This window comes from Lygodium microphyllum, chromosome 9, assembly GCF_053477565.2.
Source record: "Lygodium microphyllum isolate KBCC chromosome 9, Lygodium_microphyllum_v1.1.10, whole genome shotgun sequence".
Taxonomy (NCBI): Eukaryota; Viridiplantae; Streptophyta; class Polypodiopsida; order Schizaeales; family Lygodiaceae; genus Lygodium; species Lygodium microphyllum.
In genome coordinates this window covers 148,214,308-148,286,396 of record NC_141143.1, presented here as the reverse complement: position 1 = coordinate 148,286,396, position 72,089 = coordinate 148,214,308, and the positions used below count along the sequence as shown (strand labels likewise).

At 40.0% G+C, this 72,089-nt stretch overlaps 2 protein-coding genes across 3 annotated transcripts; one reads left to right on the top strand and one right to left on the bottom strand.

The window, feature by feature from the left end:
- Positions 1–37,103: 37,103 nt before the first annotated feature.
- Positions 37,104–49,133, top strand: LOC148031692 (uncharacterized). Of its 2 annotated transcripts, none has more exons than XM_087685791.1 (5): positions 37,104–37,318; positions 46,541–46,616; positions 46,813–46,906; positions 47,214–47,304; positions 48,907–49,133. In XM_087685791.1, the coding sequence occupies exons 3-5, from the start codon at positions 46,836–46,838 to the stop codon at positions 49,096–49,098; spliced, it is 354 nt and encodes a 117-aa protein (XP_087541917.1). In that variant the 5' UTR covers positions 37,104–37,318; positions 46,541–46,616; positions 46,813–46,835; the 3' UTR covers positions 49,099–49,133. The 2 variants fall into 2 exon arrangements, with proteins under 2 accessions (XP_087541917.1, XP_087541916.1); XM_087685790.1 differs by having other exon boundaries at positions 46,541–46,621.
- Positions 49,134–59,261: 10,128 nt separating this feature from the next.
- LOC148031691 (putative aspartic proteinase GIP2) lies at positions 59,262–60,867 on the bottom strand. The gene has a single exon (XM_087685789.1). It carries the CDS (start codon positions 60,750–60,752, stop codon positions 59,592–59,594), a length of 1,161 nt encoding a protein of 386 aa, XP_087541915.1. The 5' UTR covers positions 60,753–60,867; the 3' UTR covers positions 59,262–59,591.
- Positions 60,868–72,089: the final 11,222 nt, after the last annotated feature.

The window sequence follows — 72,089 nt, the reverse complement described above, 5'->3', positions numbered from 1 at the left end:
TTGAGAGAGGGAGTGTGAGAGTGTGAGGGAGTGAGTGTGTGAGGGTGAGGGACCGAGGAGGAGAAGCTCTCCATCTTCTCCTCTCTTCTTCTCTTCTCTTCTCTTCTCTTGTCTTGCTCGCGGACATGGAGCTTGGAGTGTGGAGCTTGAGGATGGAGCTTGCTTGAAGCTTGCACTTGGATCGTGGAGCTACCGAAGTGCACGGGAGAGGAGGTAACTCAAACGGCATCAAGGTAAGCTCACTACACCCGTAAGGTAGGCATTGCGCATAGGCTATGTGAGAGGTAGCCATTAGTGCTCGACTTGGAACGCTTGAAACAATAAGCGGTCCGAGGGTCTCGACGGTTGAGTGAAAGCTCCCACATTTTGGTTTCGTTGCCGGGACCAACGGATTCAAGCCTTGAGTGCTTGCGCGCTTCGAATCGAGCATTGAAGTAGGGTTTTCCCCGAACCGATGCTTGAGATAGGTAGGAAGTGAGGGGGTTGAAGATGGTATTCGATCTCCTTGACAAGTAGGTTTTTTGCTTTCTTGAGATTTATGTTGTGGAATGGAGTAGTGTAGGTATTTACTTTGTGATTTGTATGCATTTAAGGTAGGAAAAGAAAAAAACAAAGAAAAAGAAGCAAACAGTAGGGTTTTCTGTTATTGTATAACAGGCTGAACAGGAAAATAGGGACACAGATCCTTGGAGTGCCGCTCGATTCGAGCACCATAGTGATTCCAAGCATGTCTGGCACTTCCTGGTAGTGTTTTGTACCTATCTGGAAGGCGCTGGCCAATTCAGTGTAGTAAACGTCAGTCTAGAGGCATCGCGTGCAACTCGCAGGTTGTCGGCCGCGTCGTTAGACCAGGCCGTTCGAGTCCCAGAATCGAACCAGGCTGACCGAGCCCTAGAATCGGACCAGTTCAGAATCAGACCAGTCCCAAAATCGAACAATCTGATCGGACGTGCCATGTGGCACTCGGACCAACCAGAATCTGACCACCCTGTCCGATCGGACCACTCGGACCAACCTGTCCGACTCGGACACTCGGACCAGCCCAAAATCGGACCAGTCTAGAATCGGACCACCCTGTCCGATCTGATTCCCAGAATCGGACCACTTTTTTGATCCGACTCCCATAATTGGACGTGACCAAAATTGGACCACTGGGCTGATCGGACCACCCAAAATCGGACATCCAATTCTGATAATCAGACTCCTGAAAATCGGACATCTTAGAATCGGACCAAAAACTATCAAAATCGGACAGGTATCTAGAACACAAATTCTGACGCATTTAAACCCCAAAATTGACCCCAAAGACCACGTAGAGCTAAAGGCACATCACAGATCCATCACTGGGCTGAAACTTAGAGCAAGTAGTTCAAAATTTGGCTATAAACGGTCCTCCAAATTGTGCATGGCTTTTACCGTAACGGCCCTGCGGGCCAGGGGGACTGCCCCCCCCGGACCCCCGCAGAGGGGGGCTCTGCCCCCTCCACACCTCTCCCAAGTAGGTTGGAGGGAAAACGCGCACCGTGACAGGCCCTCCAAATTGGACCCTAGTGAAGTAATGGCTCTACACGAGCATGGATTCTCACTTGCAAAAGAGCAGCCAAAAACCCATACCCAAACAGAGAGAAACAGAGACCCTAGAACATCAATGGGCCAATCTAGCCATCAAGGGCAAAAAGGCCACACCATGAGAACACAAAGACATTGTGTTCATACCATGTCTAGTCAGAGCAAAATGCAACATCAGCAAGCTACAAATGCCAAGATGACTAGACATGACACTCTTGACAAGAGATGTACCCTGAGCAACACTGCAAAGACGATCCAAGGCACCAGTGGAGAATCCACATCTGGTCGTGCAGTTGGAGACTTAAGGGCATTTGTCAAAAGGCTTAAATTTACAAGCCAAGACCCGGAAGATGAAGACATAGTACCACCTGCTTATCTTAGGGTCAAACTCACCACGAAAAGAGAGCATACTATTGATGCTCTGATTGATGAAGGAGCAGATTTTAATATCTTGACCTATGAATCATGGACCCTACTAGGCCAATCAGAGCTCATTGCGACTAGTGCAACTCTTAGCTCTTATGGGGGACACCCACAAGCACTCATAGGGAAGTGCAAAATCCTTGTGACAATTGAAACGGAAAGCTTGCCTATCCTATTTCATGTTCCTCCAAATAGTGCTAGCTGTGGGAAAGAAACCCTCCTAGGTAGACCCTTCAAAAGGGCGACCAAGTGTGAGGCCGACTATGTAGCACAGAGGATACACCTGACACTACCGGGTGTGAGGATAGTCACAACCGTTAGCAAGGGTGACCTCATCAAACCTCAAGGGAAAGGCAAGCAAGGTGCTGACGTAATAGTCAAGCCTACGAACGAGAGCAAGGACTTGTTGGAAAAATTGATACAAGCACAGGTCGAACAACAAGAACCAGTGAGTGAGGCCAGACCTGAAAAGAGGTCAAGAGACAATGCCAAAGACGGGCTCTGGACTTACAAATATCGTAGAAGACCCCAAAAGAAGCCCAAGCCTTATAGACGTAGGCATCGATGGAAGGCCAATACAACACCGCGATGGATATCCAAGGCGTTGCTTCGTGCTCAAGGGTATTATGCAGGCAATCATTGGATTTGGGTACCCAAACTCCTTGCTAAGCCACCTCTATCAGAAGCCCAAATTATGTCCAAAGCAAAGAGGCGTAGGAGGAAAACTAAACGAAAGGTCAAGTTTCGAACCAAAAATATTGGAGTGATCGAGTCCTTCACTACTGAAATCAAGAAACCAAACATGGCCTATCAAAAAGTAGATCCTCAGCCTAGTGTGCTTGATAAGCAGACATCAGATGTAGCCATTGAGCATGCACAAAAATCATTAGTGCCCAAGGAGCCTTTGATTTCCCAAGGGGAGAGCAAGCATCATAGGCACAACATTGCTCAAGGCAAGGCTGATCGCTCAACAAAAAAAATGGCACAATCGTCTAATAGCCTCAAGCAAATCATTCAGCCAATGCCAAGTCCACCTAAGAGTCCTAGATCTCCTACATCCTCTTTTTCCAAAAGGACACAGGAAGCACAACAGTGGTTGTCAAGGGAAACGGCTCAATTCCAATCTCTATCTCCATCTAAGTTTCCAAATGTCCAAGAGGTGGGACATGACGCCATCTGTAGCTCTCGACCCAAGGATATGCCTAAGCCACTTAATGCGACTAGATCAACTGATGTTCGATCTACACAAATGAGTGCTCAAAGGCCAACAAAAGACACAACCAGTTCTGATCGCCCTAGGGACTTGACACCACAATCCACCAAGGGTAGCCAGCCCACTAAACTAGTTGCTACTACTTCCAATCAGGGATCATAGCAGTCACAGCCCTTGGCCGTGACAATGCCCCTTGTGGAACTTGTCCTTAGAAGTTTACCTGTGGAGGAGGTGTCGCAACCAACTTCCTCGACAACTCCAGCACTTTCAAAGTGCCAAAAGCCTAGGCTGGAGGAGTTAAACACAAGGGAGTTGGCTGAAGGGCTAGACTCTCCGAAAAGGGAGATAGTTGTGCTCTCACAACCTAGTGAGGCTATTCAGCAGGCCACGGCCATGTGCCATAAGGACACACTAGAGAAAGAGAATGTTGAGGCCCAACCAACCACATCAGCAGTGGTTGACCTAGCCCAGGGCCCTGAGCCATTAGATGCACCTGCGCTGACCAAGAAAAAGAGAAGAAAACAACGAAAACAACAACTGTTGCAGGTAGTTGCGGACCCCAAGAACATTGAGACGAAGAGCACTGGGAAGCTGATGAATAAAGCATCGAGTCCATCCACCAATGAACCCATTAATGCCTCTCTTAATAGTGGTGAAACCTCAGACACATCCGTATGCTCTAAAGAAGCAAAGTAGTCGCTACCATTAGTGGCTGCTTGCAACACTCTATCCACTGACAATAGAACTCACATTGACCAATCAAGAGTGGATACAACGCTGTCACGATAGGGTGACAAGATCATACCATTCACACCTAAGGAGAACCATGACGCAATAATGAAGCCTCGAGAGAAACAAGGAAACCCCAAGAGCATGAGCAATCCTAGCGTTGACCAATCTTGCTCATACAAGCCTGAGCCCCCAGCTATGCTAAAGCCCAGACAAACTCCTAAAACCTTGCATGAGATGGCAACCGAGCAAGCCCTCGCTGAACATAGAAGTGTCACAGAATGCTTAACTGAGTTGGATGCTAAGCTTAAAGCGTTTGCACGTATCTACATCATTGCGAACATGGGCGCATGCCCTAAGGAGCAGCTTGAAGAATACTTGCCATTCCCCTTATCTTGGGAAGAGCAAGAACATCTTGACGAGCACTATAACAAGCTCTTACATGAACACATGCAACTCATCTCTGACGAGGAGGCTAACAAACTGCGCTTAACTGTCATATTGAATGAAGTGCTCTGCCAATCAAATCTCATAGACATAGAGCAACTAAAGCAACTAATAGAGGGTCGAAGTCGATTTGAACAACGTAGGTGTGAACGCCGTGTTGCAATGGCCGAACTAGGGGCTCAGATCATGATAGTCTCTGAGGAGCGATTGGCCAAATGGCGGTCTCAAAGAGACCCAACCTATGTGGCACCAACTTCCCTACGAGTGCTGACTGCCATTCGGGGTAGGGACTTGGCTTAACCTAGACAAGAAAACTCTCTGTTTGATAAGGTTCTCACTGAGGAGGAGTTATATGTTGCCAGTAGACTTGAACAAGGGTCCATGCTGCTCGATGTGGCAAAATATCTATTGGTACTAAGTAAGCTGCCACGAGTGCTGGATGCATGTGCCACGCTCCAGTACAACCCCGAGTTCTACAATTGGTTTTTATCCTCACGGAGTGACATGGTTTCATGAACATGTACATAAATAAACAACGTGGTTTGTGACTGTGTAAATAATACCAAAAGAAGAAAAGGACAACACACCCCATGAGCAATGATGACCAAGTGCAGGTGATACGCATCAAGTCAAAACTAAGGGATTCAGGTTGGCGATGTCTTGTTTAGCTAGACATTTTCATTATGGTTGAAGCATGTGACTTGCATGTACTCTCACGCCTTTCCAAGTGAATGCAGAATGACACATGTCAAGGGCTAGAAGCATTTAATATCCAAGTCACCACAAGACCACCAACCCCACAAAGAACCATTATGGAGGAAGTGACAGGAATACCAAGAAACAAAAGCCATGACGGAAACGCCACTGGATGAGAACCCAAGTACACCTCTGTAGATAAAGAACATATTGCAACTGAGCATGGCCAAAGCATAATCATCGATTATCCCCTCCTTCTTGGCCAAACTCTATGTTTGGGCAGGAGCCATGCTCTCAACAAGGGCAAACGTCTCTTCATCATCCGTGATTCAATTCGCAAGATGCTCTACCCTTGTCCATGCACAGCTCACTCCAAGTGCTACCTCAATTGTTTGGTGTCTCACATGTTACGAAGAGGTTTGCAAAATCTCAAGTATATCTCTTCATCTCAACAACAGTTCCTCTAGCATCAAGGCTGATGACACAACCATCTTTGTAATATCCATTCTTCATAGCCTTTGGATCCCAACATTTCTCAAATCCAAATGAAAGGCTAACAGCCTCAAAGTATGGCATTGATTGTATTCATTTTTCCACCACCAAAAAAAAGGGAAAAAAAAAAGAAAAAGAAAGAAAGAAAGATGAAAAAAAAGACGAAAAAAGAAAAGAAAAGAAAAGAAAAGAAAAGCAAAGAAAAAGACAAACACACACACAATCACAGCACCGCACCTAGGGGTCCTCAAATTAGGTACGTCCAGTGACCTTGGTCGGCTGGCTCCGTCCCTAATCCCCTAGCCCTTTGTACATCCCCCACAATTGTTTAGGGCACATCAAGGGCAAGACATACCTCGGGAGCTCGCCTCGCCTATGGTTAGACCTATCACCCTGAACCACTTGCACAATTCTTTTGCACTCATCTCAATGCCATTACAATCAACAGTGGTAAGCAAGGCATAAAAGACAATGGAAAAGTACACCATACTTTTCAAGCACTACAAGTAGTTACTAGCTACCAAGAGCTAGACATCAAGGAGCTCAATTATGCTAGGTGGCCTTGACAAGACCATAATGATGTCTTAAGCAATTTTCAAGTGTACTCCCCGTCTTCATCGACAAATTTTTCCATCAACTAAGCCCTTGCTTCACTGACCCATTGCTAGATAAGGAACTAGGCCGATAGTCTTCTAACTAAGTAATATCTAAGTATGCACAAGCACTCACATATTACATGCACCGAAGTATATACACAGTTTGGATCCTCAAGTGTAGGACAATGCTCTGAGCTTGCTTAGAGTTCGACCTGTCTCCCAAACTAATTGCACTATGACTTGTGCACAATAGAGAAGACTAGCACTACCCTTAGGGAGAGACCACATGTAAGGTTTTCAATTGCAGGTGTTGAAGACTCCAACGAAAGTGTCATTCGCTCTTCATCAACACCCAACTCTGAATGCTTATCCCTTAACATCCGACAAGCCCGCAAAGAATTGTCATGAACAGAATCCCCAACAAACCAACACTTGTGGTGGCCATCAATGCAATCCCCAACACAGAATATCCCTAGCACCAACTCCAACAACCTCTCACCAGCCACCTTGGCCACCAACAGGCCCCCAGGACCTTCTTTCACACCACCACCAACACTCCTCCACGGAAACCATGGACGTCCTTGTCACCCACGTCTTCGTTGCATGCTACCGCCTGCTACCTACGACAGTGAGTGCCATGGGACTGGCACTAGACTAGAAGGGGGGTAATGTTAACCCTCAAACGAACAAAGGTGGAAAATCCGAAAAAGTTAAAGCGGAAGACAAAGACAAAGGCCAAGGTAAAGAGAAATGGAAGACAAAGACACGCAAGGAGAAGAGTCCTAAATAAGGGAGAAATGTGCACAAGGAAAAGCGCAAGTCAAAACTTTTATAAAAGAGCGCAAGCGCACCATGGTTTAATTCAAGGAGTGCCGGGCTCTCACCCGTGCAATTTGTAAATATAGATGGGCGGTGGAAAGGAATCTAGGAAGATAGAAGGACAATGGGAAAAAGGGCCTAGGCTACGGCCGGCCATGTAAAAAGGGGAAAAGGGGATGACTGCCCAAAAGGGATTTAGGGTTTTGTATATAAAGTTGAGAAGTGAATGAAAAGCTCATTCTTGTGTGTGGCCAAAAGTAGCTCTCCTCTTCTTCTTCTTCTTCTTCTTCTTCTTCTTGCTTGCTTGAGCTTGTGCTTGAGAGAGGGAGTGTGAGAGTGTGAGGGAGTGAGTGTGTGAGGGTGAGGGAACGAGGAGGAGAAGCTCTCCATCTTCTCCTCTCTTCTTCTCTTCTCTTCTCTTCTCTTCTCTTGCTCGCGGACATGGAGCTTGGAGTGTGGAGCTTGAGGATGGAGCTTGCTTGAAGCTTGCACTTGGATCGTGGAGCTACCGGAGTGCACGGGAGAGGAGGTAACTCAAACGGCATCAAGGTAAGCTCACTACACCCATAAGGTAGGCATTGCATGTAGGCTATGTGAGAGGTAGCCATTAGTGCTCGACTTGGAACGCTTGAAACAATAAGCGGTCCGAGGGTCTCGGCGGTTGAGTGAAAGCTCCCACATACATCACCAATTGTCACTTTTACATTAGGACATGCAGCATAGAGCTCCCCTGAAGAACTATTTGCAGCCCTCATACTCCAACCATGATTAGTGTCCACAAGCCATGCACCATTTTCATACAATCCCACTCAATGACATTTATCTCGGACCCATGGTCAAGCAAAGCAACACAAGGAGTTTCACGCTCCCCTATTTTCACTACCATTTTGGTGGTAGCTCTAGCCCAATGATTTCTTGTGTAGTGACTTCGAGGAATAAATCCTAGAGTCTCTTCTCCATATTGTTGCATTTCCCTTACTCCACCATGCATATTGCTACAAGAAAATGCATTTTCAGCCACTTTCTTCTCTTTTCCACATGCTGTCCACCACTGATTGGTAGCATCCTGCATAGATAATCCAGTACTTACTTCATGCTCATATTCAGCTCAAATACCCAACAAACCAGTTTCCTCTTCAAATTGCAGCAATGCACTAGTGGTATCACCAAGAAACTGACGCTTCCTTTTAATTATGTCAATGATCTCATCATGAAATTCTCACTTGGCAATGCCAAGCACCTCTCCCAAGGTAAATTCCACACGACTGTTTTAGATCCGTTCTTCAAGAACCTTCTTAAGATCTGTGGCTATCTCAATGTTGAAAGGTGAGAAGGATCGAAGCTTACACGCGAGCTATGGCGGGAGAGCAAGAGCAAGAAAGAGAGAGACAAGAAATGGGAACTCCAACAGTCACAATGTGTGACCGGGCCTTCCTTTATTCAAACTGTCACTAAAAGAATAAAGAATAAAGTGACGTGACGGGCGCCCGCCACCTGCAGTGTGCAGTGGCGGGTACTGTCAGTGTAGTAATACACGGGGCGGCACGGCAGAGGCACCTTTACCCCCAACATCTGCCCTAGTGAGAGAGAAAAGAAAAAGAAAAGACAGTACAAATGTACGTAGGTACAAGGGATGAGGAAAGGCGACATCTCATCCAACGCCCATCAACCTCCTGAGGAAGGCAAAGCGCTCAGTAGTGAGGCTCTTCATGAGCAGATCTGCAGGATTCTCATCAGTGGAGATCTTGACAAGGTCAACAGACCTGTCCTCCACGACACCACGTATGAAGTGATACCTCACCTCAATGTGTTTCGTCTTCGCATGGAAGACCGGATTCTTAGCCAACTGAATGGCACTCATAGAATCTGAATGCAATGTAGGTGTAGCATCAATCCCAAGGTCAACAACTAGACGGCCTAACCATATGGCCTCCTTGCAAGCCTCAGTGGCTGCAACATACTCGGCCTCAGTGGTAGACAAAGCCGTACACTTTTGAACCCTGGACATCCAAGAGACAGCCCCTCCAGCATAGGTGAATACATAGCCAGAAGTGGACTTCCTACTATCTGCATGTCCTGCATAATCGGAGTCAGTGTACCCCACGACCCCTGTATCCTGGCTGCCATAGCAAATACACATATCTGCTGTGCCCTTCAGGTACCTCATGATACCCTTCACGGCATCCCAATGTCTGCTGCTAGGTGTAGCCATATAGCGTGCCACAACACCAACTGCATGCGCAATATCTGGACGAGTGGTTATCATGGCATACATCAAACTGCCCATGGCTGAAGCATAAGGGATCTTGGCCATCTCGGCCCTCTGCTCATCTATCTGCGGACAATCGGCCTGTGATACCTTCACATAAGAAGGTAATGGACTGCCAATAGGCTTTACGTCCTACATGCGGAAGCGCTCAAGGACTTTATGAATGTACTCCCACTGTGAGAGATTCAAAAGCCCCTGATGCCTATCGCGCTTAATGCGCATCCCAAGTATATGTAAGGCCTGTCCCAAATCCTTCATCTCAAAGCTCTTCTTCAGCTGAGATTTAAGATCATCTAGCTCATCATGAGCTTTCCCTGCTATCAGCATATCATCAACATAGAGTACCAAGATAAGCAAACTGCCATCACGGCTTTCTTCGTGTAAAGACACGGATCCATAGCACTCCTGCTATAGCCTTGTGACTGCATAAAGGCATCAAACTTATGATACCATTCCCTAGGTGCCTGCTTCAAGCCATACAAGCTCTTCTTCAACTTGCACACTAGGTGCTCCCTGCCAGGTTCTGCAAATCCCTTAGGCTGATCCATATAAATCTCATCATGCAAGTCCCCATGTAGAAAAGCCGTCTTGACATCCATCTGATATAGATCTAAGTCAAGCTGTGCAACCAAAGCCAAGACTAAGCGCAGGGTGGTCATCTTAACCACAGGAGAGAAGACCTCATCAAAGTCCACACCATGTTCCTGCTTAAAACCCTTTGCTACCAATCTAGCCTTGTATGCCGGCTTGGGGTGTCCAGGGGTACTTTTCAGCTTGTACACCCACTTGCATGGCAAAGCCTTCTTGCCCTTAGGCAAGGCAACCAAATCCCAAGTCTCATTCTTATGCAGGGAGTCTATCTCAAACTGCATAGCCCTCTCCCAGGAGTGACTGTCACCCCTGCGCATAGCCTCATCATAAGTGAAAGGCTCTCCTGCATCAGTAACCAAAACATAATGCATATAGGGCTGAAATCTGTCAGGTGGACGTCTGTCTCTAGCAGACCGTCTCACCACAGGCTCTGCTGCCTATCTAAGTGCCTGTCCAACACCCTGGCCCTATGAAGGAACTGCTACAGGCTGTACTACTGGCTGTGCTGGAGCTCTAGGCTCCTCCTGAAAGATCACTCTGCGGATCTCAACCACCTTCTCAGGCTGCCTGTGCATCTTGTCTTCATGGAAGACGACATCATGGCTGCTCACTATTTTCCGTGCCTGCGGATCCCATAGGCGATAGCCCATCTCTCCTGACTCACCATAGCCAAGGAATATGCATTTAATGCTCTTTGGATCCAATTTACTCCTCTTGTCCTTGGGCACATGGCAGAATGCCTCACATCCAAAGACACGGAGATGCGCATAAGAGGGTGGCTTACCAGCCCAAACTTCCTCTGCAACCTGGAAATCCAATCCACTAGAAGGTGATCGGTTTATGACATGCACTGCCGTACTAACTGCCTCAGCCCAAAAACTCTGGGGTAGTGGTGCGCAGATCGGTCGCAGATAGCTCACGTAGTGAATCCCTGAAGGTCCCCAAGAACAATGAACTCTACCTTTTTGCACAAAAAACAATGTAAAAGCATGCACGACAAGAGGCAAGAGACAAATTGGGTTCAATCTCCCCCATGCCTTGTGTGAGCGCTTCACAAAGCATGTATTTTATGTATATTTCCAATCTTCATGCTCAATAATAGCCCAATTACAAAAATATGACAAGCTTTTTAGCTTTTGAGTTTGCTTTCTACAAAAATAGAAAAATAAAGCTAATGGACGGTGCCCATAGAGTCTGGCACGCCCAATCTCAATGTCCAAATAGAAATAACATATCCGGGCGCATAGGCGCATACAAAATAATAATCAATAATCAATGTCTCTATAGACATAACAAAATATAGGCGTGGCGCCTATCAAAATATAGTCCAAATGTCGAATACCCGCTAAACTCCAATGCTTTGCTCCACCACTGCTGCTATCTCTACACATCAACTGAAGCATTCACAATCGTTAGTAAAATAATACAATTAAACCGACAAAAGTGAATACCTAGCAGTCTTCAGCTACATAAATAAATCAACTGGTTAGAAATAAATCCTAACCTTAATTTATTACGAGTGCGCACTCTAAACTCATAAACGTTTATGAATTTAATATGCATTTTGTGGAATCACCCGCTATGGAATCACCCATGTACACACTAAATTAATAAAACGCCCGAAAAGGACAAGCATCCCCATCAACTTCTCGCACAAAGAATCCTCTTTGTGTATGAGCCCCGGTCATCTAAGTTTACAGAATCCACCGTAAAACCTCACGGAATCCATCGTGGCACGGAATCCACCGTGGAATATGCCTCCTGGCATCATACCCTCGGGGTGGGATAGCAATTGACCTCAATTGCTATTAGCTCAATGTGGAGCTAACAGAGTGGGGAAAGCATTTAAGTCTCTAGCGTGCATCCATTGTGCTTCCTCTACAGGATGGTTCTTAAATTTTACTAAATATCTAGAATACCTTCGGCCAATTCTAGTGGTCATGTAGTCAGTGTCTATGATGGCTTCTGGTTCAAGTATTTCAGTCTCTTCTTCTAATAAAGGTGGGTTTTCATAAACAGGGTGGATAGGTAATTGGCCTCTAAATGGTCTCAATAAACTGATATGAAATGTATTATGAATTTTCCAATGAGATGGCAATTCTAACTTGAATGCATTATCATTAATCTTATGAATGATTCTAAATGGTCCATAGAATCTAGGAGCTAATTTGACAACTGGATGTCTATCTACACTTTGCAGTCTACGCTTTTCTATTCTAAGCCAAACATAATCATCAACTTTGAAATTCATGGCTTGTCTTTTCTTGTTGGCTTGTTTGGTATATGATTGTTGGGCTTTAGCAATCATATCCTTAACTTCATCAAAAATACTGTTGTGCATAGTAGCAATATTATCAGCACTCTGAATTCTATTAGATAAAGATGCAACAGGTGTAGATAATCTATATCCATAAATGACTTCAAAAGGTGCTTTCTTTGTAGATGTGTGCGGTGTATTGTTGTATGCAAACTGTAATAAATGCAAATGAGTATCCCATGTCTGAGGTTTAGAGATAGTATATGCACGTAAAAGATCTAGAATGGTACTATTTGTGGCTTCTGTTTGTCCATTTGTTTCTGGATGAAATGCAGATGAGAAATCAATCTTTGTGCCTAGATTTGCAAATAGTGTGATCCAAAAATTATTACAAAATCTAGAATCTCGATCTGAAATAATCACTTTTGGCAATCCATGGTTAGTAAAAACAGTTTTCAAAAATAACTGTGCTGCTTGTGATGCTGTTAAAGTTTTCTTACATGCAATGAAATATGCTTGCTTACTAAATCTATCTACAATTGTCCAAATCATGTCATGGTTAGATTTAGTATTTGGTAAACCAGTAATGAAATCCATAGATATATGTTCCCAAGGTTTAGATGGAATAGATAAAGGCATTAATAATCCATACTGTTTACCATGATGTCTCTTTATTCTTTGACAAATCAAACATTCAGAAACGAAATTAGATACATCTGCATCCATATGTGGCCAATAAAAATCTTCAGTTAACATGCGTAATGTAGATATGATACCTCTATGACCTTGATATGGGGGACAATGAATTTCATTCAAAACAAAAGATCCGGAATGGAATAGTAACACACAGTCTCTTTTCAAAAAACATAAATCCATCATTATATGACAATGAATCAACAGGAATGAAATTATTTTGAACTAATTTTTGCCAATCAGAATGAAAAGTAATATCCTGGTGATATGTGTCTTTCATAGCAATCAAAGAATCAAAAGATATGATAGAAATATTATGAATTGCAGGTCTTCTACTCAATGCATCAGCAACTACATTTTCTTTTCCAGGTTGGTATTGAATGATAGGATGAAAACTTTGAATGAAGGAAGCCCATTTGATATGACGGTCAGAAATTTGGGGTTGGCTAAGTAGATGTCTAATGCTTTGCTGGTCGGTCTTTATCATGAATTCTGAACCCATTAAATAATGCTTCCATTGTTTTAATGCTTGTACAACTGCTAATAGTTCTTTGTCATAAGTGGAATATTTGAGCTCAGAGGGTTTCAACTTAGAACTAGAATATGCTATTGGATGGTTGTCTTGCATTAATACGGCTCCTATTCCTGATCTGCTAGCATCGGTCACAACTAGAAAGAATGGTCTATTAAAGTCAGGCAATTGTAGAACAGGGGCATTAGTTAATGCACGTTTCAATAAATCAAAGGATTTCTGCTGAGTTTCAGTCCATTGATAAACAATTCCTTTCTTAAGAAGTTTTGTTAATGGTAAAGCAAGTAATGAGAAATTACGTACAAACTTCCTATAGAAACTAGCAAGACCAAGGAATGAGCATGATTCATGTACATTTTTAGGAACAGGCCAATGCAATATTGCATCAATTTTCTTAGGATCAACTTTAATTCCTTCTTTTGATACAATATGACCTAAATATTCAATTTCCGTCTTAAAGAATTCACTCTTTTCAGGATTTGCAAACAATTGATTTTCTTTCAGTAATTGAAAAACTAATGATAAATGCTCATAATGCTCTTTTTCACTTTGACTAAACACCAAAATATCATCAAAGAAAACAATCACACAATACTGATATTTCAGAAAGATACGGTTCATCATTCTACTGAAAGTAGCAGGTACATTAGTTAATCCGAATGGCATGACTAAGAGTCCGTAATGGCCAAACTGTGTTCTGAATGCAGTCTTAAATATGTCGGATCTATCTAGCCTCACCTGATGATATCCAGACTTAAGGTCAATTTTACTAAATATAGAAGATCCTTGCAGTTTGTCCATAAGGTCATCAACTCTAGGTATAGGATACCTATTCTTTACAGTGATTTTATTTAATGCTCGGTAGTCAATACACATATGATAAGTATTATTCTTTTTCTTGACTAGGAGTGCAGGTGCACCGAATGGGGAACTGCTAGGTCGAATTAAGCCTCTATTTAGTAATTCTTCAACTTGACTCTGGATTTCTTTTTGCTCTATTTGATTGTGCCTATATGGTGCTTTGCAAGGTGGTTGTGTGCCAGGTATTAAATCAATCTTATGGTCTTCTGGACGTGAAGGTGGTAAACCTGGTGGTAGGTCTTCTGCAAAACAGTCCTTAAAATATGCAAGAAATTCCTTATGCCTAGGGTGCATATGATTTTCCTTTGCGTGCAATTCATTCACCCAAATGAGATATGATTTAGTATTCTTGCGTAGTGCACGTTTTGCTTGAGTATGCGAAAGCAGTGGAAAAATATGAGATGCATGCATACCATATAATGTAATAGATTTTCCTTGAAAATTAATATTCATTGTGTGTGTGGAATAATCTATATTTGGATTATACTGGTGTCTCCATGGCATTCCTAAAATAATGTCGCTTGACTATAATGGGACAACTAAGAAATTTCTTCTTTCAATGTATGGACCAATTTGAATTTCTAAATCTTGTACTTCTTGTGTGCCATTGTACCTAGTGCCTAAAAATGCAGCTTTTATGCGATAATGCGTAGGTACGGTATGCAATTTTAATTCCTTTACCAATTTTGCTGAAATAAAGTCATGGGTACTACCATCATCATGTAAAATAGTTCTTTCTTTTCCATGTACCATACATTTCATAGTCAACAATGAATGTGGAGTAGGCATACCTGGTATAGTGTCGGAAGTAGTAGTAGTATCATCCTCTTCCTCAGTGAAATCCGGCATATCCTCATGCTCGTCTTCGTCCAAAGCTCCAAGGTAGTTGATATGTGCTGGTGGCTTCTTTGAATGACAATTTGCTGCGAGATGCCCTGGCTGGTGACACTTGTAGCATACTATTGGCTTGGCTTTGGTCACATTATTTGCAATGGCTAGGAGTCTGGGTACATTTGGATTTGCTTGTGGAATAGGCTTAGGATTTGGATTGACAGTGGATGGTAATGCAAGTGGTTTAGGCCAATTCTTGCGGAAAGATGGTGATGAGAAACGACCTGGATTAAACCTTCTAAAATTGGAATTGAATTGTTTAGATCCATAATTACCGTTAGCTTGGAATTGCTGTGGTCGTCGATCTCTTCCGCGTAACTTATCTTCAGTGTCGTGAGCTAAGGAGATGGCGTCTTCAAGGGTAGCAGGCTTGAACATGTTCACTTCAGCGTAGTAATGTCCAAGAAGTCCAGACATATACTTCCGCTTATGTGTCGACTCTGGTACGTCTTCAAGCATGCGTAGCTGTAGGAGTGCATTCCAAAAACGCTCTGTATATTGTGGAATATGCTCACGATCTCGCTGTTGAAGTAAATCCCATTGCTTGATAGCCTTCTCATGAAATTGCGGTGGAAGGAAATTTTGCATGAACTTCTTCTTGAAATCTTCCCAAGTAGCAGGACATTCTATGCTCTTGCGGACTACAGTCCACCAAAGTGATGCTCTGTCTATCAGATGATTAGTAACACACTTGATTTTATCTTTTTTGGGATAAGTTTCCTCATGGAAATAGTCATCAAACTGGCTAATGAATGATAAAACAGTCTTTCCTTCTCTTATGCCATTGAAAGTGCAAAACTTGAAACTTCGTTTACTTATCTTGGATTCCTTGCGAATGGTTTGTGCTTCAAGAGTGGCATCGATGGTACGGCGAATCAAATCTTCAGCTTGAGGTTCTTCTTTATCGGTGGATGCTCTTTGAAGTTTTGTCAATTGCGCTTGCAATGCTTGCCTAGCCCTTCGCTCTTCTTCCAATTGTAGCATGATTAGATCCAGCTTTTGTTCCATGGTAGGCTCAGGTAGGTCGTCTTCAGCCATAGGATCATCCATATGTGGGGTAGTCATCCTGTAAAACTCAACAAACCTTTCTCTCTCAAAATCAGGTTAGCGGGATGAGCGTAGCTCAAATTTGGGGTTACAAGGCTATGTATTTTTGGATATTTCTTTCTCAATTTTCAGAAAATCTGCAATATTTCTGTATCCGTTTGCTGAAAGTACTTCAACGAACTTGTAGATAGGTAGAACAGCTTGCTGCGAACAACTTTCCAGTTCAGAGTTTTTGCATACGAACAAGTCTTCTATGAGTTTTAAGCACTAGTCAGTTCTGATTTAGTCTGACTTGCAGAGTTGCAGACTTAGCAGACTTGCAGAGTTGTTGACTTGCTGAACTTAGGCCGACTTGCAGAACTTGCAAAACTTGATTTCAATTGACTTGTAGAACTTGACTTCAGAAGTGCGGGACCTGGAGTATATCAACTTGTGTGTCTTGTGTAACTTGCAGAGAACTTAATGACTTAAGCTTAAAGGATTAAGCTTAAGATTAATAAGCTTAATGGTGGACTAGCAGGCGGCGTAATTTTTTCGTGGGAGGGGGCGTTTTTTGGCCGCGCGGAAATTTTGGGGGGGTCTTCTGATACGTTCGTGGTGAGATTTGATAAGCCTTAAGCTTATAAAGCTTTATAATTAAGCTTTTGATTAAGGAGATTAAGAAGTTTGCTCACTATTTTCAACGACTTGATGAAGGGAATGTATGCGTGGTCCTCCGCCTGCAGAGCCTGGTCCTTCACGATCTGACAGTAGAAACAGGGGTTCTTGATCGCCAGAAGTCTGCCTGTATCGACGGTTCGCGACGAGATTGACTGTAGAGCCCGTTTGTTCCTGGAGCTCCGCCTTCGCCCGAGATTGGTAGCAATTGGAAGCTCTTGATCTCTGCTCCGCTCTGATACCACTGGTGCGCAGATCGGTCGCAGATAGCTCACGTAGTGAATCCCTGAAGGTCCCCAAGAACAATGAACTCTACCTTTTTGCACAAAAAACAATGTAAAAGCATGCACGACAAGAGGCAAGAGACAAATTGGGTTCAATCTCCCCCATGCCTTGTGTGAGCGCTTCACAAAGCATGTATTTTATGTATATTTCCAATCTTCATGCTCAATAATAGCCCAATTACAAAAATATGACAAGCTTTTTAGCTTTTGAGTTTGCTTTCTACAAAAATAGAAAAATAAAGCTAATGGACGGTGCCCATAGAGTCTGGCACGCCCAATCTCAATGTCCAAATAGAAATAACATATCCGGGCGCATAGGTGCATACAAAATAATAATCAATAATCAATGTCTCTATAGACATAACAAAATATAGGCATGGCGCCTATCAAAATATAGTCCAAATGTCGAATACCCGCTAAACTCCAATGCTTTCCTCCGCCACTGCTGCTATCTCTACACATCAACTGAAGCATTCACAATCGTTAGTAAAATAATACAATTAAACCGACAAAAGTGAATATCTAGCAGTCTTCAGCTACATAAATAAATCAACTGGTTAGAAATAAATCCTAACCTTAATTTATTACGAGTGCGCACTCTAAACTCATAAACGTTTATTAATTTAATATGCATTTTGCGGAATCACCCGCTATGGAATCACCCATGTACACACTAAATTAATAAAACGCCCGAAAAGGACAGGCGTCCCCATCAACTTCTCGCACAAAGAATCCTCTTTGTGTATGAGCCCCGGTCATCTAAGTTTATGGAATCCACCGTAAAACCTCACGGAATCCACCGTGGAATATGCCTCCTGGCATCAGGTAGGCCTGCATGGCTAAGCATAGAGTGCACACGCTCCTGAATAGTCATGTTCATGCGCTCAGCCAAACCATTCTGGGGTGGGGTGTAAGGGGCGGTCAACTGACGCTTAATACCCCTGTCATCACAAAACTGCTCAAAAGCATGCGAGACATATTCTCCCCCATTGTCAGTCCTAAGGCATTTCAGCCTATACCCAGTCTGGTTCTCAACAAGAGCAAGCCAACGCTGAAAGACTACCAAGACATCGGACTTTTGCTTTATGGGATAAGCCCACACTTTCCTAGAAAAATCATCAATGAAGGTAACAAAGTACTTCGCGCCACCCATAGACATGCAAGGCATAGGCCCACAAACATCGGAATGCACCAATGCCAAGGGCTCACTCATGCGTGGCCTACCCGATTTCTTATGCGTAGACCTATTCTGCTTACCATAAAGACAATGATCACACGAGTCAAAACATGCATAATCCAAAGGCGGAAGATACTGCAAACCAGATAACATTTTCATTCCCTTCAAAGACATGTGCCCTAAACGAGCATGCCAAAGTGATACATGTGGGATAGAACCCACTGCCAAAACATGGTCAACTGAGGACCCAGATACAACAAGAGGATAGAGGCTGCCAGCCTTGGCGCCTCTAGCAAGCACAAGTCTGCCTTTGGTAATTTTCCAGGCAGAATCCCCAAAACAGACATGAAACCCTGCATCATCCAACTGTCCTGCAGACATAAGACTGCGCGTAAGCACAGGTACATGACGTACATCCCTGAGCAAAAAGGAACTGCCAGTGGAAAACTATAACTGAATATCTCCACAGCCCACAATATCAAGAGACCTGTCATCTCCAAGTCTAACTGATCCAGATACAGTACGGTAAGAGTGAAACCACTCACGATAATGCGTCACATGGAAGGACGCACCTGAATCCAATAACCAGCACTGTGCATACATACTAGATGTCTCAGTCAAGTGTGAAGCATCAGAAGAACTAGCTGCAAGTATAAACTCATCACCACCATCGGACTCCTCAGTCTGCGTGACATTAATTTCCTCAATCTTAATGCTAAACTTCGCAGGTACTATGCTGCGATCAGAGGACTTCTCTTGCACTTTATATTTCCCCTTATCCTTGCGCTTCTCATTGCGCAACTCATGACACTATGGTCTAATATGGCCCTTTTTTCCACAATGATGACAAGTGACATTTGCATTGCGCCCACGCGACTTGCCACGAGATTTAGACCGACCCTTCTGCGAGTCACGACCACGGTTATTACCACGATCATTCCTGTCATTCCTGCCTCTAACTGTCAAAGCATGACTACCACGAGAGGCATCCAAGTTTTTGCGATTCACCTCTTCCTGAAGAAGAGCACTCTCAACATCTGCCAATTTTAGAGTAGCACTAGAGGCACAAAGAGCAGTGTGGAATACATCCCATGACTCATTCAGAGTCCCAAGCAAGAAAAGAGGAGTTACTTCCTCTCCAAAGGTGATATCCTGTGAAGTCAGGTTCTTCAGTATAGCATGGAACTGGCTCAAGTGAGCAGACATAGTCGCATTATCCTTCATGCGCAGATCCATAAGCTGCTTCAACCAGTACATCTAACTTGCCGGACTTTTCTTATCATAAAGATTCTTGATCTTATTCCATAGATCCCATGCACTCTGTGCTTCCTCAAATACATTATAATGTACCTGTTCAGTGAGAGACAATACAATCGTGGACTTGCATAGCTCATCAAGTTCAAGCCAGTCGTCATTGTCCATAGTTTCAAGCTGCTCCCCACTCAAGCGAAGTGGCTTAATCTGAGATTTCTGCACCAAAACCTGCCATATTTGACTCTTCCAGTAAGAGTAGTTGGTACCATCCAACTTTGTAATGTTAAAGATGGCACTATCATGCGAAGATGACGCCATTATGCAGGCTGGAAATGCCCAAACAGTCCAAAACTGCTTGCTGTTTTACTGCAGAAACTGCCCAAAAATGACCAAAACGGGGTCCAAAGGGCGAGCAAAGTGTGCCAAAAGTTGCTGCCCACTTAGTACTAGGTGCGGTACACCAAATCAGGATATTTCAGCATGAAAAGTACACCTCAGTCCACCAATAACTGCTTGTTGTAATAAATTGCAGGTATGCAGTCTAGAGAGCAAACTGTCCCAAAATAGGATCCAATGTCAAGCAAACAATGCTAGGTCCAAAGCCGGCATGAAACAGACATAAGCAAGGCCAATGATAGTGAAAAGAACATGAGCTCAACACCGAAGCATGTCAAAATAACATCTACCAGTGAAAGGCACACCCCCAGACACTCTAGGCAAAGTGTTCCTGTAACTGCCAAAACCTGACACAAATAGGTGTCTGCTCAAAGAGAAAGATCCAAATATGAGACTCAGCTCATAAGCATCCTGTGAACCAAGAGTACATCAATGCATATCCATAAAGATCGGAGTATGATCCCAAAGTCTCAATGCGTATGTAGCTGCTCAAGACATAAACTGCTCCAAATACATGTAAGTGCTCCAATAGCATGCAACTGTCAAAGGTCAAGCAAGCATGTAAAATGCTCGCACTGGCACAAAAGGCTTACAAAGCGAGCTCAGAAGCTCAAACAACCCAAGAGAAAGCACTAGTGATAAGTGACCCTGTCAATGCATCAAGTGCATCCAAGAGAGCATGACATACATGAAGCACCGGTCGTATTAACCATGAAGCAATACATAAGCCCAAATAAGCTCTCGGTCAACTCAATGACATCCAAATAGCAACCAAGATCAGTGATCAAGTAAGCCGGGAATGCTCAAATACATCCAAATCCAAGCTCCAAATGTCGGTATGGCATACACGAACCAAATAGCATATGTCACGAACCAAAGCATGTAATGCAAAAGCCTAACTGTCAAGCAGAGACATGAGGCATAGGCGGTCCACGAGCATGCCAAGTCGGTCCAAATGCCAGTGAAGATGGAGCTAATGCGAAGCTCAAAAGCATCCCATAATCTCATACATATGCTCCAAGTCGTCCCCAAATGTCAGAGACATCATGCCAAAGCTCAAAGCATACATCCGGTATCGGTAGGTAAGTGCCAAAGCATGTAAAGTACCTTCAGCCCACTGTTATTCCAGCATGTATTTACTGTTCTAAACAGTAGATTTCAGCCCCGAATTCAAGCCAAAATCATGGTCAAACCAAATGCATACATCCCCAATACATCCGGGTAGGAAGTAGACCGCATACGAGCATCAAATAGCTCCAATGGAATGAGGCATAAGCAACAAATGTCAGTGTTACGGGTGTTGCCCTGTTTCCAGCACTGTTACGCAGTGAATGACAGTTTCAAAACTGAGAATGATCAGCTCCCAACCTCAATGTCAAGCCAAAGCATCAAAATGACATCCAAAAATGGCTCAAATGCCCTCCAAATAGGCCAATGATGAGTGCTCCATGAGCAACAAAGCATTCAGCTATAAAATGTGGAGGTCAAAGTCTGAAAATGGGTGCCATATTCAGCATGTTGAGACCTGGAGTGCTGCTTTAATCACGTGGCTGAATGTTGAGTGTGGGGGGGCTCAATGATGGCCCAAGGTAGGCACATACCAAGCCATGAAGGCCTAATGCAAAGGGGAGGGAAGATATGAGCTATGGAGCTCAAGAAGAGTGGCTGCCCTTTGTTCCTGCCCTATTTCAAACTGAGAATACACTCAAATGCCTGCAAATGCTGAAGCAATACCTCAAGGGCAAGGCCCTGATGAAGCTCAAGAAGGCCGGGATGGAGCTCGGGAAGCCGGGGAGAGTCGAGAGCTCAAGAGGTCGACTATGGCTGCCGGGATGGAGACCCAATGCGTGAAGCGAGTCGATGCGAAGGTCGGGAAGCACCGAGTCAAGCTCGAGCAAGAGAATGCCAAGCTCTGATACCAGTTGAAAGGTGAGAAGGATCGAAGCTTGCACGCGAGCTATGGCGGGAGAGCAAGAGCAAGAAAGAGAGAGACAAGAAATGGGAACTCCAACAGTCACAATGTGTGACCGGGCCTTCCTTTATTCAAACTGTCACTAAAAGAATAAAGAATAAAGTGACGTGACGGGCGCCCGCCACCTGCAGTGTGCAGTGGCGGGTACTGTCAGTGTAGTAATACACGGGGCGGCACGGCAGAGGCACCTTTACCCCCAACAAATGTCAGATTGCAACTTATATCCTGGCTGCTTGCCCTTCTTTTTGCCTTCTTGTTTGTTATCCTGTTTTTGCTCATGACTAACCTCTTCCATAACATACTTGGGAGGTAGCTGATTTGCAGCTTTAGGCTGATCCACACTTCTTCTTGTCATTCTTTTAGATGTCCCTGCAATATCTTCATCTCTTTTTCATTTTTCTTCCACAAGTACATCCGTGTTTTGTACCTTTGCTAAATATGCATACACTGAATATGCATCTACCGGTGATTCCCAACCAGTTATGCCATGAATGTCTTGCCCTGCATGAGACATTTCACTATCAGTTACCTTTCTCTTTTCAGCTGCATGTAAAGTATGTGTCCATATTTCAGCCTTTGGACCAACCATCACTTGGCCATGCATTCTATCCAACTGTAGACCAAAAGTAGAAGCATGTACTGCCGCATAAGCATTTCGGACAGCCAAGTCTTCCAACAACTTCTGCATACCTCCCTTTCCAAAATTCAAAGCAAGAGGCAATCCGGTTTCTTGTGCTTGGATCTTGCCATCTTTCCAAAAGATAAGTTGTCGTGCCAAGGCCTCCTGATAGGCAGCACAATCCTTTCTCTCGTGCTGCAAACTGTCACACCACATACATCTTTTTCCAGGCTTAGGGGCTGCTGCCCGTCCCCTTTCCTCTTGTCCTTTTTCATCCAATTTTGCAACCTTCAATTGAAGATCCCGCATCCCTTTGACCAATTCATCTAAGACATCTTCCCTAAACAGAGGGAACAATAGCAGGTACAGCCATAGCGTTAGCCACAGAAGCGGGTGGCTTACTAGATACTTCAACTGTCTTATGCGTAACAGTGGGCAAGCTAGAGACATGCAATCTTTCTCTTCTTCTGTGCTTCTTCACAAGCGCAGTAACAGCTTCGTTGACATGTCTCCACTCTGTTTTCAAACCTGTCTCTGTAGTCTAATCCTCCAGCAAATCATCTATCTTCTCTTGAAGCTCAGGATCAACTGCCTGTAGAAACAATTCAATTTTCTGACTTGCAAGAGCTTGCTATTCTGCAAGATCCAACTGCTCAAATCTACTTTCAAATTCTCTTAGCAATTCTGTAGCCACAATACCCTTATTGGGTTGTATAACCCACTCCTGAAAAGTCTTGCACGTAATCAAACTGGTGTCCTCAATGTAAAATTCTTCCCTGAGTGTCTTCTTGAAGGCTACCCAATCAGCATCCTGCAAGTATAATTCAGTAATCCGTGCTTTCAGTTCATGAACAGTAACACGTACAAAATACCGGCTCCATGCAGATTGAGCTACTCCAAAGAATTCCATCTTCTGAGCATAGGTATGTACATATGCAGATACATTCTTGCCATTAAATAACTTCACCTCATGCTCAACTGCTTGCAAAGCATTCATCACAACACTTTCTGTTTAAGCTGAAGCTTGCATCACTTATTGTTGTTGTTGTACCTACATAAGCATATTCATATTTTGCACCAACTGTTGCAAAACATCATTGGAGATTGTATTCGAAGGTTCTCCCATATTATCTTTCCTTCTTCTGTGACGACCTTTCACATCAGGTTCACCAATGTCGGAGGGGTTTTTGTCGAAAGGTTGAATCCACCGGGGATCAGAAGTAGAAGGAAATAGAGATAGGAGATGGAAGAGAAGATAGAGAATACCCAAGTGGTAAACACGACAAAAACAAATCACAATGAATTGAATCAATATGTATTGAAAGAACCTGGAATCTTCGCACTACTCAGAAGCAATCTCCAGGCATTAGTTCTCTTGGAGCTCCTTCGTAGACCAAAAACGTAGATTAGAAAAATCAACTCTTTCTCTACTACCCGGAACCCAAATCTAATGGCTCCATTGGCTTCGAAAGGGGGGTAAAACGTCAGGATACCTGATCACGGATCTCCCAGATCACTCATTCTTCTTCTTTCAGTTCAATCTACAGTTTTCAACCTGTTACAGCGATCGCGACGCGCGCGATTTCGTCCATCTATCTTTTTTATGGAAAATCTCCTAATTGGCTGAAAAAGCAACTAGCTTTATGCATGCCATCCTAATCTAGAAGCTTTTTCTAAATTTTTCAAATTTTTACAATAAATAATATCAAAAATATGCTAAAATTATCCAAAAATCTAGTATTTTCGGATAATCCATGCAACTCACACTAGTACTAATGGCTCAGATCACATTGACTCTCTAGATCAATAAAGAAGTCGGATGATGATGCATTCCATACTTTTTCATACTGTGTCCTCATAACATCACGACAACGTTACCCACAACCGCACCCCCAAACCACCCCTCCCCAACCTTCCCCCCAAAGCCCCCTTTTTCAAAACTATTCTTGTAAGTCCCCCCTTCCCACCCCAGTAGAATGTATAAAATCTTTTTTAAAAATGAGAAAAAATAATTCAAAATCAACAAATTCACAAAAATTTAAAAACTAGAAATTCACACAAAAAATTGAAAAGCACATGAAAAAACTAAATAAAAACTTGAAAAATACAATAAAATCATTAAAATTAAAAAATAATTAAACTTTTTTATTTTTTATTTATTTATTATTTTTATATTAAAAATAATAAAATCATAACAAAAATTAAAAAATATAAAATACCTGTGCATAGATCATGTCAAAAGTTTTACATAGGATATGGATTATTTGGGGTTGTCTAGTTTAGTCTTGTTTGTCTTGGTCTTTTCCTCGATTTTCTCTCAATAGTGGTTTTTATGTTGTTTTTGTAGGAATTCCCTTTCTTATTTTCTAGTTTGGGTGTATATATGGATTTTTCTAAGTAGTATGAATGTTGTCTCCTCCACTAATAATGGTTCAACATGTCCCACTACTAACTAGTTCATGATTGTTCCTTGCTACTCGAAGCTGATTGTATTTGTCAAGTTGGGGTCTTCATCACTTTATTGCCCTCACAATTTCACCTATGGATGCCAAGCTCTACTATTCCTTTCTGGAATCTTATTAAAAACATTATGCTCAATGTATGGCCATAGATTTTGCTTGTCTTCTACCAATTTAGTGAGGTGACACAATCAAAATCCGTTGATAGGCTTTTGTGAGGTGCCCGCCCATCAGTTGTCTAGGCACGCTTTTAGTGGTCTATCGAAAAACGAATCTAAGCATCGCTGCCCAGCACTCCTATGGAATATTTCGGGTTTTGTCGCCTAGGGTTTCTCGAATCTGCCTCGCAACGGAACGTTCACGGCCAAACCCACTAGGATTGACTTGAAATTTGGGCTCCTAGTGGCCAAGGTCTCCTAACAGCATTCTAGTGTCGGATCTTGGACATCCTACTTTACGCAAAGATACCCAAGCTAAAACAGACCCATGCACCACTTGGTTCAAAGAGAATGGGAAACGAGAGGGATGCACTGCTCAACCTCTCTGCCCGTAGGGCATAGTCCCATTCTGGTCCCCTAAAATGGCATGAATCAGGATTCTAATCTAGCAATTCCTAAGGGTCATCGGATGTCGATAAAATCTTGTGAGAAGCCTCCCAGTTCTCTAGGACCACCCTGTCGTAGGATGGACTTGTCGGGGGTTCCGCCCACCTGCTTCCCTTAATAGCTTTAGTTTTCTAATTAGGTCCTACCACATTTATGTGTGACACTTAAAGTCAGCTTTATTAATCAAGCCTTTTAGGGAACAGGGTTCATTCACACAACTTATAGCACAGACACGAAAACAGAGCAAGCAATCTATTGACAAACAAGTTCCTTAACTTATCTTCAAGTTAATCTTTGTGTCCCGCCCATACATGAGAAATTATGTATCCCTTCTGTCCAATAGAAGTATCTCTTCTTCCCTGCAGAAGTAACTGGTCCAAATCACATGGCACCACAAATTCAATCCTTTATTTAGAATAGGATCTCCCAACATGCCCAGATGTTGGGGGCCACGGAGATCTTCAACTCCATTCTAGACCTAGCAAGGGGTGTCCAGAGCTCCAAATGACCCGCAAGCAGTCTAGGAGCGAAACATCATTCCCACGGTTGTCCTTTTCACCACTTGACCTTCGGCCCATGAATCGAGCAGTGCCCTCTCGAGTTAATCTGCGGTGTGATCATGGAGGTGATCCAACCGTGCAATATATTCTTCATTAATTAAATCCTTTAAGAATCCAGCACAACAAGGCATTTAGCCCTAATATCATTTTCTAGGAAAACATTCATTTATCCCCATGGCAACTTGTCATCACAGACCCTTGCCATGCATTTAGCATAAATCACAAGCACTTGGAACAATCATCCAAACAATAAACTAACAACCAGTTGAATGTAAAAGCATTTAGGATGTTGTTAGATCATCCAACAAAAAAACTAAGTGTATTCTTCACAAGCAATGCAAGAATAGTTGCAATAATATTTCCATCACATATTTACTCTTCCCCTTGGGATCAAAGAGCGATTCTACGTAAAATTTACTTAACTCTTGTATGCACAAATTTTAATGTCATGATTATGCCATCTATAACCCCTAACCAATTCTTCCTTGTAATTTCTCTATCAATGAATAAGCCATATGCAACTAGGTGCAATTAACTTTTCTTAATACATGCACTTTGCAAGCACAATCTTTTGAATACGTGAGATAAAATTTATCCCTTTCGATGACCTATACTCGTGCATCATAGTATGGGGCCTAATGTATCTCATACGAGAATCAAAACAAGCATGTATCAATTTGGAAATACATTACTTATGACCGGAACCACAATTGGATTGACGGTGATGCCTTCGTCTGAAGCTTCGTTGTTGTTTATGAGATTGCCATCCGCACGTGACATTCTTCACTTGAAAGCCATCATCCACAAGTAGACTCAAGAGATTAGGAAGGTAGAATAGATTCGAGATGGGAGAGTGTAAGAGAAGATGGCTAAGTTGAGGATCGATATAGACAGAATTGTGCAGCCTCTCAGGGTAACTCTTCTCTCTCTCTCTCTCTAACTCTCTCTCTCAAGCTCTCTCTCACAATCTCTTGGAGGGTATCCTTCTCTCTACCTCTCTCTCGCAACCTCTCAGGGTCTCTCTCTCTCTCTCTCTCTCTCTCTCTCTCTCTCTCTCTCTCTCTCTCTCTCTCTCTCTCTCTCTCTCTCTCTCTCTCTCTCTCTCTCTCTCTCTCTCTCTTGGAGGGGTATCCTTCTCTCCACCTCTTTCTCATAGCCTCTCGGGGTCTCCTTCTGCTCTTGTGCCTCCCCATGCCTCATATTTATAGTGGATTAGAGAAGAGGGCTTGTGGCTAAGAAGACAAGCTCTTTATGGAGGGGGATCTTGGAAAGATTAGTGATCCGATGCTCAGATCATAAATCTGATGGTTCCATTGGCTCCGAAAGGGGGGTAAAACCCCAAGACACTTGATTAGAAAGCTCTCAGTTCACTCCTTCTTTTCTCTGCTCGAAGTGCTGTTTTTTGTCTGTAGACTACGATCGCGGCGCTCGCAATTTTGCAAATCCCTCTCTTTATTTTTTATTTTGATAAAATCTCCAAAACTAACTAAAACATCACTTGTCTTTTCTTTTAAATGACATCCAGTTCTAGAAATCTCCATATCTTTTTATGATAATATCTAAAATATTTAAAATATACTAGTTTTGCCCAAAATCTAATATTTTTGGACCATCCAAACTATCACATTAATACTAGTGATTAATATAGCTCATAAGTCTCGTTCACATTGTAACTTACATGAACGGTGGCTACGGTCCTTGTCAATCCGATAAAAATATCAAATTCACAACTCTCAATTTTTAACATATATTTTAATTAAATAAAAATCCTTAATTATTAATGTTAGTTAGTTTTTCTTTTTTCTTTTTTTAGTTAGTCTTTAGTTAGTAATCTTACTAACTTATTAATTGACCGACTAACTTTCAAACTAACCAACTAACTTTTATTGTGTGGAAATATTACAACTTTGTTAGCAATTTACCTTGTAAATCAATCAGATAGAAAGAGTTAGTTTCAAAATCATGAAAGAACCAAAAAGGACCACTCCGTCAAAATTTGAGCCCCCTCGGAACCATGTGGGTTGGGTCTTAAGGACCACGACAAGTTGTCCCTTCCAGAAAAGTGGTTTCTTGGAAAGCATGCCCACTTGATGCTTTTGTTGTGTTTGGACTTCGGATAAACTTTAGGCATTCTGAATCTAGTCTTCTTCTAGTTGTGCTATGGCTTCCATCTAGAAAGGAAGGGATTCCTCAAGAATGAGCAATCTTGTATCACGATTCATACACTAGGTTCTATGTACTCTAGAGGTGCAATGGCTTCCATGCCAAATGTTTATTTGTAAGGGGTCATTTTGGTAGTGATCTTGAAGGAGGTGCAAAAGGCCCATAGTGTTACCGAAAGCTTGGTATCCTTGTCTATTCTGATATGCTAACTTCTTTAAAATTTTATACAACACATTGTTGGTTGATTTTGCTAAGACATTAGCTTGCGGATAATAAGGGGACGACCTTTAATGTACAATTAGAAGAATGAGGTGAGCTCTTTGATATCCTTATTGATAAAATGCATACCTTTGTCACATTGACCAATTCAATAGGGATTGCATACCTTGTGAATATATATCTAAATAGGCATTTAGCAATTCATGTGGTGGTGTTGTTTGGGAGACCCCATGTTTCTACCCATTTTGTGCAATAATCAGGGGATGTTAGAATGTTCTTGTTTCTTGAATAAGCGGTCACTAGTGAGGTTAGACCAATAAAGTCCAAACCTCATTTCTAGAAGGGCTCTAAAGGTAAGATTGGCCATCACTAAAAACTTCACTATTAGTGTCACGATAGAACCCTCACTATTAGTATATAGTGATGATTATAGCAAAGTAGCATTGGTTGTAGTAAAACCTATGACACTAATAGTGATGGTTTTAGATAATATTAATGATTCCAATAGATTTGATATTAATAGTGATTATTATAGTAAAATAACAATGGTTATAGTAAAATTTACGACACTAATAGTGATGATTTCTCGTAATTTTCTTTTTGGGTGGGGATGGGCCACATGCAAGCAACCTTGCTACTCTTTTAGCCACATGGACTCAATATTCTTCCATATTGCATTTAGAATCAAATATACAATTAAGTTTAAAAGATTGTACATCATGATTTGATAGATTGTAAACACATTGCCAAAAACAAGTAGTCCATTGATTGAATGTCAAGAAAAGCACAATGAAATGATGACTAACATAGAATTATAGTGAACAATAGGGTAGAACAAAAACAATAAAAGTCTCTATAAATATTGCTCGTTGTAAAACACATACAATGAAGAAAAAATGTATGTATGCAAGTAAGCTATATCTGATTCGATAGCTCATCTCGACACAACACATCATTGAAAGGGCTTTGTAATATGAAAAGATCAATCGAAGTTACACAATGCATCATACATAAGTGGTAAAAACTTGCTACACTATCAAAAGAAAATATGATGGACCACCATGCATACTCCTAAGATGATGCACAACTCTCGCCTCTCATCATGCCTTCAGTGCCTCCCATTGCTATTGCTATCATTGTGGAGAGGAAGCGACCTCCTCTTTGAGCTTCTTCCAATCCTTCAAATCTAGTCGCTCGAGCGTTGCTATGCCATTATTTATTGCCTTTTCTACAATTAATCATTTGTGGAACATGTAGATATGCATCTACTCCATCATTCATCCTATAGAGAAATGATTAGGTATAGAAGGTACTGGGAACTCCTCATAAAAGGACACTATCATATAGTCCTTGCTAGAGTCTCACACATTTTTCTAGTTATCCAATACATGATGCCTAAGGACTCCCTCTCCCTCTTTTGATCTCTCTCTCTCTTACTCTCTCTGTCTCTCTGTCTATATATATATATATATATATATATATATATATATATATATATATATATATATATATATATATATATATATATAGTCCTCTCTCTCTCTCTCTCTCTCTGTGTATGTAAATAACAACATACAAAGGAAAGAGGGCGAAAAGAAAAAAAGGCTTAACTCAAGGGTCAATGAGGGACGTTCATTACCTTGAAGCTCTTTTATGAACCTTCTCCTTCTCTTTCTTCTTTGTGCTTTCCACATGGTGCTCCTCTTTGTGTTCTCTTCAAGCTTTGCCCTAAAGCTCTCTCTCTCTCTCTCTCTCTCTCTCTCTCTCTCTCTCTCTCTCTCTCTCTCTCTCTCTCTCTCTCTCTCTCTCTCTCTCTCTCTCTCTCTCTCTCCCTCTCCCTCTCCCTCTCCCTCTCCCTCTCCCTCTCCCTCTCCCTCTCCCTCTCCCTCTCCCTCTCCCTCTCCCTCTCCCTCTCCCTCTCCCTCTCCCTCTCCCTCTCCCTCTCCCTCTCCCTCTCCCTCTCTCTCTCTCTCTCTCTCTCTCTCTCAAGCTTTCCCTCACGTTCTCTTTTCCTCACACATACGCACAATCTCTCTCTTCTCATCTCATTTTCTTATTGTTGAAATAGTCATGGTATTTTGCCTTGTTTATTTTGGCTCTTTTTTCCCCCATAGTATAACACTAGTATCTCAACATCAATTTAGCATTGGTATCAACTTTAATATCAGCATCGGTATTAGAGTCTCTATTAGTGATGCCAATAGCAATGCTGATAGTGACTCTAATAAAAAGCATTGCTATTGAGCGTCATTATAGGTTCAATCCCTTGTAATGTATGTTGGTATATACCATTGAGCACAATGGCACATATATGGATAAGAGCTTAGAATTATACATTCAAATACATGGATCCCTCCCATCTATGTTTGTGATCCTATCACACATGGAGTGCTCGACATCATACATGACAATACATCTAATACATTATAAAATATTAGAACATATAAAGGTCTATAAAACATGTCAAGCTACATATAAATAATGATAAAATGAGGACTATAAATATGATATATAATACCTAATGTTACATGTGCCTTGTTGGTGTATGTAAAGCTCAATCTCTAGGAACCAATTGTCATGGAGTATGAGGATCATCCCCTCACAAAGAAATACAAGTAGTACATGGCATGAGAGGAAGCCTCTCTAGATAAGGACTTCTCTCAATGGATCCTTGTAGGAATTTTCTTGCAATACTTGATAAACTTGCATAGAGGAGGATTACCCCTACGACAATATATACTATTAAATGACTCTCCATCTACTACAAATGACAATGTCACTACTAATATAGACCAATTCAAATCATGAAAAGCTAGGCTTAGATAGGCTAGCAATAAGCACGCATCTGCATGCACGCACACATGCATGCACACACTCACTCACTCACTCACACACTCTCTCTCCAAAATTGTATTTATAATAACAAAACTTTAAGAAATTGGCAACTAATTCCTCTCAATAACTATTTGAATTGCTTTAGGATTTTAGAAGCTACTAAGATACAAGAAATAAATAGAAGCAAACAAGTAAAAGAATGGGGGAGGATTGGAGCATTTATCTTGAACGATGGTGCTAAAAATGAGAAGAGAGGGAAACTTTCAACCATGGGTAAATTTTACCAATGTTGGTATGACCATCAATATTTCTATCGGTATACATGTTCATATATTTTTTAAAATTTTGCCTATATACATGTTAATAAATATTGATGGATGTATCGATGGAAATATCACCAATCATATCGACGATAATACCAATTATAGGAATTTTTTCCTAATGGCATTGGAATCTAGTGTTGAAATACCCTTCATTACTTGTTGCAACCGACTTCAACTACACACTTGTAGTCTTTGCACATGAGGGTGTCAAGACTAAAGCTACAAAAATAATAATTATTACTATTATGTGTGATCATGCATCAGAAGAGATTCTAAGGATTACTACGAATACATTTGACCATGTCACAACTTATTAGAAACTCCTTTCTTTCTCTTTTCCTTTTGGTCCTCTCATCCCTTTCTAATCATATTTTTAAAGAGGAGCTATGGCACCAATCTCTTATAGTTATGCATACATATAGAGTCACACAGGATAGTGCAGCGGTAAAAAAAAACATCCCCACTTGGTATGGGGATTCACAACCTATCCTTGGGGGAGGTATAGGGCTCCTCAAATTTTATTTGTTCCAACACTTAATTCAATGAGGATCTAATCTAGAAGATCACAAACAAGATTGATATGTGCAAGCAGTTATGGCTTCAAACAATCATGCAACTTTCAAGTGATGCTTAATTCTAGTAGTAATTGACACTTGAGTTTTTACATAATGAAATCTTCCCCTTGGAATTCAACTAGGGGTATCTAGATTTTGGGGTCTCTAACTTCCCAGTTCTTGTAACCAAGTTTCTTGGTCTTAAGTCACTATTTCTCAAGAGACTTATCTTATTTCTATTGAATTTGGATAGAACTTTTTTAGAAAAAAAAAACCCTATGGTATCGCGGTTGGTAAAGGGTTGTCATCCGCACCTATGACTCTGTCAGTGACTCTTGTGCTCACAACTCCAACTGTTGCTTCCATGTTAGTAGGGTCATTTGCGATTTCCGCTTCTAAATTCTTTTTCTTCGAGGCAATGACAGAATAGAGACGAGAGTAGAGGTATGATAGAATATGATAGAGTTCTTCAGCATCCTCTCTTCTATCCCCCCCCCTCTTTGGGCATACACAGATAAAAACCTTGTCCCCTTCTTGGAAGATTTGCTCTTTTCTCCCTAGGTCAACATAGGCTTTCTGCCAATCCTTAGTAGCTTGCATCCTCTCTTCTATCCCCCCCCTCTTTGGGCATACACGGATAAAAACCTTGTCCCCTTCTTGGAAGATTTACTCTTTTCTCCCTAGGTCAACATAGGCTTTCTGCCAATCCTTGGTAGCTTGCATATCTTGCTTGATGGTTTTGACTTGTTCGTCACATCTTCTTAGAAGCTTCAACCTTCAAGGTGGAGTTGGAGAAGTTTAGTGGGGTTAGGCATTCTTGTCCATATAGAGCTTGAAATGGGGTCGCTCCAGGCATACAACTAAGGCGACGACCAAGGCATGGACCTTGGCATCTTGGCCTTGGCGTACTTGGCAACGGGCTACGAAGGCTTCGTTGGCGCTGTTGGCTGCACGCGAGAAGCTCCCACTAGCTTGTAGGAAAATCTTCCTGGGAGGTCACCCATCCTGGTAGTGTCATCACCCAAGTGTGTTTAACTGCCAAGTGACTATCCACTAGACTAGTTCTTTTTTTGTTGTTATATACTACAAACATAGTTTTAATAAGCTAGTCTTGGGAGGGTCTCCCAAGTCTTTCTTCTAGGAACTAGCATATAATGCCTCATTAATTATCTTCATAATGAGAGTCAGTTTCATAATTAGAGCTAGTATTTTTATTTTTATTTTAAAAATAAATGTGCGACATGAATCAATTTTTCTTTGGAATGTATACACACATTAGAATAAACTAAGTAATGGGGACATTACGATTAATGATTATTATCATTTGACTTTATGGACCACCATGCCTTTCGATCGACTCCCTCATCACAACCCCTACTCATGGAGCCCTCATCTCTGGTTATATCGATGGTGAGAATATATAGCATGCATTCTATTGAGAAATGTGCAATCGCACCCACTCTATAGTCCCTTTATAATGAGCAGCAATGCAAAGGATCACGTTGCAAATAAAGCCTTAAACTAGGTCATGTATGCATGGTTTATTAGAACCATAGTTGGCAAATCATAACTCTCAGTTTGCTACATTTTGGATCTCTTATGATAGCATATGGGTTGGATATAAGGTGGTTGTGTGAGCTACTAAATTGAGCTTTCCAAGCATGTTATTCTTGGCCTCAAATCTAAGTAGATGGATTGTTGTTAATGCAAGCTTAAAAGATCACCATGTGGGAAAGGTGAATGATTCTGAATGTATGTAGGTAGCAAAGAGGTGTTGCACAAGGTGGGTGCAGAGAGGGCATCTTAACAATGGTAACATTGGATACTCTAGGTGCTTGCATTTCTTGCTACCAGAAATAGAGATTGATGACCTATAAAATCACATTATCATTTGTGGATTTGGATGGGTGAGATAGACTATTGCTCACTTTTTTGTTTGATTTCATGATGTCATTTGCCACTTCAGATGCGAGAAGAGAACATTGGTATGCACTAGCATTAGTTATTGGGAAATACTAAGAGTAAAAATGCATGATCAAAGGGGAGGGGACAAGAATACAGATGGGAGGAAGAGTAGTCCACACAAAAGATAATGATGGATGGCAAGCTACAACCTATTAGAGGACAATGAGGCAACAACAAGCCTACCATTATTCCAAGATATCACCAAGTATGAAGGCGGGCAGATTGAGCACAAAATGGGTTGCGATAGCTTCTATTTTGTTGTTCTTAGAGAGGTATTTTGATTCGGATTCGTGAGACAAAAATGCCAATTATTAAGCTTTGTATGAGGTGCTTTGAGGGGTGTCAATTAGAGATGGAATTAATATGACAACTTAGATGATCCATTAAAGATGAATGCGGCCTAGGGTTTGTAGTAGCACACAACTCACTGATCATGTAAGGGGCTGCTGCAAGCAAGGCTAGAAATTTGTTTAAATTAGAAAGCCTTTCTTTTCAGGTGGCAAATGATAAAGACTTGGTTGGCCAATTGTAGTCTCACGTAATGCTATACTTGAAGGTGCAACATCACTAGAGATACAAGAGTCATTGCATGAACTTTTGAAACCTGGAGGAGAACTAGCTATCCCATTAGGCAAAGTTTTCTAAGATTTGTAGGTTGTTGACAAATAGGTTGATGGGTATTAGAAGGCAAGCTGAGAGGAAAATCTGGTATGGAGCAATATAAAGCCAAAATCACTTACTCCAAATAGTTATGCCTGCAAAACACAATGAACACAAATAGAGGATAGATTGTCGTGGTTAAAACAACAGTTAACATCTTACAAGCTAGTACATTGACAGAATTTTTTAAAAATACTTTGTTACTTAACACAACTACCAGTGATATGTAAACTAATTTAATGCATGGATACTGAAGCTTATAATATGACACATTTTGCAGTGATTTTTAATGTTTGTTAATTGAATACCCTTGGTTTAGAGATATGATGCAATGTTAATGCAGGTTGATCATAAGGATCCATTACATGCCAATTTGTTGAACTTGATGGCACAATGATGGTATTGCTTTTATGGCATGCCCTAGAGAACTATGAACTTTTTGATGACGTGGTTCTACTTTTGGAAGGTTGCATTGTCTACCAAGGACCTCGAGACTCAGTTTTGAACTTATTTGAGGGTATGGGTTTCAAGTGTCGTGAAAGAAAAAGCACTCCTGATTTTTTGCAAGAGGTAACATATTTGTTACTTTCCTTCATAACTCACTTACAGATTACATTTTCTTTGTAGTTTTGCTCTTTATGTGTACTCATTAGTGTGGGATGACAAACCCAAAGAACTCACCATAGATTTTGCACCTTACATGTTACATCCAGGAAGGATCAGGAACAATATTGGGCTAACAAACCTAAGTCTTACAGATTCATCACTATGAAAGAGTTCTTAGATGCTTTCAGCTCTTATCATGAGGTCACCATGTTCAACAAGAGTTATATGTGCCATTTGGAAAATTAAGAAGCCACCCTACATCTCTTACCTCTTAAAAGTATGGACTCAATAATTGGGAGCTTCTTAAGGCTTGCTTTTGAAGGGAAGCCCTACTTATGAAGCACAATTCATTTCTCTATGTTTTCGAAACAATCCAGGTATGTTGCCAAAAGATTTGTCATCAAAATGAAAAATAAGCACTTGGTGTAAGCTTGCATAATATCTTGTAGACAAGATATAGGATTGGTGTAAAATATGATGCCTGATATCCTAGAGCATGTCAGAAACTTAGGTATCGCACATCACCCATAATTTTTGTTCTCGAGAGAAGTTGCACCTAGTGTTTAAAAAGAAAAATGCAAGGTTTTCTTCATAGTTCTTGTTGTGAGAAGTGTGCTAGGATTTTGCAGCTAGCACTTGTTGCCAAGGCATACTTCATCAATCTCCTCTCTGATGCAACACATTCAATTGAGCACACACCTCTTGTGCAACACATTGGAAAATTCTTACACTCATTAGGAATCTTGGATAGAGAGAGAAATGGCAAAGGGAGGGATGAGGGCCATGAAGGGCTACTACAACTTAAGCTAGGGTTTTTAATGATCATTACTTTTATTAAGAGAGCTTGTGAGTTGGGGGTAGAGTGGAGTTTCATCTTCCAACTAAGGGGAGAGGTTCTAGAGATAAAAGGATTTAATTAATCAAGGAATCTTATGTGTGCACATTTTGCATGGATCGATGAGGACAAGATAGACACGAAATATTTCAGTGCATACATATTCCTTTTGTAAACACCTAGTATTTGATATGCATGGCATCATCTCAAACTGCATATTTTCTTGAAAGCACAATATGCTTGAGCATTAAGTACATCAACAATATTGGCATGCTTTTTCTCCTAGGAGCACAAGAGATTAAGCGTCAAAATTTCGAATAAAAGATTGTTGAAAGGGGGTCAAGGAATGAGGATAGGCCTTATGTATTTTTGTGTTTATCTCGAATATATGGGTTTCTAATGGCCTACTACATACATGTGGTGCTTTCAATGTACTCATTAGTATATGTGATTTGGTGGGTGTTTCTTTATTTGAATGATGGTAGTATGTTTTTGCATTAGTATGTTGATGCAGTATTTGGAGTGCATGTGTAAGTACAATCGTGATGTGTATTGATTTTTGTGTTCATACATATATGTGCATGTTTGTCTTGAGCGTATTGTGTGTATTTGTTTGTGTTTGCTTGTCAATAGGGCCATATAATATCCTATAAAATGAAGCAGAAACAGAGAGAGACATGCATCCATGTGAGAAACAAAAAGAGCCATGCATCCATGCAAATCCAAGATGGAAGAGAAGGAAAACAAAAAACAATTTTAAAGAACTTGAAGGGTCTAGAGTTGCCAACTACTTTGGAGGAAGGAGCACCGGGAGCTATAGAGGGGGGCATTAGAAAAAAGGTGTATGCTATACGAATAGGAACTTCAAAAGAATATTCGATAATGGAGGAGCTCAAAGCTAACGGGACAGAAAGACTCGTGGAGATGAGAAAGTGACAATGGGGGAAGGACAAGGCGCTCGATCTTGATGTTGGGAGTACAAGGGGATGATCAGAAAAGCATCCGTCCTTATGAAGCTGATGGTGCACATAACTAGTTCCTCTTGTACAGGTGAAGTTCATGCCTCCTTTCACCTTAGCACTCAATTCATCACTTCTCGCCGCCTGAGCAAATTTGTGCAAACGATTGATGTATACTTTGCATTAAAGGCTTGGTTCTTTGCAAATCACGGCACATGGGATCTTGCGAATGGCTTATTGGCTCTTAGCTATGTCTGATAAATCGATCAGTAATTATTGATTTGTTTTTAGGAAGGAAATGACGCTCCCAGCTGGTTAGAGGATCAAGCAGGCTCATTGTAGTGTGTGCTGAGTGTACGTTCTCTGTGAAATAGACGCATTTAAGGGGTAGGGTTTGGCCAAAGCAGATGGTAACCTGTAAGAAACTTGGCGGTAGTTGGCCAAGCCTGGAGGTCATTAGATGTGACAATGCAGATGAAAAAGGCCACCGGGTGTAGCACTTTGGATATAGCTCCCTAAGAAAGCATGAAGAGCTAGGGCTGTTACAGAAAAGATGTGACAGGGGAAGGAGGAAGCGTATCCTTAATCTGAAGCATCTTTTTATTGGACTACAGGGTCTGCCTTGAGAAAGGTGGATACAAACTACAAATTAGGTTCTTCTTTCAAATTGAAGCACAATCATATCCCAAGGTATGATGAAGCTGCAGACTGTAGTATATGAAACATACTTCTTTGTCACACTTAGTAAAATAAAAAGGATCTCCATTATCGCATGCTTCTTGTCCTTTGTCACAGGGCTGACATGCTTCTCTGTCACACAGTAAAATAAAAAGGATCTCCATCATCGCATGCTTCTTGCCCTTCATCACAGGGCTAACATTCACTTTTTTTCTTGTTTCCTCAAGTGTGTTTTGTAGAAAGGTGGGATATTAGCATATCATAACATGTATATTAGCACAAGATGGAAATCCAGCTTGGTACAACAACGGTCAGAATAGCACTTCTATCAGCATATAAATGCAGACTGATCAAGTTTTAACACAAAAAGATAAGTCCAGTGTAGTTGGGAAGGCTGGCTTTAGTACATACAGTTATAATGCCAGGATATCTAAGAACTCACCTGAAATGGCAGGTGTCAACACACCATCTCCCATGACTGCGGATGTACCCAGGAGAGTGATAATTAGGAGCAGTGTTTTAGCACATTTACTTCTCTTGAGATATTCTTTGATGCTTGCTCCTCTCTTGGAATCACGATTTCGGATTCTCAGTTTGTATCCTGACAATCCTTCATCTTCCACTTGTGCATTCTGCAGACTGCTAATCTTTGCATGACGGCAGATGAGCGAATACAATGCAAATGTTCCACCTGTTCCACATCAAGCACTCAAGTCCTTGATGAGAGAGAGTGGAATTATATTGTTGTTCTCTATGCTATCTTCACCTCGGTGCTAGACTGTAGCATCAGATGATGAGAACCCAACTAGTTAAATGAACTTTTCAAATCTTTTCCATAGTGGATGACAAGAAATGACTACTGTGAACAAAGTTTTGTGCACAGTATTCTCTTGCTTGAATGAGTGGCTTGCTACTTGGCCTCAATGTTCAAGGCTGCTACTGCCTTGAAGGGAATTATAAGTTACCCTTCAAAGTGTTAACACCTTTCTCTAGCTGGCATGCTTGTATGCATTTCCCGAAAGGAATCCTATCTAGATCAGTTAGTATTTCTAAAATTTCAATGCATGGAATTATTGGTTGTGGAAAGGTTATCGAGTTTACTACATGAACTGCAGTAGAATCAATACATGCATAGATCATACTAACACAGCTACACACATCACCCTTGGGTACCTCAAGGCACTGTATCCTGCTTGTGTGTGTGCATGTGCGTGCGTGCATTTTATGTGTGTATTTGCATTTTATACACAGGCTTAAATAACTTTAAAAACTCATTGCCATTAAGCCGAAGTTGAGAGTCAATTAACCCAGAACAAAACTTGAAAACAACAAAGTATACCATTTCCATTGTTGTTCTCCTTGAGCACAATGAAGACATACTTGATCAAAGGTACGAGAGTGAGTGCATAGATAATCAACGACAGTGCCCCCAGCACCTCCTCTCTGTCTGGAGTGGAATTTGGAAATGTGCTGCTGTAGACATACGAAGGGGAGGTACCCACATCCCCATGAATAACACCGATGCCTTGAAAGGCCAACTTGAGTTTGTTTGCTGTTGAAAGGGCCTGCATTTTTCAATAAACGATGATAAAGAACAGAATTATGAGTTGCACAATATATGTAAGTGGTGGAACAGCAAGCTAATATTATGTTTTGATATATGTCACAGCTCCCCTAATCTAGCAAGGTTAGTGAAATACAAGAGCTAGCTGGATGGTTAGTGATCAAATTACAAAACCAACTCTTGATACATCAACTGCACATAAAGATAAAGAAGTAATTTTCAATTACAAATCTATGGTGGTGTTCAATACTGAACTACTCATGTTATGCTGAAAATGCGCAGCTGGCGCCTCTTAGGCAGTGTTGCAGGTATCTGGATGGCTGGTAATCAGACTAATCATGATATAATTAATTTGACTAGTCTGTGTCTGGATGGATGATGATGAGAATAATCATATGAAGTTGATTAAAATGCACTTAGCTGGATGGATCAAATCATGTACCATGGATCGTACCAAGATATAAGCTGTTGTAAGCTATGGGGGTTTACCTTGGCGGGAGGATGATGAATATCCAGTGAGCCATGGGTGCCAGGGACAAGGTTGGCTTTGATAGCAGCAACAGTAGTCCACAGATGTCCAATGATGTATGCAGAGTTGCTGACTAGATGATGACATCAACACTCTGATATGGTGTAGCATCTGGGCAAACAGTAGGGCAACATGCATGCTCTGAAAACACAGTTCTGACAGCAGATGAAGACCTCTAGACTGCCTTGTCACAAGACATCGATTTAGAGAATATTCAATGCTAAACTGTCTGGTCATAAGATGCAGATATTTTGATATGTTCCCACCAATACAAGAATTGCCATCATCTTTAGCACCCAGGCATAGAAACATCTCATGGCCTTGGCTTTCAAATGAGTACAATAACCATGGTTTGTTTCAACAATCCCATTGAGCCAACTGGTTAGTTCACAGGTGCTTGTGATGCACCTCAATTAGAGGCAGCTGAAATTAGAGCCAACTGGGTAGTCCACAAGTTTAGAGATTCAACCTAGCAATGACATTTAGACACTAGACTAGATAGTCTAAAGGTGGAGCACAAGGAGCTTTAAACCACATTGGGTTTACTATTGGGTAAGCTCTAAACAGAGCCAAATGGATACTCCACGAGTTTAGAGACATGCACACAACTTTGGATATGTATGTCTCACCACCACCTTTTCAAGTAGAGACTTAGCAATTGTTGTAGTTTTTGTGAAGGAAATTGCAAGGGTTTGCACTGAGGACACATAGAGTATACGACCACGATAGAAACACAAAGAGAGAGATAGAGACACAGAGGGCAAAACTCAAACCCTAAACGCAAAACTCAAAACTCAAACACAAACAGAAGAAGGGAGGGAGAGAACACAACTCTGAAGTAAATGAATGTTGTAAATGAATGTAAGAGTGTACAATGTGCTCAAGAGCAGAGCAATGTTGGAGTATGACGTCCACCGAAGACGGATTCCAAGTCTGTGACCACCAGTCGGAGTGTAGGAGTTCTGAATAGTGAATGGCAGCAGGTTGGTCATCAAAATGCAGCAGTCTGGAGGCTGGAAACTGGTAAACGCAGTAGTATACCACTGATCGGAGGTTGGAAACTGTGCACAGTCTGCTGTAAACAGTTGGTTAAAAAAATGTTTGAGAGTGTGAGGGCCTGCAATGTTGAAAATGCAGGTTAGTTGACCCTGGAGATAATGGACAATAGACTGAACAACAATCTGGGATAGGCTGGAGCAGTCGCCAGCAGTTGAGAGTTGTCGTTTACAATAATGGACATGCTGAAGATAATGTGGCCGTAGTCGATGATGGTTGGACAGTAGATGGAGGCAGGCTGCAAGCTGGAAACTAGGCGCCAACAGCAATAGAGGGTGTGCGGGTAGTGTAATCTGCAAACAAGGATGATGGTTGAATGGGGGCAGCTTGTCTATTTATAGATGTGAAAGGGCGTCCCAAAATTTAGGGTTTTCACTAAACTCTCTAGAATTGCTTTCCGTTTTATGGTTTCCACTGAACTCTCTCGAACCGCTCCTTGTTTTAGGATTTTACTCTAAAAGAGCATTTTTAGTGTTTTTTAGGATTGTTTAAGAGGCTAATTAACAAGTAATGCATATTTTAGCTCAACACCCTCTCTCAGGCCCAAAACTGAGCTGAAAGGTTAGGCTAGCCATTGTGATGTTTATGTACCCCAAGGCGTCTCATCCCAAAGCAGCCAAGGTATCAAACAAAGGGTGTACGTTGGCTGCCCAGTGGCCTACCAAGACTACAGAGGCGATGGTTATCTTACCAAGGGAATCCAAATAGTCACCCCAGAGAGGACAGGGCATTGGACAAACGGTACATGTCGGCTGCCCAGTGGTCTACCAAGCCCTACAAAGGCAAATGGAACTATATAGATTTTTTTTTTTTGAATAAGTGAAGTAAATTTGATGGGATGTAGAGGATTGAGTAAAAGTGACCCAAAAGACGGGAGTAGGGAGGGGAGGGTACACCTAACACATCACAAAACAGTACAAGCTAACCCATCCACTCAAGGTGTCAATGACGAGGAAAAATAGGTGATGAGGTATCCATGTGATGAAGAAGGATGGTGGTGTGGTAACAACAGCCGCCGGTGAAAATAACTTAGGATCCGCACAGGTGGTGCTCTGCACAATGAGATGCAAAGTATGCTACATGTTGAAGAATGCTAATGCAGCAGGTGTCACTTGGATAGTGTTCCTCGTGGGAAAATTGTTCACTTGTCCAAGCGCCCTAGTACAAGGATGATTTAATTATGCAATGCAAAGGAAAAGGTACAATAGGGGGAATAAGCCGATGTCGAAGACAAAGTACTGGAGCTTGTAGAATACCAAGAAGGGTAGGATCCCCCTCTTACCTTGGATTTAGATGTCGAAGAAGGAAGAGGAGCTTAATGTCAGTCTTCATATGGTGTCGAGAACCATAAGGAATGAAAGAAGATAAAGTGGATGAAGCACCTCGCTAGAAGAGCAAGGTAGAAGTCAGCGCCATGATAGCATCGAGAGAGATGTTGCATGATCTGCCTTGGGAGGGGAAAACGCCATGTTGGAAGAAGAGCAAGCACTCTTAGGATGATGAAACCATGAAAGGAATGGTGCGTATCTCCACATCTCTAGCCCTAGGGAGGACCAAAGCAATCTGCAAGTTAGCCCTATACTGAAAGACAAGACCCTGCAAAAGAGATGAGAATCTGCAAACACAGAGGTTAGTGGTGAGATGCTCCAAAGCAAAACATAACAGAAAGAAAATCTAATGTAAAATAAATGCAATGAATGTGTATGTGTGAGTAAATGCAGCGGAAGACAAAAAAATGGAAAATCTAAGGACAACGAATTCTACGGGTCCGACTCTAAGAGTGCGAAAAATGAATGCTAGATTGATCTAGGGTATCCGAAAGGACTTAGAGGCATGCGAGTTGAAGAAGGTGGCTACCATTGCGTATGTCCAGTAACAAGGATACCTGATGAGGTGGAGAGGAAGGTGAGATGGATGCATGAAGTGCAACGTGATCGGAACCTGCAAACCAATAAGTCAATCCCTCAAGAGTAGTGAAAGAGATGGGCCGTGAGGCTGTACTCGAGCCACATGTCCAACAGCAACAATAGGTTCTAAAGGAGTAGATGAAGCAGGAGTGGAGGGCGTAGCCCCACTAGATTGTGCAGTCGTAGCAGTTTGCTGAGGTTTTTTAGGTGGAAGACCTTGGGCCTTGGAGTGACACTCCTCGTCCACATGGCTTGCTCTCTGGCAATGTGTGCAAAACGGGTTTTTCTTAGGGAGTTGCTGTTAGATAGGTCTAGCTTCTTTGGTTCCATTTGAGAAAGAGGAGTCACCCTTTGATTGGCTTGCCTTCGCATCTAGCGAGTTCTTGCCACTAGTGGTTGTCCCTCTTGAAGAAGAGGCAACCAACCCCCTCTGCTCTGAATAAGGCTGTGGTGAGGTTTTTTTGTGGACTTGATCATACAGCCTCACGTAACGCAAGAACTGGCACTCAAACTTGTAGAAGGTTGGCAATCTAGGTTGGGAGATGATGTGTTGAATGAAATTGAAGTACTTGCCGGGCAACTTATTCAAGAAGAATGTAATGTGATCGTCATCTAACTTTGGAGAGCCAGTAGTGGCGAACTCGGCAAGTAACCATCTATATTCAGCCAGCTTGACTTTCATATCATCCCCTTCCTTAATAGAGAACTCTTGAAGCTCAAAGTCGAGATTGATGCGTCGAGTACGGTCATGAGCCGCATAGCGGTCGAGAAGGTGACTCCAATGCTCTGATGCAAGCGAGAAGTGCTGCAGCTGAGAGTGAAACTTAGGAAGCAATCCCTGCATCAGCTCAACATTGGTTGTGGCATTGCAGGCTCTTCATTGACGGATGTAATCAGGGTGAGCTAGTCGAGGGTCCGGCATAAGCTCTAGACCAATGACGAGGTTTCAAAGACCCTGAGACTCAAGCACTTGTTGCATGAAATTAGACCAAGTGGTAAAATTTGACCCGCTAAAACGTGTCTTATCCACAAAGGCATTCTTGGCCGTTGCAACAGGAGTGGTAGTGCTCGAAGATGGATAGTGTGAAAAACTGTAGTGTGGGTAGGAATGGGCTCAGAGTGCCTACCAGGCATGCATGTAGTGTACAAGGTGGATCCATAGGTAGGGATGGGTTGACTAGGCATGGGCATGGTAGCCACATGAGAAACCCAAGGAGATGGGATGGGAACACGGTTAGTTGAAGATGGGAATCCTTGCGTAGGTGTAACCCAAGGAGAGTGTAAAAACACACCATAAGCTGAGGATGAAAACCCCTGCGTATGAGTGGTCATGGGAGAGGTGAAGCTGGGGACAGTGAGGGGGATGCCCATCACAGTTGTCCCAGGAGTTATGGGTGTACTTGTGCTGAAAGGTGAGAGGCATTGTGTTAAAGGGTGGCATTTCTGTTAACGAAGTACCATGGTGCAAAGAGGTAGAGAATGGGGCGGAGAAAGAAAAGGTGCTAGGAGTGGAGATGGAAGATCCAACCCCTAGGGTGTGTGATGTAGATGTGGGGTGTAATCTAAGGTTTTGGAAAGATGATGAGAGGTATGATAATAGAAGAGGGTGGGATGGGAGGGAAGTGAGAAGTGTGTGCAAATGAAACAGAAGCTGTAGATGTTCTTGAATTTCGTTTGCTTTGTGAGCCCCCTCTATTAAAGTTCACATACGCAAAGCTATCCGGATCATGTATCTCAAAAGAAGAAACATGCGAGGGTTTTGATTCACGCAACACAAAAGAATTGTACAAACTTGACATTGGACCTGGCTGAGATGACGAAGATGGATCGTCAGACGTTCCGAATGTCGTATGTCCTTCATGATTGGAGAGGTGGCCAACCTCACCAACCGGTTCGGATGTGGTAGCAAAATTGGTAGGAGGGGTGTAGACATCACCATACTTGTGGCAAAAGTACTCCTCAAAGTCCTCCTCTGTTATGTTAGTGAAATTTGGTGAAGGTGGAGTGTCGTCCTCCTCACCGAGTCCATAATGCCGTCTCAGGGCCTCCAATGATGGAGAAGCCTGATAAGACATCATAGGAATTGGAGAAGAAGGTGTTTGGGACATTGTGATTCGTTTACGAGTCGTATTGTGTGCCTCGCACAAAGACTAGCTCTCCACAATATCCGCAAAATACTCTTTACAAGAGCACCGGCTCTGATACCATGTGAAGGAAACTGCTAGGGTTTACACTAAGAACACACGGAGTGTACGAGCACAATAGAAACACAAAGAGATAGACATAGACACAGAGAGCAAAACTCAAACCCTAAACACAAAACTCAAAAACTTAAACCCTAAATGTAAAACTCAAAACTCAAACACAAATAGAAGAAGGGAGAGAGAGAACACAACTCTGAAGTGAATGAATGCTGTAAATGAATGTAAGTGTACAGTGTGCTCAAGGGCAGAGCAATGTCGGAGTGTGACATCCATCAAAGACGGATCCCAAGTCTGTGACCACCAGTCGGAGTGTAGGAGTGCTGAATAGTGAATGACAATAGGCTGGTCACCAAAATGCAGCAGTCTGGAGGTTGGAAATTGGTAAACGTAGCAGTATACCACCGATCAGAGGTTGGAAACTGTGCACAATCTGCTGTAAACAGCAAGCTGAAACAGTGCCTGAGAGTGTTAGGGCCTGCAATGTTGAAAACGCAGGTTGGTTGACCCTGGAGATGATGGACAACAGGCTGAACAACAATCTTGGATAGTCTGGAGCAGTCACCAGTAGCTGAGAGCTGTCGCCTATAACAATGGATAGGGTGAAGATAATGTTGCTGCAGTCGATGATGGTTGGACAGCAGATGGAGGTGGGTTGCAGGCTGAAAACTAGGCGCCAACAGCAACAGAGGGTGTGTGGGTTGGTGTAATCTGCAAACAACGATGATGGCTGAATGGGTACAGCTTGTCTATTTATAGATGTGGAAGGGCGTTCCAAAAATTAGGGTTTCTACTAAACTCTCTCGAACTGCTTCCCGTTTTAGGGTTTCCATTGAACACTCTCGAAACCGCTCCTTGTTTTAGGGTTTCCATTGAACTCTCTCGAAACCGCTCCTTGTTTTAGGGGTTTACTCTAAAAGAGCATTTTTAGTGTGTTTTGGGGCTGTTTAAGAGGCTAATCAGCAAGTAATATTTTAGCTCAACAATTATTGCAAATGGGACCGCATGTAACTTTACAATAGCTTCAGCAGCTGCTGAAAATTTGATGGTTCCTTGGGCTTAATGATAGGCACATCTACAAGTGTTTGGCCATGTAGTGAGGGCAACACACGTAAATTTCCTTGATAGTCTTTCTAACAATTCTCCGTCTCATCAATGTTTTGCATTGCAGAGTGGGAATGCACCTAGAATGTGGTTAAGGCAAATGGCCAGGCCAGTTTATGCTCTAGGATAGTGCAAGGACAAATGAGCATGAGATGAGCAAGCTGGTCAAGTTTTTGCTTTTGGACATGTACACTTTGCATTTTGTGCTATGTAAGTTCCTTTCACTTCTAACCAGTTTGAAGTTGACTTGATGATTAGTTTGCTTTTGTTGTAGGGGTTGAAGGTGATTGAGTCATCAATGGAGAACTTGGCAACAGGAGCAAGGCAAGCCTTTGGAATTGCTTTGAAAGGCAAGGTGAATTTCATTCAAAAGTGAGCACTTAAAAGAGTTAAAAAAAAAAAGGGTTGGGTTGGGGTGGGGGGGGGGGGGGGGGTTTGGGTTTTGGCAGTGGCAAGCTATTTTTATAGACTTTTCATGCGAGAGACAAAACTTTGAGAATAAAGAATAATGACTTTTGTGGCTTGGATAATTTAATCTTTGTGCAGAATAGAGCAACCAACTGAAAACTATGGTGAGACATTTCAAAAGCAAAGAAACTTCTCTTACAAAGTTGGAACTCTTGCACGAGGATTGCTTGAGGTGCCTTTTTGACACATTTTATAGCTCTAAGCAGTGCTAGGATAAATTAAAGGTACTCTTAAGGGTTTACTTTTGAGTTGTGTAAACTGTAATAAATTAGTTTAGGACTTAACACTAGTTTTTCCTTATGGGATGTATTGAAGGGTGGGTCTTAACAAAATAGGGTAGTCTAATAGGTTGTAGGGTTTGCTAGTCCACATGTCAATCTTCTTCTGGCATAATCATTGGTTCCAATCATATTTAAGTCTAGCTTTATCGATATGATATGGTGTTTTTTGAGTCTCTATTTGTGGATGAAAAACTGTAGGTTTACTGTAACTCTGGGCGGCTTGGTGATGAGTGAGGTGGTGCAAAAGACAACATATCGGCTTAAGGCTATAAGGGTTGAAGGAGTCCATGTAAGTTACTCTCTCATTTACAACTTTAGCTAGCTCTTAAAGGGTGTAGTTAGCCTCATCCTTACCTGCATGGGTACTGGCCAAATATTTATCACTTGTATAGATAAGATTGAAAAGCAGGTCCTATACAATAGCTATTTATTAAATAAACTTAGGGTTCATGGAACACATAGTTTACAGGTGGTTGCTAGAATGGGATATTGAATGGACATGAGGCATGAATAATGCCCAATCAATTATGTCAGTTGTTGGTGGCATTGGGAAGTGAGGACTATATGGCAATTGTGGCGCAGTGTGTTCCTTCTACCTCTGACCTTGTCATATTTCCTTGCCCCTAGTCATATTTCCTTGCCCCTAGTTTTTATAGAATGCAACAGTTCTTACAGAAAGTCATTTGAATTTGATGACAATATTTTACCATGTTGTAGAGCCTTGCTGTGAGTGATTTGTTATTACATCATTATCTTATCCCAACTTGAAAAAGATTAGAGATGGCAGCCACTTAAGAGTAAGCCACAAAAAACTCCAAATCTCCAATTTTTGTCATTTCTGAGACTTGGAGGAACTATGGCATACACGAATTATGAGACTTGGAATGGCTGTAAGCCAATGCTGTCCCATGTAAGAGTTTATGGTCGTATGGTATATGCTTTAATGCAATAGCCACTTTGACAAAAGCTACAAGATATTCGTATCAAATATACTTTCATCGGATATAATGCAAAAAATAAAGGGTAATGTTTCTACCAACCTTGTATGAAAAGATCTTTGTGAGTAGAGATGTGGTCTTTGTTGAAAATGCAGGTTAGTTCTTTATGAACTGCGAAAATTAGCCAATTGTGACACCCATGGACATGTTTGATAGTTTGTTACCTTTGCGTCAGCAAGGAGCACTTGATTTAGTAGCATTTACATGTTGACTAGGATAGGAGCTTGATTTTCAACCCATTGATCAAGGTACTACCAAGGATGTAGTAGCTAACAAGAAGGTTGCTATGTGGGAGGCAAAAGTAGTCCCTAGATGGTTGTTGGATACATTATGGGACAACAAACAGTTGATCGCTCCACTTCTTGATAGAACTAGGGAAGTTACTTGCCATGCATACTTTGTTGCGTAGGCAATTGTAGCTACTACTTGTAATGAAGAACCTCTCCTTGGAGGACGACTCATAGAGCGAGCATTGGATGGCATCTTTGTAGTTGGAGTTGGACTTCATTGATTAGAATGGTAAATGGCAGTCATGTGACTCCCCTCCTAGCAAGTGTGTTGTAGGCACCATGTAAAACACAGATTTGATGGCGGCTCTTGATCGTTATTATACTTAGTGGGGGGTAGCCATTACAAAGACTAGTTCTAATTGCTTATTGTAATACAAGAGAAACACTTACACCATGATATCATCGTTATCATCAGCTTCTTTGCCTATTGCAATCATGGGGGATGCAAGTGGAAATGTGATACGTGTAGTTGTTTGTTATGCTTGAGTACTCCAATATGCAATAGCTAAGCTAGGCTAGGCTAGGTCTTGTTAATCAATCTTAATCATGGTTTTTTAATATCCTTATCATGTTCTTGTGCTTATATATCTTTGTGTATTGCAGGGGGATATGCATGCCATAATCATTGATCGCTATATGGAAGTTCCTGACAACGATAAGCAAGTCCTCCTTCGAGCTATTGCCAAGCAACTCGTTATTAGCATTGACATTGACACAAGTGATAGAAAATCTCTAATTCTACATTGGGGTAATGTACAATTGGATGCTTCTATTTACCATTTCATTAGCCATTAGGGATCAACTTGAGTAAGAATATAATATTACCATATTATGACATCATATAGATTAATTAAATAGTATTTTTAAACAAAATTATATATATACAAGCTTTTTTGCGACATAGAAAAAAAAACATATAGAGAAAAATATTATCTAGTTAGGAATTGTTTCTTGACATAGAAAAAAAAAGCTTATAAAGTGAAATATTTTTATCTAATCTATTAGATATGTATTATGTCATATTTGAAATTAACTAAATAATCTATATATAATTTACTAGTTGAAAATTTGCTATATAATTTCTTGCTTAGAAATTTATATAAGAGGGAATATGCAAACTAAGGAAAATGCAATATTTTGAAGTTAGACAAAAATTAGAATCACATAAAAAATTTCCTATATAAGAAAATTATCATTTGTAGTGAAATTTTTCTATGTAGGGAAACATATGAAAATTTTTCTACATTGAAAAGAAAAAAAAAGGGAATTCCCTAGTTAAAATTACACATAAGTAGGGAAAGTAAATAATAGGAAAAATGGAACATTTTCTATAGGGGATTTTTTCCACATGACATCATTGCCTTGAGAAATAGTGTTTAGGATATTAGAGTTTGATGCCTATAGTGCTATTGAGTTTGGATCCCTTGATGTAGGATCTTTAATATCGAATGTATTTTTGGGTGCAATACTTGTCTTATTGATGTTGACTTGTTTTTGCTATAGTTTTGACTTGCAATTGTTCAATAGCGACAACAAATTTCCATTTTGATGATCTCTTTCAACAGTAGTTTATAGTAGCAGCAGAGAAATAACAATAGCATGTACAACATGCATATGATGGGATGAGTTTTTGTGGTGTTTTAGTAGTAGACTATTTATAATGCATCTTTGATGACCATCTAAATTTGGCTTGTGTTTTAACACAGGCAGCCCCACACAACCATCTGTTTAGGAACAAGTTTCACCTTGATCTTTTTAGAGTCAAATGCATCTTACTTAGGCTTGAAGTACTCAAAGAGCTTCATTTTTATGTGGCATGCCTCATTTGGAGTAGCCTATGCCAAGTTATGGTTGGCTCTTTCCAGTAGTTTATAGTAGTAGCAGAGAAATAACAATAGCATGTACAACATGCATATGATGGGATGAGTTTTTGTGGTGTTTTAGTAGTAGACTATTTATAATGCATCTTTGATGACCATCTAAATTTGGCTTGTGTTTTAACATAGGCAGCCCCACACAACCATCTGTTTAGGAACAAGTTTCACCTTGATCTTTTTAGAGTCAAATGCATCTTACTTAGGCTTGAAGTACTCAAAGAGCTTCATTTTTATGTGGCATGCCTCATTTGGAGTAGCCTATGCCAAGTTATGGTTGGCTCTTTCCAATAGGGGTCCGAGCACATAGCATGCAGTCCATTATTTGTGGGAGCTCTATTTTGTAATAAATTTTATCCTACCATTTTTATCACTAAATCAAACTCACATAAGCTCAAATCACTCTAAGAAATCTTTGATTTAACATACAAAACACCTTATTTGGAGCTATGAAATGTTATGGTTAATTCTTTATAGCAAGGTTTGAGTAGACAACAAAATTGTCCATAGTTTGCAATTATCTAGTGCTCAAGGATTAATGGCCAAATTTTTCACTTAATCCATTTCCATGGATGTATGTACCTATCACAACAATGGTCAAAGCCTCTCTTGCTAATACCATCCTTCCCACTTTTAACACTAAAACAAAATAACACTTCGTTAACCCCGCTTTTCCAACCTTGTAATAAGTGTCGATTTTGGTTTTTTAGGACAAAACATTTTAGGTGGGGATGGAATGTAAAGAAGGAAAAATATAATCATCTTTGCCTCCTTTAGCTTTCATGGCTTTTCATGCATTCTCTCTTCTCTTGTCATTCTTTCTTCTTCTTGCCTTTGTCTTCTAATAGGATTTCTCTCTCCTTTTCTTTCTCTCTTTTTCTATCTTTTGCTCATTCTCTCTCTCCTCTAGCCTCCTTCATTACAGTTTCCAAGTAGCTTCTTGATCTTATAGAAACCAAGAAGGAAGGTAGGACTACCATTGGTACTCACACTTAAGCTATATATTTGTTTGTAGCACTGGTGACGTCAAGGACACTAGTTGCCAAAATTAATGTTGTAGGCATATTAGGGGCACTATGCTAGGAAGATAAGTTGAAAGTGAAGGTGCTACTTGGGGGATACATACCTTCTTTGGTTGCCTTATTGAAAACTAGCTCCAAAGTCCACGACTTATTGTTGCTTAGACTATCTTTTCTATCTTCAAGGGAGGGGTTACAAATCATGTTGGCTATTAGATTATTGTTGTAGAGGACATTATATCAAAATTGTGGGAACAACTGCAAACAAAGCAAAGGCTTGAGTTCTCCATGAAGAAAGGTGGTCTTTGTATGGTATTAGTGCAATGCCTATCTTAGTAAGTTCCATAGTAACACCTTCAAGGGAATTTATGCATGGAAAGTTTACTCACGCATTGCAAGAAAATGCAATGAGTGCTTTAGCAAATAATTTTTATGGTATGTCTATTATGATCATAAACATCACAAAAGAAATTGTGTTTAGCAAGCTAGATGCCCAAATGGCTAACGTAATTGATACATTGGCATACACATGGTTTTTTGCAATACCACGATGATGTGGAAGTGTTAGATATAGTCGTGATAGATTATGTACTTGTGTAAGAGCAAACATCTCATGTCCCTCACTTGGTCCAAAAATGTGATATAGGGACTCTCACCAATTTTTACATCAATATTGTTTTGTAGGAATGTCTAGATCATGCAAAAGGAAAGAAAATGTTGGTTGGATTGACAACTATGGTTAATGTAAAAGTGTTAAAAGACCTAATGGAATCATTAAGAAATTTGTGTAGTAGTGACATTAATCTTTGCAAGTCTCCTTGAGGTCAAAATGCACTTCAATTGCTCATATTATTATTAGGACTATCATCTAAGTAGTAACAACAACAAGAATACATGTGTGTTACTCTCTATTCTTAATGAAGAGGTTGATGCTAGCAAGTGGGCAATCATAGATATAGTCGGTATACCTCCACTGGCCAAGTTACTTGAGATGGGCTTTGTGAAGGCCAAGAAATATGCTACTTTTATACTAGTTAGTCTTTGTGTTTATAAAAAAGATAATTGAGCCTATATGGAGATAACAAAAACTATTTTTTAAAGAATGTTGGCTTAAACGAAAAAATCCTTGCATTAAATGCTACTTAGTGCAGTTATGAGGATAGAGTTTAACCATGCTTGCAATAAGAGGTTATCTTGGGGTTTATTAATAGTGTCAAAGTAGTAAATAAGTAGGTTGCCAACCTCGAGTACTCAAAGCCATGATAAGAACATCTCATTGAAGCTTCATGAGGAGAAGGGCCTTCATTCCAGATGCAAAGTGGAGATCAAGCAAAGCCATGAGATTATGTAAGACCATGAGTTTAGATGCACCAATGATGATGCAATAGTCAAAGAGTATGTTGGTTATGGACATGGAAGACATAGGGGATGATGTAATGAATGGAGTGATGATTTTGTGAATGTGCAAAAGAAAGAAAAGTGAACACGAAGAGAAGGAGATTGAAAGATAACACATGTGAGAGAAGGAAAAAATTGATAGTAATGGCTAAAAGGTACAAGATTGCAATGGTCAAACCCAAGATGTAGCTGCGCATGTCAATGTGGGCCCTAGATGGTAGCAAGGGGATGAGAGAATGAGGAGAATTGGCTCATCACAAAGGATTTATGATAGATAAGAAGAGTGAGAGGATAGATTGTCTATACATAGGCAAACTAGGGCCACTAACTGATAGTAAGTGGCCATGTCCATAATGTGGATGCCCAATATAGCTTATAATGTCCAAAAAGAAATGCACTAATGTGCCCTCCATCTAAAGTGCATAAAGCACATAAAGTGATAAACAAATATAATGTCAAAGCTCCTAGTGTCCTCATCTAGCTTAGATTGAGACTCACATGTAGGAGATGATAGTATAAGATATATGTGTCACTACTAATGCCTTCTCTTAGATCATGGACCTGGCAAAAATGCCAAAGAAGAAACAGATTAATGGGTTGGAAGAAGAGTTTCAATGTCGATGAAGTGTGTTGATGAAGAATAGCAACCAAGGAAGGCCCCTCTCCAGATGAACATCTAATCAAATGGAAGGCCCTTAGAGGCTAATGAAAACAGATATGACTCAAATGGACCACTCTTGAAAACTCAAGTCAGGGATAAGTGAGCCAAGCCTTTGACCCAACTATGAGATGATAGCGAGAAAATATGGAAGGTGCAATAACCTATATAGAAAGAACATGGACTAAGGAGCCAAGTAGTAAGGGATGGTGGCTCGATGGTGAAGGAAATAGATTTTTGCATAAAGAAAAAGCCCAAAGAAGAGTATAATCCTTGAAAAAGCTCATCAAGATTCGAGGAAACCGCCTCTGAGACACATAGGGCCAGTTAATTACCATTTCACCTTGAACATCATTTTACAAACAAAGTACTTTTAATGAAATTTATTAGCTATGAAACTTTGTTAGTACATTTTGACAATAAAATGAACCATAGCCTCTTTTTAAACTTTTAGTTGAATTATCTTTTATCTTTGTTAATTATTATTTTAAATATCACCTTAAATATCAAAATAATTTTAATAGATTCTCTAAAGTGTGAAAATTAAAACCCTCTTATTCAAATCTGTCCCATATTTAGTACAACTTTTGTGAAAAAAAAGTTTCATCAGTAAATATTATCATATTTTTTAAATATTAGCTAATTGCACTCTAGAAATATGCTAAAGCTATTATTTTTATTGTTGAAAATTGTGTATTTTTATGTCCATAAAATCTACAATGGCTAAAGTTTACGGGTAGATCTCTCCAAATAGATTCTAACTCTTTTTGAATATCTCACCCTTAACATTTTACTAAGTTTCTTAATTGTCATCAAAACTCATTTTGATTTACTAATTTATCATATCTCTTTATGTTTGCATGATCTAAGTGTAAAACTCTAATCCTAGGTTTTTCTTAGGGTATTTTAACTCTTTTAGTTCATTTCTAATTTACCATTCCTAGATTTCTAAATTTCCACTGACTAAGACCTAAGACAATAATTTTTAAACTCTCTCTTATTATGTCTTCATCATAATTTGAATCCATAAAATGTAAAAATTCAACTCCATTTCACTAGTTTCATGTTGAGAAATTAAAAAAACAATCATTACACTATCATTTCTCATATAAATGCATATTTTTCCTTTAAATCCAACCCAAAAAGAAAGTACCCTACTAATTAAAAGAAGACAATTCGAATGTCATATTTGACAATATTGATGGCTTCTCCTTCTCATTTTCACCTAGAAATCTTGATATCTCCCTTGCTCCATGTTAACATTCCTTAATTCAATACTAATCTTGCAAAAAATTTACTCTCATACTATCCCACACAATTGGCCCCAAGAATAGTATCAAGAGAGAGTAGATAAAATAGATTTGCAACTATTTGATGTTATATATTGCTTCATGTGCCATGTCAAATGATCAACAAAGCCTCCTCTCTCTTGCGCTCTTTCAAATCTTCAACCTATTTTCAACCCTACCAAATATCCTTTGATCCAAATTCCTTGCATATGCATTGGATTCTACTTGCATCTTCTCCCATCTTAAAACATCTACTACTTTCACAAAAAATTTCCATCCCTAATTCTTAAACTCTAAATTTTCATATCTAAAATATTCCAAGTTTCTCTACTTCAAACTCCATCCTTACATTATCAAATACGGATTTTCAAATATTTTTTTGAACTTTCTAAAAAACATTGCATAACGCATAAATGGAACCATTCAATTTGCATGAAAATGTTGTAAAAATAGCTCTAAATTAGCAACTATCATGCATCCTACCCAAGCACCAATGGAATTAGCTCCTTCCAATTGATAGTCTCTTGGTTACAAGAATCGAGAAGATTGGTATAGAATGCATCATAGGTCTATGACAGAAGATGTGAGAGAAGTGTCACATTTAGGTCCTTCGAAGAAATACCCTAACCGAGGGATGCAAGCTCATCCCAAATGTCATCCATCGTGAGAATGCGATCCCTCATTGTAGAGGAATCTATGATAGAGAGTTGTATCTTTGACTCAAGAGAGAGATGATGCCCAAATGTCTTGATCTGGTAGAGAGTTGCCAATCTCTTTCAAACCTCTGTGGTGATGTGGATGCATCTTACATGTACAAGCACATAATTTACACAACTCAAAAAGAGAAAAGAGCAAGCTTTGGCATTTAGCCTATCCCATAAAGTTGTTGAGTCCAATGCCACACCATCATGGGGATCCAAAATAGACTAGGGTATAGGGATAGCAACAAAATTCCAAAAGACATAGATGTTGAGAATGCATTCAACTTTGCATGACCTTAGAAGGTAGTTTGTCCCATCTAGCTTCTCGAATGTGAATAAAGAGGATGGGACATGCACATGCTTGGGAGATACCATTATTGCCTATCGGGGATTGAAAGCTCCAAAAGAATATGAAAAGTGAGAGAGATAGGATGGTGGTTTGTTTGAATAGTCCCAAACCACACAATCCGCCAAAGCATGCACGTCAACCATATATGTCCTTTAGAAAGTACATGCAAGAAAGTAAGAAAAGATATTGTAATTGGGTGTGCTCTATTTGTTTGGGGTCTATCAATCTACTAATAAAAAAAGGACTACTATATAGCAATGTAAATTGGGAGTATCTAATGTGAGAGAGATGACTCAATGCTAGGAATATAGACTACAGAAAATGTAGAAATCAGGGGCTATTTGATAATGTCAACACTTGTAAACTGCCACCCAGTTGGAGAATAATACCACCTAACTACTATAGAAGCTGTCTTGAGTAAAAGTACATCAAATGGAGGAAATTGCACAAAATGTAGCCTAAATATAGTGTATCCTTGCAAAGTGTAGACTTAAAATGGACTGTAAATAGGCCACCATGGTCAGGTATGATATCACTCGATCAAAATGCAAGGTTTTCATCTGAACATAGGTGAGAGAATGGTTGTTTCTATAGAGAATGCAGCATCCTTGGGTAGATGGAGACATCCAAGCCCAAAATGTGATAGACAGAGGATATATCTACATAAAATAGAGCCGATTAAGGGCATGAAGAGCACCAAACATAGTGTGTCACTAGAGTCACCTTGCTTGATTGAGCAAAAAATGCAAAAAAAGAAAAGGAGACAGAAAGAGAAAAAATGTGAGAGAAGGAACAAAGTAACATAAATGGTTGAAAGGTAGAAGGCTACAATGATTAGCTCCAACATGCATCTCTACACATCAATGTGGACATCAGATGGTAGCAGAGCAATGAGAGAATAGGGAGGGATGGCTAATAATAGAAAAGGATCAATTGTGGATGATGAGTGAGAGGGCAGGCTACTTCTATATAAGCAAATAAGAACCATGACTAATAATAAGTGGCTAGGCCCATAATGTGGACACCCAAGTCCACCTAGAGTGCCCAAAAGGAAATATACTAATGTGCCCTCCATCTAAAGTTCCTAATGTGTATAAAATGACAAACAAATGAAATGCTAGAGCCCCTAATGTTCTCATCTAACTCAAATTGAGGCTCTCATGTAAAAGATGATATTACAAGACATGCATGCCTGCTAATAGATTTTAACTGCATATGCCTTGGTCTCACATGGCATGATGATCCTTGATGATCTAAGGATGACACAATGATTGATAATATGCAAGTCATTGAATATTTTTTGCATGAAGCATTGATTATTTCAGCTCTACTTGACTATACAACTTTCACTTGACTATGTTTTCTTGGATAATGGTCCAATGGATGGTATACATGACACCTTTTCCTTTGATTTTGGTGGATGGAAAGGGCTTGGAAGGAGATCTATGTAGTTTGAGCAACCATCTTTGAATAATGATTCCATATGTTCACAGTGACCTTTGGATGCAAAAAGTGCAAGTTAAGAGCCATATTTAAATTTACTTTGTTATGAAATAGCTCTTTATTTTGAACTCTTGTAACTTTTGGACTATATATGGAGAAGTAGAACTCATGTATGCTAAAAATACACAAAAAAATATTTGTTCAAAGCTATTAAAGACTTGGTTTGGTTCAGCTTACTCAAAGATATGGCAATTTTCATACAACAAGGCCTCTGTAGGGATAACAAAGTTATCCTATCACGCAAGATCTTATGCTTGAAGAAGAATGCATCAAGTTACCATTTTTATGCTTCCTTAATTATGTATATATATGATAATATGCAGCTTGCAACCACAAACATTACCCATCATTTGAAGGTTTTGGATATTGCAATCCCTTTGTAATCCATATATAGAGTACTCTATGTATGGATTTGGATATTGTGACCCCTTCGTAATCCATACATAGAGCACTCTATCCTCTCCATAAATTTGCAACCTCATGTAATAAATCCTTCATTTACTTGATTTTGAGGACAAAAATATCCAAGTAGAGATGGATTGTAATGGAGTGAAACTAGGGAAAATAAATAAGGAGAAAATGAGCAATATTATTAGCCACTTGGTAGGGTATATGAGATACAAAGATGCTCATTTTTCATGATCATTGTGAAAAAAACAAAGTCTCTTTCATCCTCGCCTTCTTGTTTAGATTTCATGGTTGCCTTCTCTTTTTTCTAAATAATGGGAAAATAATACGAGCCACATGGCAATATATAAGATGTAAGGAGGCTCATTTTTCATAATCATTGTGCAATAAGAAAAGTTTCTTTCATCCTCACCTTCTTGTTCAGCTTTCATGGGATGCCTTCTCTTTCTCTCTCTTGTTTTTATGCAGTCTTCTCTCTCCTCTTTCTTCTCCTCTAGATCTCTTCTTGATACATCACTATGTGTTTAGACTTGAAAAGCTCCTAGATCTGGATATTCTTGTTTGTCCCATGGTATTTGAAGCAAGATGCATTCTAATGAGACAATTAAAAGCACCAAATGGATCCCTTATGTTTCGAATAGGGAAAATACATATTTAGCCATTTACTTGGTGTTTTGAGTCATTTTGTATCACTTTCTTCCTAGAGAATAATTTAATTCATGTTGAGATTCACCATGATAAAGACATCATTTTGAAAAACTAACTTCATTGTTTGATTTAGAAGGTCTTCATACTAAAACGTAAACATTTGACCATGATTTAGCATCGTATATTTTGGCACCAAATCGACATTTTAATTTATGGATAGGAAGCCCTGATATGTATTGCTATTGCCCTTTTGTGCACTTAGACACGGTCATGTTGGTGAAAAAGTAAACGCTAATTGGATCCACTAATAAAGACATACTATAAAACATGAACGTATTGACCATTATCATACCTTCCTTAGTGCTCTTATTAAGATCTACTTTCAAATCTCTACTAAAGATTTGTGACTAAGCCTTGAATTGGTCATAACTTGTGTTTGACTTTGAACTCTTGAGATAGAAGGCATAATTGAGTTCTTTGGATTAAGATATTCCACTCAATACCAATAGAAACTATGCTCACCACTCCCATCGATCTGGGATAGAATATGCCGATTGTCTCAATCTAGAACATGTAATATATAAAATGTTGAGTAAAAAGGTTAAAAGAGTTTGGCATGGAGGGATTATGATTGTTTATTCTCTAAACATCAATCTAAAAGTTGATGATTTGTGATCTCAAAAGTCCCTCTAGAGCTTGGCTAGTTTGCAACTTTTGTGCATGTTTGTTTGAGTGTTTCACGATATTGGAGAGTTAGTTGAAGCATAATGCATGACTTTATTGAGAATGTGCAACACCTTACTTTAGATTAGTCGTTTTATCATCGTGCATTTATTTCGAAAAATTTGATGAACTTTGATAGCATTCACTATGCAATGGCTATCTATTCGATCTTTGTGTTGTAAAATAAGCCTGTTGAAAATTGTAATGATGTGCATTGGAGGCTTTTATAAAAGTCACATGGGGGCCAATAGAAGAGCAAGTTTTAACCCCCACTAACTAATGACAAGCCCATTTCACTCCAACATAGACCATTATAGTAGCCACAACTGCAACGTTACTAGCTCTCACCTTTATTTTAAAAACTCGATGTTACTAGGGGCTGCAACTTTATTGGCCCCTTACCCTATGCCATTGAGGCAACTTTATGCTTCAAGCAAGAGCTTTGTGATAAGGCCATGAGGAACAAGTTGCTTGAAAGCTAAGCTTGATGTTGTGTGGTTACATGTACAAACAAATTTATGCAATGAAACTTGACGTGGGCACTTACTGACGCGTGACCATTTGATTATCCGGATGGAAATTGGAATGATAAAGTTTTCAATGGGAGTGAATGCAACTCTTTATTATTACTGTAGTTCCAATTCGGTTTTATCAAAGCTGATGCCAACAGCATAAGCTATGTGGATGAGGAAAGACTAAGGAGGAGCTAAGTAGTGATCTAGGTGAGGAAGTTGCCGCATGTTGTTTGGGCGAGGTCAAGGCGGAAGCTGAAGCCCAGGCGCGAATTGCGGACGTCGAACTCCAGGAATTGGCCCTGCTGTTGGAAGCTTCCAAGGACGTGTGCCTGGCCGGGCCCGGCGTCCATGAAAGCCAAGCATAACACGCTGTCAGAGACGGCGACCACGGTGTTGAGCCCCACCAGCTGCAAGGTGGCGCCGTCCCGGAACCGCAGGCCGATGGGCGGGACCGATGGCCCGCCGCGGGTCCCGGCCACGGATGAGGCCTTGAAACAGGTGTCGAAGGGGGCCATGGACGGTGCCGCGACACTGGCGTTGGCGTAGGCGATCTTCTGGCGGAAGGTTGCGCGGAGGGCGGCGTAGGCGGAACTCTCCAGCTTGGTGTAAGCCACCCGGGTACTGATGCGAAGCTCATGCGAGGTACGTCTTAGCCGCAGGCCCAGTGGTACGTCGTCCACTACAACATCCGCGAGCGCGAGGGTGTACTCGGCGCCTCCGTCGCGGCCCAACGCCGTGTAGGATAGCATCTCCGACATGTTGAGCGGGGGCGGGCCCCGCACGAAGACGTAGCTCCTGTAGTCCCCGCCGAAGTAGACCGGGCCCGTGCTGCCGAGCATGAGGCAATAGGCGAAGCGGCTCGGGTAGGGCAGCTGCGAGCGAGCGGAGAGCTGCGCCGGAAGAGAGGATCTCCCCCGGCCCAGAGCCGCCACGGCCAGTTCGCCCTTTCTGCTGCAGTCGAACCCCACCTTCGTCACTTCGACGGACGGCAGCGGTGCCATGTTCTCCGACGTGCCGTACGTGGCCGCTGCCTCCAGAGTCACGGTGTCGTGCGCCAGGCCGCCATGACCCGCCTTCCTGAAGCTGGAGGACGCGGAGGGGCGGAAGCTCCCCCTCTCGCCGCAGCTCAGTGTCGTGACCTGCCTCTCCACGTCCAGCGTCAGCAGCTGCTTCTGCGCTGGCGCACCGACCGGAAGCTCGAGGCTGTACAGGCCCGTCGCTTGGTCGTACGTGACTTTGCCTACCAGAGCTCGGCTGGGTCGGCTGAGCGAGGCCACACTCGTTACATGAAAGCACAGCATTAATACGCCGGCTGCTATCAGCAGGTTCCTCGGGGCTATTAGCTGCGCTCGAACCTCTTCCATGATCACTTTGAGACGGAAAGCAATGACAAACGATGTCGGTGGATCTCGAATTCTCAAGCTTAGAAATTACACGATGACTGCTACTCACAACCTTCGCGTTATATACATCCTGTGACAGCTCCAATCGAGCTACGTTCATTAGCTGTCTTCCAACAGAAACTTCCAAGTTCCAACGAGCCGTAATTTTCTTTTTAAAAAACTGTCGTCTTGTGGTAAGAATACTGGGGAGGTTATTGTGTGCTGCGGGCCCCACTAGTCTTCTTAGCGTAGAACTATCTTGTACTTTTAAGAATAGAATACGAAGCTCAAAACTATAGGCGCACTAAATCCCTGCCGATCAGCCCGTCGAATCTCGATAATTCCATGAGCTACCACGACGCTTCGTTTTGCACATGAATTTATACAGATTAATTGTGACTCAATCATGAGAGAATTGGGCCTAGCACCACCTATAGCACCATGTTACAGGCCCAAACTGGCATCCCCCTACAATGTAAGGGTTTATAGCACACTAAGTCGTAAATACTGGCACACTCCAAGTAGCAGCTTCTAGGTTAGCGTTTAGTGTAAATACGATAAGATCACATATATTAGCATATTATTTGTCCTCGTGACTCAATATGTATGCATACCTATAAGAGATTGGTGCCATAGCTCCGCTTTAAAAATATGATTAGATAGGGATGAGAGGACCAAAAGGAAAGAGAAAGAAAGGAGTTTCTAATAAGTTGTGACATTGTCAAATGTATTCTTAGTAATCCTTAGAATCTCTTCTAATGCATGATCACGGATAATAGTAATAAAATAATTTTTGTAGCTTTATTCAGCACCCTTATGTGCAAGACTACAAGTGTGTAGTTGAAGTCTCCTCCAACAAGTAATGAAGGGTATTTCAACACTAGATTCCAATGCCATTATGAAAAATTTCCTATCGTAGGTATCGCCGTTGATATGATTGGTGATATTTGCATCGATACATCCATCAATATCTATTAACATGTATATTGGAATTTTTTTAAAAATATATGAACATGTATACTGATAGAAATAATGATGGTCATTCCAACATTGATAAAAATTACCCATGGTTGAAAGTTTCCCTCTCTACTCATTTTTAGCACCATCGTTCAAGATAAATGCTCCAATCCTCCCCCATTCTTTTACTTGTTTGCTTCAATTTAGGTGCTAGTTTCTTAAATCTTAGTGGCTTCTTAAATCTTAAAGCAATTTGTATAGTTATGGAGAGGACTTAGGTGCTAATTTCTTAAAGTTTTGTTATTATAAATACAGTTTTGGGGAGAGAGAGAGAGAGAGAGAGAGAGAGAGAGAGAGAGAGAGAGAGGGAGGGAGGGAGGGAGGGAGGGAGGGAGGGAGGGAGGGAGAGAGAGAGAGAGAGAGAGGGAATCCTTAAGTATAATGTATTGGATAACTGGAAAAATGTACCAGAGGCTAGCAATAAGGACTATGGGATAGTATCCTTATATGAGAAGTTCCTAGTACCTTCTTTCTCTATAGGATGAATGATGGTGTAGATGCATACCTACATGTCCCACAAACGATTAAATGCAAAAAAGGCAATAAATAATGACATAGCAAAGGCCAAACGGCTAGATCTAAAGGATTGGAGAAAGCTCAAAGAGGAGGCCACTTCCTCTCCACAATGATAACAATAGCAATGGGCGGCATTGAGGGCATTATTAGAGACGAGAATCTACTTGGAGGATTTTATGACCTAATTATTATAATACTAAGTTATCTTTTTTATTGCAGCACTCCATTACAAATTGTAATTCTGCATGTCTCAAAACACAATATGCAAAAAGACATAGTTTGACTATACTTATTAATAAGCTCTATATGTATGATGGTCCAATATGCTATGTCTCTTTTGATATTGTAGTGAATTTTTACCACTTATGATGCACTGTGTTATTTGGATTGATCTTTTGTTCTATTACAAAGCCCTTTCAATGATTTATTGTGTCGAGATGAGCTATCTGATTGTATATAGCTTTCTTTTATACATCTCTTTTTTCTTTATTGTATGTATTTTACATTGGGTGAAATTTATAGAGACTTTTCTTATTTTTGTTCTACCCTATCACTCATTGTAGTTCTATATTAGTCATTGTTTCATTATACTTTTCTTGACATTCAATCAATGGACTACTTCTTTTTGGCAATATGTTTACAATCTATCAAATCATAATGTACAATCTTTTAATCTTAATTGCATATTTGATTGTAAATGCAATATGAAAGAATATTGAGTATATGTGGCTAAAAGGGTACTAGAGTTGCTTGCATGCAGCCTAGCCACCCAAAAGGAAAATTATCGAAAACTGTCACTATCAACGTTGTAAATTCTATTGTAACCATTGCTATTTTACTGTAATACTCACAATTAATATCAAATCTATTTGATTCATTCATAGTGTCTAAAAACTCACTATTAACATTGCGATTTTTATTATAACTAGTATTATTTTAATATAATAATCACTATTACTAATAGCGATAATTCTATGGCGACGCTAATAGTGACGTTTTTAGTGATGATGGAAGCAAATTTCCCATAGACTAAAAAATCATGACAAACATTGGTATAAGCCCTGTATGTTGTAGTGTTGTATAGCAATGCTTATTTTGATGCATTTTCTAGCACTTATATTGACATATGTGTATTGATAGACATACCAATATGTATTTCATGTTGAGATTTGCAATCACATCTATTGTAGCCTCTTTGGATAAGGCAGTCCTGGGCTAAGGACATGCAGGCATTTGAATCCCATAGGCATAGAGAAGAAAGACTATCACCTATCCAACTCTATTTAACATTGTACTTGCTTGTCATTTTCATATATGATGAATGCAATATCGTGATGCTTTCCTCTTTCAGTTAGTGTCTTGGTCGTTGTCAGTCTTATATACATGATTGTGTTTATGAGTCCAAATCTCAATCTTGGAATCTAATTCACTTGTGGAATAGGTCAAGTCTTTGTCTATGTCATCATGAGCTTAATCTTCCATCCACCACAGCTTCAGCCATGCTCTAGATCCCGCGTCTTTTGACATTTCAATGGTATGACCTAGAATTTTAAATTATTTTCACTTGTATTTGTGTCAAAGATTTCATTGATATTTTCTTTATTTATTTTAGTAAGTGTTATAGCCTCTAATTTATGCATAGTATATAATACAATTGCTTTACTATATCAGATTACATAACATACTACTACATGTATTATGAAAAATAACCCTACCGCTTCAAGAACTAAGCATGAAACATGAAAATAACTTCATAGAACTATGAGAAAATATCACAAAGTATTTACAATAGAATTATGAATATAAAAGACAAATAATACTGTTGCGCTATGCACAAAAATGAAGCAAAAATATGGGGCAAACTGTCAGGATAGATCTGTATTACAAAATCCCACACTACAACAGAGCACGATCAACAAATGCGAAAGTGAAAGAGTCCTTAGGCCGCACTTGATCAAGAAATACCCATAACCGCTAATCTCTTGATCTTATACATCCATTTACATAAAGACATGACATAGACTAAGGTATAAACCATATATAAGGGTAAATATGATATAATGATGTATCAAGCCATGGCTAACACCTACCACAACTTAGTGGATGGCTATTTAACTCAAACCCTTTACATGTCAAATGCCTTATCAAATCATATACTAATCTAATGAGACATAGTTATGCCTTACTCAAAGAGTTGTGCTTCAAAATAAACCATATAGAGAAGCAATGAGTAGAGTCTCTCAATAGGATACTCATAGCTCCCTAATGCAGCTGTACAACTCACTCAAGAGGCAATTATCAAAACAAAGGCATATACATAGTCCATAATGTAATATAATATGATGGGATACAAAAAGCAATTGACAAAAACACTTCATGAGCTATGTTGCACATGAATCTCATGAGAGTTAGAAGTAGGACCTTCATGAGTTAATTCAGTCCCATGTGGCTCATGTGTGGATAAAGGTGCAATGTCCATCTCATTAATATTTTTAGGAGTAAGCTTCTTGGTTTCAACCATTTGATTAATGTCTAGAAGTACTTCTTCAATACTAGACTTTGCTACATCAAAAACATGCCTACTAGCAACCTTTCTAATTGTGCTACCACTTTGCAAATTAGAAAGAACCATAACCATTTTATTATATATTTTTGTAATATATCCATCCTCTCCTTTAAAGAGTCCTTTTCAAAGATGAGGGATTCCGAAATTTCAGATATAAAAGATTGTTCCATCAAAGCATAAGGTCTACTGACCAGCTGTGATATTCTATTCGTCATATTAGTATACTATTCTTGCATAAGCTTCACCAAAGAATTCATCATAATATTGACATTTGACTGCATAAAAATTGATCCATCAAGATCCACATCTGTATCCTATAGTATTGTTTTTCTACATTGTATTTTTTTAACATTGAGCCATACTCATCCATGCATCTTTTGAGAGCTTCAATCTCATAACCAACTAGTACATGCATCGTTTACACGATAAAAGATTTAAGGAAATCCTCAAGCCGACTTATATTATCTTCTAGAATAGCATAAAACAACCAATTTTGAGAACAATTCTTCAAAATTAGAAAATATGGCCTATAGTACGATTGCAAGTTGTTATGATAAATCCAAATCAATAAATTCAATTTGCACCACCAATGTTTTAACAAACCAAGTAAAATTAACTATTTGTAAGCCTTTACAGTTGTCCCCACTAAACCTCTTGCATACCACGTAAATATCCATTGAATCTTGCAATCCTACTTGTAGGATTATAATGGTAACTCGAAGGAAATTGAATTTCTCTTTAACTTAAGAATGATTTTTGTAGTCATCATAATCAAGTTGAATTAATATTCTAAACGTGAAACCATTTACTACAAGCTTGATAATATTTTGCTACAAGATTACTAAAATGAAAATACATTGTCCCTCATATTTTACAATTTCAACATGCCAAGGTTGGAAAACTATTATGTAGAACGACATCCATAGTATATCATAGAGAATAAAAATATAGAACCAAAATTGAATAAGTAGATCACCACTCTAAGAGCCAAGAGTAGCCATATTGATCACTCTTGCATCTACATCATAATCTTCCACGACTTTACTTTGCATTAGATGTTCTATAAAGTCTATCTGAGCATCAATCCAAAGTAATTTAATATATAATTACTGATTTTCAAGCTCTTAGAATTATTCATATTCAAATTTCAATTATAATGTTTATTTTGTAGCTGATTGTAGCACTTCTTGGTATTGTAGGAGTTTCAAGGATTTATATTGATATTTTAAGAACAGCAAAAATGTTAGTTATTGTTGCAAAAACATCATTAATGTAGGTTATTATTACAAGAACAACAAATGTACATATTGTTGCAAGAACAACAAGACTACAGATTGTTGTTGCAAGAATTGCACGACTATAGGTTGCTCTAGGTCTTCTTGTAAAAATTTAGACTCATGTAGTTACTCTTGTAATCTTGACATCTTTAGCAAACTTGAAAACTCCTTATGTGTAGAAATGCCCTTCAAGCTTGAAATGTTACTTTACAAATAAAGGACCTAAAACTTTCTTGATATGGATAACTATAACATACCTATGCAACTAGTATCTAGCTCATTCAAAATCATCACTATTATGCTAAAAAATTGATCAACATGAACAACATCAATCATTCATATTGCAATATGAACTACATAAATATCTAGTGTAGGTACTTGCATACTTCCAAATACTCCAATTTCATTGATGGACTAATTAGAGTCCTCAAGAACTTAAAAAATATCAGTCCAAACAGAAACATAAATAATCTCATCATTTGATGCATACCAATGTTCAATAATAGCATCTTGGGTTGGAATATAAGAAAATGCCAATTGACTATGTAAATCAACAATTTCATTATCCTTCTACAAAACAACTTCCTCAAGAGTATTATTAACCTCAACATAGTGAAAAACTTGCAAGTCCATTACATTCTTCATTTGAGAAATCTCTGATTGAAGCAATGCTTTCTCTTCCTAAAGCCAATCAATGACACATGAAGCTTCAACTACTGCAATTTATGTTGAACTCCTTTCCTAAGCTTTTCAAGCTCAGAAAAAAGTCATTGAATCATCTTGGTTGGAGATTGATTGATTGAATAAACCTCATGCAAAAAAAAAAACCATATAAACTAGCTAAATTCTGCAATCCTTAACATTCACTTATACTAACTCCTATACAGAGAAAATGTAGTATCAATCATGGTATGCTCAAATCTTAATGAAAAATATCTACAAGTCAACAAGATCAACAAAATCTACATAATTTTATAATGATTAAATCTTGTGGTAATTACTCCTTTTTGTGTGGTTCGAGTTTTCAATAATGTAAATACCAACAACATAATCATGCTAGACACAACAACTTCATCTCGATGCAAGTAGCTTAAACTAGAAAGTCTACAAATTGGAGCATGGTAGGGATCCTGCATTCCCTTTCCATGAGCTACCTACTCATTGAACATCTAGGATTCTATTGGGAGCTAGACTGGTTAAGGGCATTGGTGGATGGAAATGTTTGACCTTGGGCATGTCATTGAGTGTAGAAAAATTGGATGAGAAAAGTAAATGTTATTTGTTTAACTCTTCAACCCTCATCCATAGCAAAGGTTATATTAGGGAATGGATTTTTAAGTGACATCTTGTACATGTACCACATGGTTTGCCATTTTTCATCTTAAGAAAAAGGGAAGAAAGAAGCAATCGTGAGAAAGTGAGCTAGGGGAAAAAGGCATGGAGAAAGAATAAGCAACCAAATGTGAGAACAAGTCAACTAACTATTTGGAATAGTTGAGAAAAAAAGAAGAGGGATAGATAAGTGCAAAGAAGAATAGTTGAGAAGCAAAGAAGAGGAATATATAGCTATAAGGAGCTATGATTCTCTTATTGTTGCAACTAATTTTATTTATGTCAATACGACAAAGAAAAAGTAGAAGTGTATAGAGAGAGAGAGAGAGTAGAGGGAATGGCCCTATTGCCAGATCTTTAATAGTTTGTAGTAAGAGATTGTGGATTTGTAGGGAGAAATACCTATAGAGCCTAAAGGTTTTGTTGTCATAAAATTGGATCATGGTGCGTGGTTTGTATGTGTGTGGTAGTAGTATGTGCTTTATCCATATAGAGATGAAATGGGATTTTTTAAATTTCACTCTGCTCTATCAATGAAAGGAATATAAAGGCCATGGTATTTATTATATGTGTTATTTCTATATGATCAAATAGCAAGTTCCTTTTTTGGAGTTATAGAGTATAGATAATAGTGTTTTTTGAGCTCTTGATTTGTGTATCTATGTGGAAAGAAAGATGCTAGTGTTTTGAGGATTACAAGTTTGTTTTTCTACATTGACTCTATACTATTGGTAATGCAACTTTGATAGAAGTCTCAATTGTATAATAGTATTATGTGTTGATGTTTATAAAAGAGAGAATAATCATTTTGTGGCAAGAATATATGGCTTTGTGAACTATTTAAAAATGCTTTTATCAAAGTACTAATTGCTAGTGTATACTATTCACTGCAAAGAGAGAAGTCAAAACACGTAAGTTATTTGGTAGTTTACTACCTAAAAGCTTGCAAATCTAAAAAAATTGTAATCTAGAAAACTTGAAAGTTCAAACTATTGAAAGCCTAAATGGAGATTTGTATGAAGAGTAGGTGATGCATGATAAGAGCAGAATTTTAAGTTGGAAAAAAAGCTAGAGATATGCAAAAATATGTCATTTTAAGGCAAAATTTAAAGACATATGGAAGTAGCAGACGCATTTGAAAATTTTAAGTGGATGTGGGAGATGGGAATTCAAAGGACTTCAAAAGACCAATCTTCGTAGTGGTTGCAAATTTTTCATAAATTTTATGGGTGTCAAATCAAAGCACGACAAGTTCCCAATAGTTCAAGACTTCAAAATGGAGGTGCAAGATTTATCGGATGTAGAACTAGAGGTTGGGCACTTGATAGGTCAAATAGTGGCCAAGATTGGAAAAGGCATGGCCTTGTGATGGGGCGGGGGGGGGGGGGGGGGGGGGGGGCATTTTTTTTGGGTGTAGTCTACAAATGACACCATCATGGCAATTTCATGAAGAGGGGAGTTAGGGGCTGAAGAACAACCCATAGATTGGAAGATGTAGACTTGATCCTCCAATTTTTTGCTCTCCATCATAAGTCTTTGTGCAAGGAATGGCTACCTAGTTGTGGAGATCTAGATTTAGTCTTTCTCTCTCCTCCAAGAGACCATTCATGCGGGGTGAAGAATGCTTATCCACTAGCATGCACTGGATGGATGCAAGATTGAGAGGATACTAAGAATTGATATCAAGTGTTGTGTAGAGATTGATGACGGATTTGATGGTTGTCCATGCATTCAATTTTTGTGACTTGAAACACGTAGTTTAGTAGTATGTCTATTTTATGAAGAAAATTTGCTTGTTTTTGATAGTTTATGGTCCAAATGAAGTAAGTGCATATGATATGAAAATTTATATGAACCTTTTTTGACATGTCTTTGAGGGTTGCAAGTGATATTATGTAGAACCCGTAATTAAATGTGATAGTTAATAATAATTTGAAGTCCGAAATGAGGTATTTAAGTGGAAAAAAAAGAGTTTTTTCCATTTTGAATAGAAAAATCATGTTCTTGTGGGATGAAATGAAGAAAATGATGAATCTCAATAATCTTGATTAGATCGAGTAAAAAAATAACAACAATTCATTAATGAATAATTAGAAAAATCAAGAAAAATGGGGTTTAAATGGAAAAAATAGATTTTATGTGCCAAAAAAGTGCAAAAAATTACAAATGTGTTTGTGGATGTGTGGTGGGTCTAAGGTATGATGTTTAGCCTTAGCTTAGTCCCATTTTCATGTTACAGTGCGTGATTTGTTACTTTTTAGATAAGAAAATGACATGAAACCATTCTCTACACCTACCATCGCAAGCATAACATTAAACAATAGAGAAGAGGGGGTTCATGAGTACTAAATTTGGCTAAAATCTAATTTTTATGATGCATTTTACATATAGGACACATTTAGTTTAAAAGTTAAAGGGTTAAGTAGTACGAGTATACCCACTGCTATCCCTATGCAATGCTGCAAGTACAATAGGTAGTATGAAGTCATGGAAAGAATTGATTATGCACATTCACGTTACTGATTTGATGAAATAAATTGTCTATGCACTCGTAGGCATTCACCTTTGCATCATATTCCATATACATGGTATCAAATGAGTATAAATTCCTGGATTGCTTAGCACTTGGTTTTCTAAATATTGACCCACGTTGAGAGTGTGAGAAGTCCCAAGCTGTAGGTTTAGTACATTCGCTTATTTGGGGACTAATAAAGTGAGTATACAAACTATTTGATAGAACGATTGAAGATAAGAGAAGACTATGTATCGTATGCATTATATGTCTAAATGGCGCATCTTGGGGCCAATCCCCAAGGAGTAGGAGAGCCGTAGTGAGGCCACGACAGTCAACCGAGGGGTGCCCTGTGATGTGCTATGAGATGCTAGGCACCATTATCTTTGGATACTCCTTGCGAGAAGTTGGGAAGGGATCTGTTGGACTATAAACAATACGAATGCATGTTTAAGTTAGATTAGTGTTGTGTGTAGCCTCCAGATGCTCATGGGCCACAAGGCTATGGGGTGTTTTGGTTGAGTGTAGAGGCTCGCCAGCTAGAGCCTTAGAGATAGTGTCAATGTCATTTTTGGTCCCGACACATGAATTTCTTTGATGTGTTTGCTATGGTATCTACTTGGACTTTTTATTACTAGGGAGATTCTCAGCTTTTGTTTTATGGAGTTAAGCTTATGGTGGTTGTTAGAGGCTAGTCATTGAGTCCACTTGCCATATTGTGATACCCCTATTTACGACCTCTCAAGAATCCTATTAGTCACTCACAGAAAGTGTCTAGATAGATGACCTTTCAAGACACAATGTCAATCATGGAAGCTCTTGGATATGAGCCCTTTTCTAGTACTAAAAGTGAGGATGTTGATAATTCTCATTAGGGACAAAATGCTTCAAAAAGGGAATTTAGAAGAAAATGATAAATTCATTAAGGGATATTTGAGGTCACTTTTTGGCCCTATAAGAAATCGAGGAGAAAAAAGTTTGATGCAAGTTGTAAAGAAACATTATTGAAAAAAAATTGCAATCTCGAGGAATGCTTGTCCTTTTGTACCTTGGTAATTTCGTTGTCTATCATTCATTGATAACAAACCTCAAAGGAGTCACATGCACTTGTCACCTTCAATACCTTCCTACCAATTAGAATCTTTCCTTCATGCTTCAATGGTTCTTAAAAAATATTCCCTCTTCATTTTCAAATTTTCATTGCAAGGGATTATAAATTAAAAAGGTGTACTAATATCAACTGAGAATAATAACAATCCTTTGACCTAAGGACTTTGTAAAGAGCTACGATCAAGTTTCATAGACTATCTAGCATAAATAACAAATGGGGTTACCATTTTTCTTATCAAGCTTGATGAGACTAAGATTGTAAAGGATAAGAAAATGGAGAGAGATTCTATCACCCTGATGAATAAGGCTCTTCAACTAGATAGCAAGGATGATGAAGACATGGAGGGCTCAATTTTAGGTTAACACGAAATATTTTGACATATTGCAGTGGGTGTTATAATACACATCTATACCTAAGGTGATAAGTTCTCAACAAGCAGAGGAGGAACTAAGTCTTCAAGGGTTTGGACAATATAAAGTAGAATAGCACATGGCCACTGTAGTTTTAAAGACATTGAGGTGCATGTATAGCATACCAATAGGTGCTACTTCTAAGAGTCCTTGCATTTACTCATGGCCTGGGAGTGCAATGCTACTAGTTAAGTTGTTTGATAGATATACCAAAGATCCAAACTTTCAAGCCATTCTAGATATCCCTTTAACAAACATCCACATGTGAACATTGCATGTGTTGTGTAGAATGGTAGAGAACTCTACATTGGATTTGCATGGAAACTACAACCCTAAAAGGCCAATGATGATGCTATTAGGCTATTGAGAAGATTGTGTTAGATAAATAATTTAGCACAAAATGAGGACAAAAGAAGCAAAGAGGATGTGCTAAAACTCAAACATAGCCCTTGCATTATAAATGGCAAAGTAAAGGAGGCAAGAAGCATACAATAATTCATGTGTGAATGAGAAATTTTTAGAATGGCTCACCTCTAGGGAGAGGCAAGGCTAGGAATGGGACTCAAATAGTTCATAAT

What these genes read in the sequence shown, in the direction of transcription:
- LOC148031692 (XM_087685791.1), top strand. Translation starts at nt 46,836, where the DNA reads ATGGTGAGACATTTCAAAAGCAAAGAAACTTCTCTTACAAAGTTGGAA. An exon ending in TTGCACGAGGATTGCTTGAG is followed by an intron (nt 46,907 to 47,213) that starts GTGCCTTTTTGA and finishes GAAAAACTGTAG; the next exon opens with GTTTACTGTAACTCTGGGCG. An exon ending in TAAGGGTTGAAGGAGTCCAT is followed by an intron (nt 47,305 to 48,906) that starts GTAAGTTACTCT and finishes TGTGTATTGCAG; the next exon opens with GGGGATATGCATGCCATAAT.
- LOC148031691 (XM_087685789.1), bottom strand. Translation starts at nt 60,752, where the DNA reads ATGGAAGAGGTTCGAGCGCAGCTAATAGCCCCGAGGAACCTGCTGATA.